The sequence below is a fragment of the Diabrotica virgifera genome, chromosome 7 (genome assembly GCF_917563875.1).
Source record: "Diabrotica virgifera virgifera chromosome 7, PGI_DIABVI_V3a".
Classification (NCBI taxonomy): Eukaryota; Metazoa; Arthropoda; class Insecta; order Coleoptera; family Chrysomelidae; genus Diabrotica; species Diabrotica virgifera.
In genome coordinates this window covers 35076524-35137471 of record NC_065449.1, presented here as the reverse complement: position 1 = coordinate 35137471, position 60948 = coordinate 35076524, and the positions used below count along the sequence as shown (strand labels likewise).

Sequence of the window (60948 nt, the reverse complement as noted above, 5' to 3'; positions counted from 1 at the left end):
AGAATAAAATCATAATAAAATAAATTAAAATGCATGACTTCTGATATTTTCTCTCACATAGGAATCGGCGGCAGTAACTGGATGATGTACCAATAAAATTTCGTGTGGATGTATATCTTCTTCTTCTTTAGGTGGCGTGTCCGTATTCAGAGGTTGGTCGTCATCATGTTTACTAAGTCCCTAAAACCTATATCGGCTGCTGCGCGAAATGATTTTTCTACTGTGGTTCCACACCATTCTCTAACATTACGCAACCATGAAAGTTTCTTTCGACCAATCCTTCTCTTTCCCTCCACTTTTCCTTGTATTATAAGGAAAAGTAGATGGTATTTAGGTCCTCTAATTACATGGCCAAAGTATTCTGTTTTCTCCTCTTTTTCTCCTATTTAATTTCTTAACATTTATTTTAAAATAAATTTTTGTTTTTTTCTCCAAATTTTTTTTTTAATTTTTGACGCCGGGTTTTGGCGCCCCTAAAGGATGGCGCCCGTGTGCATTGAACACTTTGCACATATGGTAGCGGGGGCTCTGAGTCTCTAGGTGCTATTTAAAAATCGATTTATTACGGTGTTTTTAGTAGAAAATGCCCTGGTCTAATAACTTCACAATAAAGAACCGTCACTTACAACGGTTTCAGAGTTAACAGCGAGTGAAATAATTTCTTAGACTACTGGACTCCAGATACAAAAAAATTCAGCGATACTTCTCAATGTCGATGTACGCCACTGCTCACCTGCATATAAAATCAAGCGAGTTATTCAAGTGTGGCCGATGCAGAAGACAACCCTGCGTAGTGGGAAAAATGAGAGTAGGTGAAGCCAGAGTCGTAGAAATTGTGCAATTTTTTCGATTATCCGGCGTTTTTGAATTAACCGTGAACAGTCGAAGTTTGTGAGTTGGTTCACTAATACCGTCAAAAAATGTTCGGTGGACTTACGATTTTGTCACTTGTGTGCTTTTCAGCTGCCTTGGCTGCAGGATTAAACGAGGTATGAATTTTAATAGGAATAGAAATGCCTAGAGAGAAGCGGTTATTGTCAAATATAAAACTTTCTTTAATAATCAAATCAGATTTCAAAATATATTATAGGTATTAAATAGTTAATATGATATATAAAAGCTATTTTTGACTTTGTTTAAATCGATTCCATGGAAAATAAAACTTTATTTAACGTTTCGGTTTTATAGGCAATGTCAGTTTTAAACACCAATACCAAAGAAACATAAACTTAATTTAAGTATATACTTTATAAGAAAAAAACTTTTTCAAACTTATTCAATCTTGTCATAATATACCCTCAAGATACTGAAAATATATTGACATTTAAATATTAAATACATTTTTACTTATATTGTTTTTGCAAAACGTATTAAAAATACGCAATCATAGATTATATCTAGGAAACCAGAAATCAAATCATCGTATCGTCCTTTCAGAAAATACAGTCGAACCCGCTTATTGGAATAGCCTTCGTGCCAAGCAAAAGTATTCCTATAAGCGGGATATTCTAATAAACGATCATTGGTGGCTAGCAGAAACTTTTCGGGACCTTAAATTTCTATTCCTTAAAGCGGGATATTCTTTTAACAGGTATTCTAATAAGCGGGTTCGACTGTAGTTGTAGTACATTGGGATGGATTACTCGTCTTTAACTTTTTACTTATAACTCTGTATCAAGTCATTTATTCATGTTAATATACAAAAGTACTTACATACGTCAAAAAATAGTGTACAACTTTGGTTCACAGATATAAAATACAAATATAAAAACACAAGACATAATATGAAATAATACATACATCAATTATTAAGACAAAAACTTTCTGGGTTCCTAAGAATAAACAAAGATTCTGGGTACAATTCAACAATTATTCACAACCCAGTTCCAAACATTAAAGTTAAAATTTAAAAATTCATCACTGCTGTAAAATGCTTGATTTATGAGAAAATTCTTTAGTTGTTTTCTAAATTTTAAAATTGGCAATTCAGTAATTTCAGTAGGCAACTTGTAGAATGTTACACCATAAGAGTTTGGTCCGTCTCTACTTCTTTGGAGCCTGGTGTAGGGCAGTATTAAGGCATGCTTATTTCTGGTTTCATATCGGTGTACATCCTCATGTCTTTGATGACAATCTATATTTTGTTTCACATGAACAAGACTCTCTAGAATAAATAGCGAAGGTAGAGTTAGTATGGACAGTGCAACAAGTGCTTGCCGACATTCTTTCTGATAGGACGGGCCAGCTATTATCCTTATTATTCTTCTCTGAATACGAAAGACATCTTTGTCTCCCAGCACTGTGACCCCCTGCCAAAATTGCATAACTGATGTGTGAATGACACAGTGCAAAATAGGCCTGTTGTAAAGTGAACTGAGATACATACCTACTCAGAAAGTCTTCTAATCAGAAAAGTTGCAGTTCCTAACTTAGCAACAAGGGACCGTGTATGAGCTTCCCAACATAGTCCTGCTAGGGCATACTATACCGAACTAAAATCTGAATACCGGTATTTCATATTTGAAATTTGAAATATCGGGATACCAGTATTAAAACCGGTATTATTAATAAAAAATGTACTAGTTATATTTAAGTTTAAGTTTAAAAATTTATTTATTTGATCCAAATTTTTGGGTGATAAACGATTTCTTCTTAGGTTTGTTAACTGTCCAGACTATGAAAATACTCTTTCGGAAGTTACTGATGTGGCAGGTATTGACAAATATTTTATAGCCAAATAATAAAGCTCAGGGAAAGTGGATTTGTATTTTTTTCAAAATTCCATTAGGTTATTTTTTCTTGCCAAATGTGGCATTTCGCAAGAAAATGTGGCATTAGGTAGTAGACGTAAAATATAAACAATCGCTTTATATTGCCGATACCGCCGCTTCTCGATGGTGCCATACTCGGTTCGGTATGCGTAATAAATATGCCTGATATAGATTTGAATACAAAGAAATTGTTTGTTTATCTTCAAAAAAATTCTTGTAATTAATTAATATTATTTTATTAGATTTATATTGTGCATAAATTCAATTTTTATCAACTAACGTAATACCAAAATACCGGTATTGTTGCATAAATACCGGTTTTTAATACCGGACAAAAATCGTCCGGGATTCCGGTATTTGGGATCGCGGAATCCCGGTATTGTAAGCCCTAAGTCCTGCATCCAAGTAAACCCCCAAAAATTTTATTTGTTTGTCTGCATCTCCGGATAGAAGCTGTATTGTTGAAAAAATCAAAGACTGGGTTTTATTGATGTTTAGAAGCAACATATTTGCTGCAAACCATTGTTCTGCCTTATCTTGTTTTGATGCCTCTATTGCTGCATTACAAGCCCAATCTTTGCAGGTAAAGTAGTATCATCAGCAAAAAGAGTAAATGAACTGGTAAGGTCTGTCTGTGGAAGATCATTAATATAAATTAGAAATAAAAGTGGTCCCAATATTGACCCTTGAAGTAATCCGATATTTATAGCTCTCTGCCGACCTCACTCTACCCACCTGCACACTCTGCTTTCTATCGGAGAGATAGCTGAAGATCATTGCAATGCTACTATCTCCAAACCCATATCTCTCCAATTTCCTGAGAAGCAGTTCATGTGAAACACAATCAAAAGCTTTGCTCAGGTCACAAAATGTAGCCGACAGATAGCAGCTCTGCTCAAAAGCCTCTTGAATCTTCATCACTAAGTCCATGATGGCTTTTGTCGTATTTAGACCCCTTCTGAAACCAAACTGACTATTTGTGAACAAATTTTTGGATTCAAAGTACTTAATAATCATTGCTGCCATACATTTCTGTATGTTTCTTTGCATCGTTGGTTGTGCATTTTTTCTATCTTTTCTGTTTCTGCATCTTTTCTTCCAGTCTTTTATTGCTTTCATTATTTTTACGTCCTCTCCTATCTGGTCTTACCCACCTTTACCGAGTCTTCCTCTGTTTATTAGTTTCAGTGGAATCCAATTTGTGATTGTTTTTTTTTATTTCAGAAGGTGTTCTTATATCCTACCCATCCCAGATGGCTTGATATGTATTTTACTGCAGTTTAACCTTTAATTTATAGTTACATTTATGTGTTATCGTTTGCATATCTAAAATTGTTTACTGTAATACCATCCTTTGAATCATCCAGAGCATTTTAATAGATCTTTTCAGAGTATATGTTAAATAGTGCTGGTGCTAGTCAACAACCTAATCGAACTCCGTGGGGTCTCCGTTTGAAATTAGTCTTACATCCTTATCATCGAGTCCTAATGTTTTTAGGATATAGATTAGTTTCACGTGTATAACTTTATCAAATGCCTTTGCGAAATCGATAAAACATACAAACACATCGCAACGGACATCGCTCTGGCTCTCTATATTAGAACTTGTAAAACTGAAAAGTACTTCCCTCGTCCGAGTCTTGCTTTTAATCCAAATGGAACTTTACTTAGGTTATTCTAATTTGGTGTAAAAGCGCGAGTGAATGATAGTAAGGAGTCCTTTGTACTTTAAGTACATGGCACATCAAACCAACTAATCTATGTTCTTAACATGTCAGCCTTGGCTTTTTTGGGATACTGATAACCTAATCCTATACTTACGGCTCTGAATATCACAGGCCTGATTCATTTTTCCTATTCTAATTTCATGTCCTAGGTAAATATTGGTAAAAGCCTGATATAATTCGTTGCCCTTTATTCTTATTACATCACTTGGGACTAAAATGGCCATGTATTTTGTTTCTTAAAAGTATATATTCAGACCTACTTGTCCTATTGCGTGTTTTAGTTCTTCCATCATTTTGTAAGCTTCATTTAAAATATCTGCTATAATAATAATACCATGTGCAAAACCCAAGTGACTTTAATATTCACCATCAATATTTAATCCCTTTTTAGTCGAATCTAGTTCCTTAAATGCACATTCCAGAGCTGGAGTGAATAGTTGGGGGAGATAGTGTCGCCCTGTCAAGCCTATATTTATCCGTAATGTCGTGGAGTTTAAAAGAAGTGTTAAAATTGCTTGAAGGAAAAAGCCAGTCCAACACAATGGAAACAACAATTAAAGGCATTAACAATAACAACAAAACGGAATTTAAAGTCAACTAGATACCTATTATGAAACGGACAGGGGATAACATAAGTCCATTCCTCTTCAAATTAATGATGGACATTCAGGGCCGCGTTTAGGTCAATTGACGCCCTAGGCAATTCTCTAGTAGCCGCCCTTCAAGAATGTATCATTTTTGCGAAAAAAAATTGCAGACATTTTTATTTAAATAACAATACGTTAAAAATGGATTTAAACTACGATGTTTATAGGTATATCTATAACAGAAAAAATTGCCATTCCAATTCGATCACATCAGAGTGCAGTCACTGAAGGTTTTTACCTCCGATTTCGTTGAACCTCCATCGATTTTCATGAAAATTGGTGAGTAGTTAGAGGATACCTCAAGGAACAAAGGTGACATGATGTCAACTTGCGCTTTTACCGTGGTGGTGGATGCCACCTGCCACCCCTTCTCGGGATAAAAATTATTTTTTTTAAATAATAACATAAATCGATAGAGAGACAAATTTTAAGCAAAATTTGTTATATGTATAAAGTTATTAATATAAGTCAATACTTTTTGAGTTATTAAAGATCAAAGATTTTATTTTTTCGTAAAAAATGCATGTTTTAAAGTTCTTTTCCACGTATAACTCAAAAACTATAAGCTTTCACTAAATAGTTGTTATTACCAAAATTGAAGATAATAAAAAGCTGAATACACTCCTCGCTTAAAGAACTAAACTAATGTTAATTCAAAGTGAGTTATGGGTAATACTCAAATCTAAGTATTCAAGCTTAAATAACGGGAAAACGATACATTTTGTAAAATATATTTACTAAACACTTTTCAAAGTACTCAGAAATATGTATCAAATGAGCTCCAGTAGAAGTTAATAGCATCACAATTAAGCAAGTTATGATGAAAATAAGAGAACCCTTTAGAACTTAGGAAAAAGTGAAAAATAAAACATACTCCATTTCCACAAAAATTAAAAGGGCCTAGCCGGGTAAGATGGTGAAAAGTGCCCCCAGCTCGATTTAAATTCCATATAGGCCACTTTTTAGCACATATAGAGGAACTCACTTTCTGAAATTTTTAGCCCCCTAGGTGGTCACGTGACCCCCCTAGAGCCTAATTAGGCTTTTTATGTTTTTATTTTTTATCTCAGCCGCGTCAAGAGCTAGCCAAAAACTTTATTTAAAAAAGTTGTAAGTTTCAAAAAGATCTATATGAAAAAAATTTTTTTTTATTTTTTGGCGGGAAATTCGAATTTTTAGAACAATTTTAAACTTTTAAATAACTCTAAAAAAAAAACTAAGACACTCGTTTTTACTAAAATCAATTATAATGTGTAATTTTGCAGAATCTTTCACCCTGAATTTTTTCAGATTTTTAAAATTGGTGAAACGTACCTTTACAAATAAAAAACCGCATTTTTTCGGTTTTTTTTTTCGTTTTTTGATACAATTTTATACATATTTTTCAAAAAAGGTAACACTGTCACTAGAATAGGTAAAAAACTGAAAAATAATTGGGGTTTGCTTAATAAAAATTTTTTGTAACGCCATCCATTTTCAAGATACAGGGCGTTGAAGAAAACAAAATTTTACACATTTTTTACGATTTTGCTGAAACTACTGGCAACATTGTAATAAAACTTGGCGGGATTTAAGAGGTGGTTATTGTGCATGTTTTGACATACAACTAAGGATTTGATATTCATCATTGGCGCGTATAGGGGTAATGGCCTGAACTTTTTAAAGAATAAAAATAGTACGCCACTGACATATTTCAAATTAACAATCGTTTTTGAATTCCTCGTTCAATTTGTGACAAAAAATGTATCTTCTTATTTTTTCATACGACGCGCCATTTTTATTCAAAAAATAAAAGATCTTAACCCTTACAAAGTATTCGAACCTCTAGTAGTTTCTGCATCTACATAATAAATAAAACTCGTACATCCATTATCAAAATTAATTCGAATACTTTGGAAGCGTTAAGATATTTTATTTTTTTGCAGGAAAACGGCGCGTCGTATGAAAAAATGAGAAGATAGATTTTTTATTGCAAATTGAACGAGGAATTCAAATATGATTGTTAATTTGAAATATGTCAGTGGCGTACTATCTTTTTTTCTTTGAAAAGTTCAGACCATTACCCCTATGCGCGCCAATGATGAATATCAAATCCTTAATTGTATGTCAAAACATGCACAATAACTACCTCTTAAAACCCGCCAAGTTTTATTACAATGTTGCCAGTAGTTTCGGCAAAATCGTAAAAAATATGTAAAATTTTGTTTTCTTCAACGCCCTGTATCTTGAAAATGGATGGCGTTACAAAAAATTTTTATTAAGCAAACCCCAATTATTTTTCAGTTTTTTACCTATTCCAGTGACGGTGTTAAATTTTTTGAAAAATATGTATAAAATTGTATCAAAAAACGAAAAAAAAAACCGAAAAAATGCGGTTTTTTATTTTTAAAGGTACGTTTCACCAATTTTAAAAATCTGAAAAAATTCAGGGTGAAAGATTGTGCAAAAATACACATTATAATTGATTTTCGTAAAAACGAGTGTCTTAGTTTTTTTTTCAGAGTTATTTAAAAGTTTAAAATTGTACTAAAAATTCGAATTTCCCGCCAAAAAAAATTTAAAAAAATTTTTCATATAGATCTTGTTGAAACTTACAAGTTTTTTAAATAAAATTTTTGGCTAGCTCTTGATGCGGCTGAGATAAAAAATAAAAACATAAAAAGCCTAATTAGGCTCTAGGGGGGTCACGTGACCACCTAGGGGGCTAAAAATTTCAGAAAGTGAGTTCCTCTATATGTGCTAAAAATTGGCCTATATGGAATTTAAATTGGGTTGGGGGCACTTTTCACCATCTTACCCGGCTAGGCCCTTTATAGTAATCCTTAGAAGAATTTCTATATATTAGCATAAGTAAAGATTTCAACAATTCTGACAGGTTTAGAATGCATATTTAAAAAAAGATATGATTTAAAAAAATCAGAATTTTTAAAATAATCGTAATTTTCATTTTTTTTGATAACTCCAAAAATAATCAATATACGTAAAAAGTGATATATGCATAACCAAATTTTAGTTTTTTCTGTATCAAATATTTTACCTTTTTACTATTTCTGTAGGGTAAAAAATAACCGAGATAGAGACGTTTAAAGCTTAAATTTGGCTGCGAGAACCATGTAACCGGGGCCATTCAACCTTTTATTTTTAAAAAAGTAAGGCGTTCAAAAGATTAAATTCAACGTGGTTTAATAGCCATTAAAATTAACTTTCAAATGGTTTTTAGATAAACCCGATATCGTAACAATTAACGGAGTTATTAAAAAAAAAACAGTAACTTGTTTGGAAAAAATTTTAAAAGATAAATTTCCCACATCATTTTTTGCGGCAAAATGCATCATTTTTTTATTATTTAAGCTTGAATACTTAGATTTGGGTACTCTCCGAAAAATATACATTCAATTAACTATAATTCACTTTTAGATAACGTTAAAGTTATGAGTTCGATATATTGAAAAAAATCGATTTTCATTTTGTAGCTTCAAAGGGCTGTAACTTTTTTTATGAGCATATTTGTACTAAGGTAAGTTAGATTCAATCGAACTATTTTTGATCCCAGAATGTGTGGTATAATTTATCACCAATATTTTCGGGACACCCTGTATAATAAACTCTGAGGTGTAAGAACAATAATGACGTCTACTGAAAATAGCGCAGATGAGGGTACAGAAAAGGATGGGGAAAAATAGGACGACCGCTCAAATGATGGGCTGCTAACCTTCCCTATAGGTATCAATCCGTCAATGCACAAGCAGCATTGCTTATAAACATTTAATTATTAGGAGATTAAAATCACAAATCAAAAGTAGGAATATGAAAAATTGAATACCTACTATAGTATTTCATAGGCGAAATATTTAATTAGTGAATACAATGTAAAAAAATGAAATATTCTGAAGAGCAACAACCTAGAACATGTAAATAGAAATACAGACAAAGGGGTAAAGATGGCAATTTCTGAGAGAACAGAGATAACCACTTAGAATCAGAGGACGTTAAACGTTACGAATTGTATCTAATTTATAGTTATTGGCCAAGAGTTCATCCTCGACAAAGACGTTTACTACACTATTCATCATTATGGCCTAAAAAAATGGTGACAAAATTTAGTAACAATCAAAAATTATTAGTTTAATGATATGCACCAGCCTTGACTCAAAATTCCTAATAGGCTATTATTTATGCAATCATAATTATATGCTCTGCAAGGTTAAAGTGGATATTCTTCATTTATTGTTTGACAACAAAAAACAAGTGAATCGATTTGAAACAATACATTTGGCTTACTTCCTTTAGTGTTGTGTAACGGTAAAAGTGTTCCATAATATTCAATTTAGTACGTAATAAGGATGGTGTTGTTGCTAAATTGGTACTAATTATCTTAAAATAGATTGTATCTATTATTAAAACTAATACATACACCTAAATATTATTTTTAAGGTAATTCTATTTTTAGTGGTTTTAGTTTCACTTTACACTTTATTAATTTCAAATAACTCAGGTAGTCATAACTTTCTTATTATAGAACATGTATATTATATTCTGTAACCTTTTATCTTAAGATCTACGTAAAAACTTAAAAAATAGGTCTTTATAATTCATAGAGTCGACTTAAGTGTGCTAGTTATATTAAGACTAACACCTCTGTAGAGGCGATGGCAATAGAAAAAGCAAACTCAACAAACGCTAGTTTAGAGAAAAATGATTTAAAAAAATTGCTGAGCGACGAACTCAACAATTGTTGATAAAATCAAGAAATATTGAATGTGTTACCTCCATAAGCGCTACTTTATCACACCTTCCAAATTAAATAGAGCAACTACGCCAGTAGTAGAACAAGGTAGTACAAAATCACTTTGGTAACCATGTCATCAGACTTCTTTGACCTTGATTTGTACAAGAGTAGCAATAATTCCAAGAAGTGATCGACAATGACCAGAGGGTATCTGAAGAAGACCAGAAAAGGCCACCCTGTGTGCCGTGGGCAAAACTAATCTCTAATGTTTCGATATATTCTTCTTTTCCACACAATAACAGAGGGTGGTTCAAATGAATAAAGGTCAATAACCAGAGGGTAGATGAAGAAGTACAAGAATTGATCGACATTGACCAGTGGATATACTCTGTGGTTAATGCGGAATTCATTCATAGTTTATTACTTAATCTCTTCTTCTTCAGGGACATGTATGTTCCCTTAAAGTAAATCCTTTTAAATCGACCTAATGTGACCATAATTATACATTTTATTACAATTATCATGTATTTTAAAGGTTTTTATAACCAAGAATGTGGCTAGAATCAACTACTATCAAGATGTTTCACTATGATGAATTAAAAATGCTTAATATAATTAAAACGTAAAAAACGGTAACGATTGATTTCATGGATGCTAATTAGCGGGTGATTTTCATGATTGTTTTTTTACAAAAAAAGGACCAACTTTATTTTGAGTGTAACTTGCTTAGTTTTTATTCTTTAAACTTATATAAAAAAATAAAAATATATAGTACTTATGGTATAACTAGACCCAAACCCAGACATCCAAAGTAAAAGTTTTCCTCCAACACCAAACTGATCTATAAGGTCCACATATTGTTCAGTAAAAAGTTACCCCATTTTGAGCGTCCGGTTTGGGGGGGGGGGGAGAGATGGGGAAAAAGTCGGTGAATTAGTAGTTTTTTACGTTTTTCGTCAATATGCTTTAGCGTAAACAATGTTCTAAACAAAAATGTTCTACATAGAATTTAAAACAAAAAAGGTCCTATACATAATTCTTATAAAATCAAGGGTTCCAGAGTTACGGATGGTGAAAAGTGGAGGTTTTCGATACTTTTTATATCTTTTGAGAAATTTATAATATTATTACTGATGAAAGAAATGTTATTTAACAGGATTGTGTTTTGTAAATAAAATTTGCTATTTCAATGGTCGATGGTATGTTAGTGATAAGCCCTTGAAGAAACGTCAACCTCACCACCCAAAATCATCATCAATTGCCCAAATAATATAAAAAGTATCGAAAACCTCCACTTTTCGCTCTCCGTAACTCTGGAACCGTTGATTTTATAACAATGATGTATCGGACCTTTTTTGTTTTAAATTTTATGTAGAACATTTTTGTGTAGAACGTTGTTTACGGTACAGTATAGTTTTAGAGATATTGACGAAAAACTTAAAAAATCTACTAATTTACCGACTTTTCCTCGATCTCCCCCCCCCCCCCCAAACCGGATGTTCAACATGGTGTAACTTTTTACTGAACAATATGTGGACCATATACAACAATTTGGTGTTGGAGGAAAACTTTTACTTTGGATGTCTGGCTTAGGCCATTTTTTGGACCAATTATAGTATACTACCTCCGTAACTTTAGAACCGTTAATTTTAGAAGGATTATGCATAGGACCTTTCTCATTTCAAATTTAATGTAGAACATTTTTGTATAGAAGGTTGCTCATGCTAAACCGCATAGTTTTAGAAATATTGACGAAAACGTAAAAACTACGACTTTACCGATTTCTCCGCCCTCTCCCCCCCAAACTCGACGCTCAAAATGGTGTGACTTTTTCTGAACATTATGTGGACAATATAGAACAATTTGGTGTTGGAGGATAACTTTCACTTTGGATGTCTGGGTTATACCATTACTTGGATCAATTGTATCATACTAAAAAGATATGTTGAAATGCTTTAAAAATTTTTAGATTGAATTTTCCCCACTGGCGCGCATACTGGTAAAATGACCCGTATGCGCACCAATGGAGAATATAAAATTCTTAATTGTATGTCAAAAAATGCGCAATAACTGCCTATTAAAACCCACCAAATTTTCTTTGCAGGTCTCAACCGGTTTAAAAAAATCGCCAGTTTGTATGAAAAATTTCAACACCCCCTATATTGGAAACGAAGCATATGCGGACATACGTTTATAAAGCAAACTATCATTATTTTTCATGCAGAATTACCCCTTAAAGTTTCCCGTACTTATTTAAAAACACCCTGTAGCGATGAAAAACATGGCTAGTTGCTAAAGTACCTAACTTTTTTATTATCCAACTTAAGCAAATGAATTAAAAAACAGAATATTAAGAAAACATTGGGCTATAGCTGGATTTTATTTTCAGTATTTTATAAATGCTAGAATATTCCACATATATGTGATGGTCATAACTTTGAGAAAAAACACAGTTTTATTGGTAGTTCGTACACCTGGTATACAATGACCATTTACCTATCTAGCGGCAATATTATTACAAATTATTACAACGATATTGTTAAAGAATAAGGCTATAAAATATTAAAAACATCACTTAAATCGGACAACAGGTTTAGGAAATTCGAGACATTAAAAATTACGTATCTTTAAGGTGGTGGTTCGTTAATTTCTTGAAGAAGTGTAGATTAATATTTGTAATTAGATTGCCACGAAAGCATTTAAGGTAATATGCCATCAAATATGCGTTAAATCCGTGTGTTCGCGAATACTAGATTCTTATAGACGGAGAGCTAGAGCCGAAAAATCATCATCATAAGTAATATGGAGTCTTTCCTGTGAAATGTGTCCATTGTATATTGACAATTATGACCCCTTTCAGGCTGACACCTCAGTGGATACAGGAAGTAGCAATAAGGGATGAAAGGGGAAAGTTAGTGCAGTCATAAAGGTTTTCACCTCCTATTTTGTTAAACTTCCATCGATTTGCATGAAAATTGGTGACTAGTTAGAGCATACCTCAAGAAATAAAACTGATTTGGTGCCAACTTGCACTTTTACCCTGGTGGTGAATACCACCCCTTCCCGCGGGTGAAAACAATTTTATTCAAAATAACCCCACAAATCGATAGAGGGACAAATTTTAAGTAAAATTTGTTATATCATGTTATTAAAATAAATCAATACTTTTTGAGTTATTAAAGATCAAAGATTTGTCTATTTAAGAGCATATGCGTGAAGTTGCGGATGATAAAAAGAACATGTTAAGTAATTGTATGTTAGTAAAATATTATTTTTATATTATTTCTATATTTAATTGAATTTTTTCTATCAATATAAAATAAATATGTTCAGACACTGAGAGAGTCCAATAATGGGTACATTTGACATATTCGAATACACTTTCGCTAAACTTATAATATCGAAATAATATAAAAATAATATTTTAGTAACACACAACTAATTAATATGTTCTTTTTATAATCCGTAACTTCACGCATGTGCTCTTAAACAAACAAATTTTTGTCCCTCTATCGATTTGTGGGGTTATTTTTAATAAAATAGTTTTCACCCCCCGAGAAGGGGTGGTATCCACCCCCAGGGTAAAAGTGCGAGTTGGCACCAAATTATTTTTATTTCTTGGGGTATGCTCTAACTAGTCACCAATTTTCATGCAAATGGATGGAAGTTTAATAAAATAGTAGGTGAAATGAAAACCTTTAAAGACTACACTAACTTTCCCCTTTAATCCCTTATTGCTACTTCCTGTATCCACTGAGGTGTCAGCCTGAAAGGGGTCATAATTATCAATATACAATAGACACATTTCACATGCTAAACTCCATATTACTTATGACGGTGATTTTTCAGCTCTAGCTCTTAGACTATTAGTTTTAATGCGCTATAATTATAATTACGCTTCCGTCTCTGCTAAAGAATATTTCTAATGATGCTTCTATAGCAGTTAACTAGTTAATTAAACAATACAATTTGTTTCAGACGAAACCTCCCAATAAATGCGAAATTCCTGCATCAGCGCCAAAAAAGGTCGAGGAAGTAATTAACCAATGCCAGGATGAAATTAAACTAGCCATTCTTTCAGGTAATTTGATTTGTCTCCTCATTAAATTGTGAATAAAACAATACTTAACGACGATTACTATTAAAAGTTAATTACTTTTTTAATCAAATGCTTATAAAGTCAATTTCTGTTGTTTAGTCTTATTTTTTATTTTTGAAATTTGTCCTTGAAAATACTGTGTGACATTGAAAATGTAACATCTATTTCTATTAAGTTAACACAAAACAAAACGACATTTAAAGAAGAAATGTGTTGCACTAAAAAAATTATGGAAATAATTTTGATTACGGACAGGGGATAAAACAACAAAAACGAAACAGGGAAAAGAAAGGGTGCCGCTGTCTTTGAATGTTGATAGAGAACTCTTATCAAGCCCTTCCTTACTTAGGGCATTCCGATAAGTACTTAGCCTACAAAAGAAAAAGGAAAATTTTAGAAAAGTGGCAATTTATTTCTCTACATACTCTCATACACTTGACCCAGCGATCCAACTTCTTTAACCCGTCTGAAAAATACTTTTTCTTGAGGTCTTCAAAATAGGCTTCCGTGGCGGCGACGACCTACTCATTCGACTTAAATTTCTGCCCAGCGAGTGTCTTTTTCAAGTTTGGAAACAAATAGTAGTCGTACGAGACCAAATCTGGAGAATACGGTGGATGGAGCAACTGTTCGTAGCCCAATTCGACCAATTTGGCCATGGCGACGGCGGAGGTGTGAGCCGGTGCGTTGTCATGGTGAAAGTGCACTTTTTTTCTTTGCCAAATGGGGTCGTTTTTTCTTTAATTCGGAGTCGAATCAGCCCAATAATTCGGCATAATAGAGCCCCGTGATCGTTTTGTCCTTCTCCAAGTAGTCGATGTAGATCACACCTTGTGAATCCCATAAAATGCTGGACATCATCTTTCCGGTCCATTGGACAATCTTCGCCTTCTTCGGAGCTCGTTCGCCGGGTGCTGTCTACTGTTTCGACTGTTCCTTGGTCTCTGGTGTATACCAGTGAATCCATGTTTAGTCGACGGTTATGAAACGACGTAAAAACTCCTTTGGATCACACTTAACACATTCGCGGTCATGACTGCATATGAAGTCATTTACTCCATAAGAATACGTGTATAAAATGACAGCGTGTCCGCGAATGTGTTAAATAGCGTCAAGAACTGCTCTGAAGTGGCCTTACCGTTTCGCTTATTGTCTGAAGTGAGCAAACGCGGCTGTGTCAGCTATCTCGCTCATCTTCAGTCGACGGTCTGCCAATACAAGATCGTGGATTTTTGTCACGTTATTCTCCGTGGTAGCCATTTTCGGGGCACCTACGCGTGGTTCATCAAAAACCGACGTTCGTCCACGTTGAAACTCATTAAACCAATTTTTGACAGTTACCATCGAAGGAGAAGAGTCACCGTACACAGTACACAGCATTCAAGCGCTCTTTGATTTCGCTGTGTGATTTCCCTTCCAAAAACAAGAATCGCATCACCGAGCGGTATTGCTCTTTTTAAATTTTATTAAAATCCGCGGACACGCTGACTTTCACACGCAATCACAACAATACTATAATTTCGATTTTTCTGAACTTTTGACATTAGAAGTCTACTAGAATGCATTAAATGACAGTAGGGGAGAGTTGGATAAAACGGGATAGTCGGATAAAACGGGATACCTAGCCTAGAGACCCAACTAGTGGTGTTATCAATCGGACAACGACGGAAACCTGTTATGAATCGTCATTTTAACATTCTCAGTTCGTTTTACCTCGATGCCACTATTTAAGAAGAAACAGTAGCGATCAACAGGTAGCGAAAACGCGTTCCAAGATTGCGGCTATAATTTTGAATATTTTTCGAGATATTTGGCACACGTATTCGTAATATAATAAAGAATGGTGGTACAGAGCCCAATTTGAAAAATATATTAATATGTGGAAATTACTCTGTAATTAAATACAATATTAAAAAAAACGAGCCTGTACCGCCATTAAGAAGAACAAAAAAATACACTTTCTTCAAATAAACTTTTATATCCGATGCCTAGATTTTGTGCCATTTTGGAACTACTAATGAAATAAAAAAAATTAGTAGTTCCAAAGTGACACAACATCTAGGCATCGGATAAAAAAGTTTATTTGAAGAAAGTGTATTTTTTTGTTCTTCTTAATGGCGGTAGAGGCTCGTTTTTTTAAATTGTATTTAATTACAGAGTAATTTCCACATATTAATATATTTTTTAAATTGGGCTCTGTACCGCCATTCTTTATTATGTTACGAATACGTGGGCCAAATATCTCGAAAAAATATTCAAAATTACAGCCGCAATCTTGGAACGCGTTTTTGCTACCTGTTGATCGCTACTGTTTCCCCTTAATGAAAAGTTGTTGTGTTTAGAATTGTTTGACTCTATTTTTTTGATACTTTGTACTTTTAAGTGCGTTGTTTTCTGCATTATACTGCCTACATATATAAAAATATAATTCCGGTGACTATTACATGTAATTAAGCAGTCATTAACGAATATTCTCATGTGTAGTCTACCTATTTTTACTTTCACATTTAGGCAGCAGCCATTTTTGTTTTGAAAAATGTCTGAGTTTGACAAAACGGGACACTTATAAGTTGGATAAAATGGGATACAGTTTCTTATGTCCCGTTTTATCTACCTATTTATTTGTTGGCCTATTAATTTTGTAAAAAGAGATATGAAGCGTTTTCTCATACGACAGAGAAGAACAACAAATTGTTATGTGACTTTTTTTCTGATATACGTACCTAGTCCTAAATAAAAGGTATTATTTCCCATTTGACTACTGAAGATATTATTCTTTCGAGAGTAAATTTTACTATACAGTTTAATGTCGACTTAATTTAGACATAAACTAAATTTTAGATAATTTTATACAAAAAATTGCATATTATAAACCTATCCCGCTTTATCCAACCGTGGTTGGATAAAACGGGATGTGTAGGACTTTATTAAATATATTTTTTACTATTTTCCAGTTATTAAAAATAGCTAAAGATATGTGTTTTGTGTGCTGCAATAAATGTTATACCTATAAAAAGTAATATTATGATAATTTCTTTAACATATTTTCCGTAGTAAAAGTAAACAAGAATGGTATCCCGTTTTGTCCAACTCTCCCCTACACTTTATTTGTGATAGTGGCGCCATCGGGCGGAGAGGCTAAGTACTTATCGGACTGCCCTGGTAAAAATTAGAAAGGTTTACGATTAAAAAAAGCGATAAATAACGTTTAATAGGTTACGCTGTTTTGAAATTAAAATCCTAAGGCATATACCTTTTAATAACCTAACCTAAATCTTACTTTTTCTTCTTATAATTTATTTGGGCTATGGCCTTCCTATGGCTATCCAGCAACCAGGATTATACCAGGACTAATATAATTGGCCAATATAATTAAAAGTGCGAAAAATGTTGCTGAACTATGAAACCAGATGTCGCTTTTCCGAACTTGCACGGTCCCAATACGGGTATGTTATGTTCTATTTTTAATGTTACTGAATATATGCCATATGTTTTAACAATATTATACATTTTATTTCAGAAGCGTTGGAGACTATAAATGTTAATGAAAATGCCCATAGTCGTGCAAAAAGGGCAGCATTTACTGATGATGAGAAAAGAATTGCTGGTGTAAGTATTTATTTTAATCTAACATTGATAAGTTTTGCTATGTTTCAAATTGGCAACAAGTTTAGCCAGTTATTGTGGCTCAATTACCTACACGTGTTTTTGTGTTTTGTATTGTCCGAAACTGAATATTGGGCAATTAAAAGGAAAGATCATCCTTTTCGGATGAATCTCTCTTAAGGGAGATATGGAACTAAAAGAAAATAGTCCAGAGAAATAAGATTTTTCTCGTAACACTTCCCCCTCCAGGCCGAGACCAAATTTTTTGAGTAGTATGGACATCTATAGTATTAACCTATATGTTTCCTGCAGCCAATTTTGATGATATACATAGTTATAAACAAATGAATATCACAAAACGGAAAATTTTCGCATTTTTAGTATATTACCAAAAAGTTAAGCACTTTAAAAAAAATTTGAGAGTAAGAAACTCATAAATCGTATAAAAAACTTCAATATAGCGTTCGCTGAATATGTCCATCCTTATTGGTTGCTTAGAAAATTGCAAAATAAATCATAAATTTTGAGTTTTTATAAATATTCATAACTTATGTAAAAACTAACTTAGAACCTTCTTATTACACGGAAAGCTGAAACTTCTTGTACTTAAATTATATTTTAAATTTCAAAGCAATTGGTCAAATAGTTTGAAAGTTATTTAATTTGTTTTTCCCAAATACATTTTTTTTTGCAACACTATAAGTCAGAAAATTATGAGGTTACAATGATACTTCGGACAGTTTATGAAAGAAGAACACTTATACTATTACCTTAATTAAAAATAAATGACAAAAAATAATTTTAAACAGTGTAAAATTATTTTGCAAAAACATGTCGATGTTTTGCTTACTTATAAACAATTAGAATAACTTCTTAACCGTTACCCGTAGAAAAATTATTTTTTCATATTTAGAAAGACTGAATTTTTATACACATTTAGAAAGAAAAACAACTGTCCTAGGACAATTAGGGACAAAGTTAGCCCCCCTTTTTATTTTCACATGTTTTTGCAAAATAATTTTGCAATATTTATAACTATTTTTTGACATTTTTTTTTAAATTAAATTAATACTGTAAATTTTCTTCTTTCATAAACTATCTAAAGTATTACTGTAACTTCATAATTTTCTGACTTGTTGCAAAAAAATTAATTTGGGAAAAACAAATTAAATAACTTTGAAACTATTTGACCAATTGCTTTGAAATTTTGGGTATGAATTAAGCACCATAAGTCTCAGCATTACTTGTAATAAGACGGTTCTAAGTTAATTTTTACATAAGCTATGAATATTTATAAAAACTCAAAATTTATTATTTATTTTGCAATTTTCTAAGGAACCAATACGGATAGACATTTTAAGCGAACGCCATATTGAAGTTTTTTATACGGTTTATAAGCTTCATACTCTCAAATTTGTTTAAAATGCCTAATTTTTTAGTAATAGACGAAAAAAGCGAAAATTTACCGTTTTGTGATCTTCATTTGTTTATAACTATGTATATCATCAAAATCGGCTGCAGGAAACGTATAGGTTATTATAATAGATACTATAGGTCCATACTACTCAAAAATGTAGTTTTGGCCTGGAGGGGGTTGTGTCACCAACAGGATATTTTTTTCCTTATTTCTCCGAACTAAAACGAATCAGTTTGCTTTGTTCCTGTCGTAACTTTGAAAAATGCCTTTTCGGAATGTAAAAAATAGAACAATATTTTCGTTTTCTATCGGCTTAATTGTACCAGAACTTAAAAACTAAGCAATGATTCGTTCTCGATACATTCCTAAATCAAAACTGGCAACAAATTATCTCTTATCTCTTATTAGCTCCTCAAGTTTTATATGGAAAATTAAAATATTCTATACATGCAAATCAAATTATGGGTGATAAAACACCTCTACATTAATTATGTCAACAGAAGGTATACCTACAATAAAACATTAAAAATCCTTGATTAATAAATATATTGACCTCCCATGCAAATATCAGTCATAATATTTAAACATTTATAATTAATTGCTTAAGAGAAAGTATTTATCTGTAGCTATAGGCGACATTTCTAACGGTAACTATAAAACTGCAAAAAATATTCAGGCATGAATAAAAACGATACCAAATCATATTAATAGGTGTCATAAAATTCTTAATAAAGTGCATGTCCTCATTAAACGCTATCATATGCACAATAATTTGAAATATACCTACCTACAACTTTTCTATAGAGTCTCATTGTATGTATTGACTCAATACAATTGATTGAGAATGCAAAAAAAAAGCTGTTAACCACAATAAAAACAGCCAAAATTGAATATCTGGAGGAACATCATGAGGAACATCATGCAGCGAGAGATATATATTGCTGCAACTATTCCTAAAAGGTGAATATCAGCAAGCTACCGATGGTTCTTTATTTCCTTTAAAGCTGTTCTTACTTCTGACCTAAGCTATCATGATTACTAAACATCATGAACCAAGCTAAAAAAGGAAAGAAAGTACCACTAGACGGCAGATAGGCATTATAACAACATTGTATAAAAAAAGAGATAGCAAAGAATGCTCAAACTGTAGAGGAATAACACTTGGAAGCCTAGTAGGAAAACTTTATGCTAGTATATTATAAAACAGGCTAAGAGAAAAACTAGAAAACACTTTTGAGGAGAGCCAGGGTGGTTTGAGAAAAGAAAGAGAGGACGAACGATCAGATTTTCATAATAAGACAAATAATAGAAAAAGCTCTTAAAACAGAAAAAAAAAATACGTGCATGTTTCATAGATATGGAAAAAGCTTTCGACAGAATTAAAAGAGAAAATATTTGGAAAATACTGGAGAAGAAAAAAATTGAACATCTAATAGGATGCATCTAGAGTTTATACGAAAAAACGAAAAGCTATGTAAGGACAAGAAATGAAAAATCAAAAGTATTCGACAGCAACATTGGATTAAAACAAGGTTGTGTCCTGAGCCCACTACTCTTTAACCTAGTACTAGATGACGTAATAAAAGAATGCAAACACAAATGGAGAAAATATAATGTAGGATATTGGAAGTTGAGAATGATACAAATAACAGAACTATGCTACGCAGATGACCTGGTGATCATTGGGGAGCCAGAAAAACAATTACAAGAAAATATAAACTATCATGAATAGCTAAAAATCAGAAACATGAAAATAAACAAAGAAAAATCAAAAACAATGATGGTTGAAAGACAAAAAGAAAAACATGAAATAGAAGTAGAGGGCAAGCAACTTAAACACGCAGACAGATATGAGTATTTGGGTGTAATCATAAGCCGGGATGGAAAATTAGAAGATGAGATAAATGAAAGAATTGCAAAGACTGGTAAACTGTACAATATTATTAAGAGTAACTTTTTAAAAAAGAAAGAAATACCTAAGAATATAAAAAACGGAAATAGTAAAAAACATTGTGAAACCCACTGTAACCTATGCCTGTGAATCTTGGGCATTAACAAAAAGGCAAAAGAATAGACTAATAAGCACAGAAATGAGATTTTTCAGAACAATAAAGGGAAAAACAAGGAAAGATAAAATTGGAAATCAATCCTTTAGAGAAAATCTGAAAATATACCTAGTTACAACAACAATCGAATAAGGACAACTTAGATGGCTCGGACATGTACTGAGAAGAGGAGAAGAAAAAATAGTAAGACAGATATATGAAGCGAGAGATATTGGAAGAAAGAAGAGAGGAAGACCAAGAAAGACGTGGACAGAAGAAGTGAGGGAAGCGGCCGACAAAAGAGGAATAAAATGGGAGGAAACAAACGCATTGACCATGGATAGAAGAAAATGGAAGGAAATGTGGAAGAAAACGACGGAGAACCTAACTCCGTAATAACTCACACCGAAAGGTAGACAAGTTCTGGATTAGGTAAAAAAAAATACTTCTGACCGTGTAATCGATACAAGTACTTCAGATCCCTGATTTATGAGGGTGATTTTTCTTGTTGGGAAATTGTCTTGTGCTTTAAGGCCTGCATAGGGGTCTGTATAAAACACTCTACTTATTTACGGAACGTCCTGTTTATCTGCTGTTGTTTTTCTGCCTTTGTCTCTCAGGTTGTATATTTATTTTTACTTTGTGTAAGTCATCTTCTCATTATTTTTTAACCTTTTTTCTCTTCTACTGTATGAGTACCTTCGTTCCTTTTTTTTTGTTTTGATTCTGGCCTTGGTTCAGAACCTTTAGCCACGTAACTACATATAAAATTATTATTCGTTCATAAGTATAAAATTGCCCAGTATACACTTAAAAATAAAGAATAATAAAAAATAAAACTTACAAATAACAATGCCTACTTACTATGCCTACTTACTATGTTAATAAATACAACTATATTAATTTTTGTTTTTTTTGTTTTTTTTTGTTTTTTTTTTTGTTTTTTTTTTTGTTTTTTTTGTTTTTTTTCACTACGGTAAGAACTAAATCCGATTCATCCTCGCGGAGATTTAGAACCTCTTAGTGATTTATTTATTTTTTTTTAATTTTTTTTTATTTTTTTATTTATTTATTTCTTTTTATTTTTTTTATAATATTTTTTTTATTATTATTTTTTTTAATCATTTTTTTTTAATATATAATTTCTGCTGAACTTATTATAATATTTAGGTTTCTCTTTTCTTTCTCGCTTAGATTTCGTCATATTTCCATTGTAAATTTTGTATCTCTGCTAATCTTTTCGTTTTTGGTGTCATTTTTCTTGCAAAAGCTGAGTTGCAAACTATGTGTTTGCCACGTGTGATCATCTTTGTTATTTCTTTTTGTAGGTTTATCGTTACTCTACTCGTACTCCAACCGATATTTATTTATTAACCGACAGTTAATCTATATTACAAATTTGTTTATTTGTTTCAGTGTTTACTACAATGTGTATACAGGAAGATGAAAGCGGTAAGTAAAAACATATACAATATACATATACAAGAAAAACAATAAAACAAAATGTATGTTGTTAATGTACGCTACTCTTTATTTAAATTCGCGTTTCTTGTGTGATTATTTTCCCCCATTTAACTCCCGTTCGCTGTTTTTGTTATTGTTCTGGTCCATCTTTGTGGTACTAGCAGAAAACTTGGCCTTAATTTTCACTTATTAATTCAGGAAAATAGTCGACCAAAACGAGGGGAGGAGCAGAGCTCCTCAACGATTAGGTCACATGGCTTTCGGAAAGAAAATCCTAGAAAATATATGCAGGATCTTAATTAATAGCTTTGTTCGTGGAGACAGTCAATGACTAGTTTCTGACTGATTTCTGACTGATTCGCATGTGCAGTTCCGTCTTCATGCGCTTGAAAACGGAACTTCGCATGCGAATCAGTCAGAAACCAGTCATGGACTGTCTCCACGAACAAAGTTATTATCTTACTATTTTTTAAGTTTTTTGTAAATGTTTCAATGACTAATATTAACACAATACGAAGTCTCACATACGGACATATAATAAGCGAAACGAATTCAAATTATTACATTTGCTGTGTGACTTACTTTTAATTACTAATATGGATCGAATTTTTGTGATTTTAGTGTACATAAAAGTTTTGACAGCTTGGTTCTTATGGGAACTAATTTAAGTTGTAATAAGGGGATGAAATCAAATATAATTTTTCGGTTAGTATGGAAGTTGAGGCAGTCGATTTTATGATGTGGACATACGATGTTGTGTTTGGTGATAATTGCAAAGACGCGACGACGTTTTAAGACCACTATTATGACAAGCCGGTCATATGGTGTAGACATGATTATTTACAACCCAAGTAGAAATTTGTCGACGCGACAACGTTGTCTACCGCGTGGCAACGTTTTGTTACAACGTTGTTATTGCCTAGAAGACGACCCAATTCTGCACTAATTTGGTGGACGATTTTTGAGTTGTCTTGACGTTGCCTAGGCAACCTTAAGCGTTGCATAAGACAACTGAAGCGACTATAAAAAGCGCCTGCGTGCATTGGTTGCTCAAAGAGTCGGACTGGTTATGTTTTTTTACCTATATAAAAAGTAAACTATTTTGACATCATATTGGGTATTTAAATTTATATAAATACATAAATAAGGACTTAAAAAAAATTACCTGATGTGAAATTTATAAACGCATCTCAGATTACCGTCAAATATGGATATTCCACATTTAAAAATCACACGCGCTCATTTGTTATGACCTTTTTAACAAAAAATATGCAAATTTAAAAAAATTTAATTTTAATATAAAAGCCGGAATTTATGTTAAAGATGTTTTGTATAAATTTAATGTATTGATGTTGCTTTTAAAGGTATTAGAAAATGCCTGCACTTTTTATATTTTGTGTTTTTATTTTCTTTACATCCCACAAAAACCAAAATGGTGCATTAAACAATATTACCAATATTACTTAAAATATACCTTATTACCAACCCTAGATGGATGAGACAACCGAGAAGTCCAATCGCCGACCAAACACGGCCTGGCCGACTATCCCAACCACTTTAGAACGCACCCTCTTATTGGGTGACAGACGTCATGTCACCAGTGCAATGAAGTGCACCATTCTCCTTAACAGCGTTGCCACATTTAGTAGATATCTACTGTTTTGGTATATTTTTGATATTATTTAAAAAATTCTAGTAGGCAATGTTTTTTATTAGATGTTTGGTATATTTCAACATTTTGTTATCACTAAAATAAAATTTGCTTTTTAATAGTATTTACCCCATTTTTAAATTAATTTTCAGACATTTTGTTACAATTTCCCAACGTCATTACCGAAAATAAGATTCAGGACGTAGATGATGATAGTAGACGGACAGAGAAATGAAACTGGTAAATACCAGATCTAAATAAGGAAATATTTATATAATTGGTTTGGAGAATTTTCAAAATGATTGTAACGCTCGGTTTCATAATCAGTTAAAGTGGATTTTAAATTTTAAGTAAGTTGGTATCTACCTTTATCACAATTCATATATGAGTAAATGTCAACTTTAAAGTGAACTTTAGTTAATGTTCACTTTAAGTTGATTATGAAACCGGGCGAGAAGTAGCCGATTTTGACAGGTAACCGTTAACACAGGTTTTACTGTATTTACAGGGCCTAAAAAGAATCTACTGATTTCTATTGATTTTTTGAAAGCAAAACTACTATCTGTTGCAAGATAATTCGGATGGAATTCAGACAAAATATGTACAGAAAGTACATATTTTGTCGGATAAAATAAATATGTACTTATACATAAATATGTACTTTCTGTACATATTTTGTCGGAATTCCAGCCGAATTATCTTGCAACGGATAGTACTGAAAGAGTAAGAACTGGCTTGGCAACCCTGTCTACCAAAGCTGATACAAAGATTTAAGCTTATCAAATCTACTGATAAAACAATGGACAATGGAGAAACCAGCTAATAAAAAACAAATAAACAGGTTGTTAAATAAATCGAAAATTTCCAGCAAAATAAAATATAAAATAATAAGAAAAAAGTAAGGTTATAAAGTAAATTCTTTTCTGCTCCTGAAGTTGCCGTAAACGTGTCACACATCTAGAACTATACCTAGGGTCGTGAGAGACAACTACCTAGTCGGCCAGGAAACCCATGGGCGTAAATTAGTTTAGCATTATAACGTTTTTAAGTCGTTGCGATTGTTGAAAAAACTTAACTGTGATATATAGTTGTCACAATAGTAATAACTTAGTTGCCCATATAACTAAAGGTATTACTTAACATTGTAACATCGTAATGTCAGTCGGGGTAGGGGTCGTTGGCTGAAACAACTAAAAGTCCACTGTGGCAACGTTATATACAGTGCATTTGTTTGTACTGACAACAAATGCGTCGAAAAATTGCTACTTGGGAAGGACATTTTCTTTTGTAAGAACAAGTAAATTTTGGTCGCATTATTTCACTAAGAATCCTTTCTACATTTTTCCGCAATTTATTAGTACACAGTATCTACACATAAGTATCCATTTATTTAATTATTCATTTTGCTAATTAATAACTGTTAAACATTACACGGATTTTTACTTCAAGTGTCTTTAAAGAATCTACATATATGTCTTCCGTTTTACATATAAGTTTTCCGCCTAATACTTTTGATAGAATACTAGACGCTCAAGAAAAAATTCTACAAAACTTCCAAAAGATCAGACAGAAACGATGTGCGGAACTGAATGTGGGAAGTTAAAAAGGAAGAGGGACAAAGAAATTCATGTGGCCGAAATGAGAATGGGATTAGACAAAAAAAAAATGGGATAAAGTTAAAAATGAGAATATTAGGGGAAGACTAGGAGTGGCATCAGCTGATGTCACTAGGTTGATAGTTCGGGCATGTTAAATGTCAAGTTGCTAATCACATTGTAGCAGGAATTGCTGATTTGCACTTTACTTAAATGAGCAGAAGAGTACTTAAATGAGTAGAAGAGCGAGATTAAAGGAAACTGAGATGAGACACTTAGGTAAGCTATGTCTGGGGATGGGATTGATGTCTGGGGATGGGATTGGTATAAACCAAGATAGAAACTTAGATCGAAAAAGAGAAGATAAGATAAATGTAATTAGCGAAGTCTTGGAGATCATTCCTGGCTTTCGGTATCCAAAGGGCCTAGCCGGGTAAGATGATGAAAACTGCCCCCAACTCGATTCAAATTCCATATAGGTCACCGTTTAGAATATATATAGTGAAATTCACTTTATATTTCTGAATTTTTCACTTTCTGAAATTTTTAGCCCCCTAGGTGGTCATTTGACCCACCTGGAGCCTAATTAGGGTTTTTAGGTTTTTATTTTTCTCAGCCGCATCGAGAACTAGCGAAAAACTTAAAAAATAGTTGTAAGCTCTAAAAATTTCTGTCCGAAATTTTTTTTTAATTTTTGGCGGGAAATTTGAATTTTAGAACGATTTTAAAATTTTAAATGAGCATAAGTAATAACTAAGACATTCGTTTTCACAAAAAAAATATATAACGTGTATTTTTGAATAATATTTCACCCTGAATTTTTTCAAATTTTTAAAATTGGTGAAACGCACCTTTAAAAATAAAAAACCGCATTATTTCGTTTTTTTTTTTCGTTTCTTGATACAATTTTATACATGTTTTTCAAAAAAGATAACACTCTCACTAGAATAGTTAAAAAAACTGAAAAATAATTGGGGTTTGCTTAATAAACATTTTTTGTAACGCCATCCATTTTCAAGATACATTGTAATAAAACTTGGCGGATTTTAAGGGGTAGTTATTGTGCATGTTTTGACTACAATTAAGGATTTGATATTCACCATTGGCGCGCATAGGGATAATGGTCTGAACTTTTCAAAGAAAAAAGATAGTACGCCACTTACATATTTCAAATTAACAACCATTTTTGAATTCCTCGTTCAACTTGCGATAAAAAAACTATCTTCTCATTTTTTTTCTACGAAGCTCCGTTTTGCTGCAAAAAATAAAATATCTTAACGTTTCCAAAGTATTCGAATTAGTTTTTATAATGGATGTACGAGATTTATAATGGATGTACGAGGATGCGCGCCAATAATAAATATAAAATTCTTAATTGTATGTCAAAAAATGCACAACAACTACCTCTTAAAACTTGCAAAATTTTATTACAATTTGGCCAGTAGTTTCGGCAAAATCGTAAAAAATGTGTAAAATTTTGTTTTATTCAACGCCCTGTATCTTGAAAATGGATGGCATTACAAAAAAATTTTATTAAGCAAACCCCAATTATTTTTCAGTTTTTTACCTATTCTAGTGACGGTGTTACCTTTTTTGAAAAATATGTATAAAATTGAGGCGTTCTTTGCAAAAACCCCATATGTCAGTTTTTTTCGGAAATGGACTTACGCCATCTATGGATTGAAGGACTAATTACCTACGTTCCTTATGAAGCGACAAAAATATAGGCGATTCCGCATAAACTCCATATGTCAAGCGCAATTTCCTTCAAAACCACAGTTGTTAATGACTATTGGTACGGGAGACTTTATCGCTTGGCTGTCAGTAGGTTTTTATAAGCTAATGTTCCTTCAAATAGTTGTGTTGTGTGATTTTATAAGTAAACACCATTTTTCGTTCATTTTTTATTTTGATTTATTACTATAAATATCGTTTTTCCTATAAATTAATGAACATTTCCTGCAGAAACCCCATATGTCCAATGAATAAATGTCCTTAATAAGAAACCAAAGGAAAAAATAATGTTATTTATATTGTAAACTGTGTGTAATCATCAAAATAATAAATCACAAATTTGAAAATTTCTGTAAAATTAATACGGTTCAATTAAATATCTTTTAGATATCAATCTTTTTTTTGTAAATATCTTCAATGTTGTAAATAATGACAAATGGGGTTTTTGCAAAGAACGCCTCAATTGTATCAAAAAACAAAAAGAAAACCGAAAAAATTGCGGTTTTTTATTTTTAAAGGTGTGTTTCACCATCTTTAAAAATTTGAATAAATTCAGGGTTTAATATTATGCAAAAATACACGTTATATATTTTTTTCGTGAAAACGAATGTTTTAGTTATTTTTTTATACTCATTTAAAATTTTAAAATCGTTCTAAAATTTAAATTTCCCGCCAAAAATCAAAAAAAAAAATTTTCGGACAGAACTTTTTAAAGCTTACAACTGTTTTATTTAAAGTTTTTCGCTAGTTCTCAATGCGCTAGATAAAAAATAAAAACATAAAAAGTCTAATTAGGCTCTAGGTAAGTCACATGACCACCTAGGGGGCTAAAAATTTCAGAAAGTTAATTTCACTATATATTCTAAACGGTGACCTATATGGAATTTGAATCGAGTTGGGGGCAGTTTTCATCATCTTACCCGGCTAGGCCCATTACTACAACTATTGTTTCAAAATGTTCGCTTTATTATTGTTTAGTATATATTTAAATTGTTTTTAGGTTAACGAAATTGGTTTTCCAACTGAGTCTGGTTTAATATCTCTATATACAAGCGGAATTCCACACAAAGAGTACATTAGAGCTACAGTTGAAGCTGTTACGTTATGTCTCAGAGATGCCAAGAAAAAATATTTGGTTAACAGGAAGTCACTAGAAGGTAAGTAATACCAATTTCTTTTAAGAATAATTAAGAGGGATTATTGTAATAAAAATGATGTTTTTTATTTGTTTTGGACGTTCTTGACAAAATAAAACAAGGGAGTATAGATGAAAGATGAAGAAACATAGAAAAAGGTATTTAAATGGCGGCAAAAAATGTAATTCCAAGAAAAACAAAAAGATGTAACACCGAGTGGTCGGATATGAAATGCAAGGAAGCTATCAATAAGAAAAGGAGTTCAAAAGAAAAAATGCCACAGAGAGAAAAAAATATGATAAGACTAAATATGAAATGGAAAGAACGGCAAAAATAATCTGTAGATCAAGAAACTGAAAGTTCATTGAGAAGAACATCGAGAAAATACAACGCGATTGGTACAGGAAGATAATAAGAATTTTTTCAAGAAGTTCGAAATAACGGTAATGCGATAGGAAAAAACCACTTTGTATAAATAGCATAAATGGAGAATTAATAGAAGATGAAGAAAGAATTGTGAATAGATGAAAGGAGTACTTTGAGTTGTAGACAATACATCTACATATTATATGAATATTGTAACGCAGATAATATAAACAACTAAAATGATAATCCATCCACTTTTCGGCTAATGTTTTTTAGATGCATTAATTTTGAAACGACTAATGAATATTTTTGAAAAAATTAAACGCAAAATGAAAGATTACATTAGGTGTTACCGAGGACCGAAAGTTCCTTAAAAAATGAACAAAAAATTTCTTTTGAATATTTGAAATTAAAGATCACACTTAATTTTCTCTTTTTTTTACGCCTGTAACTTAGTCAAATAAACATTATAGAGAAATTAAAAACCGCATATGTTTTATTTGCATATATAATATGTTGAATAATGTTGGAATATCGGTAGTCGATTCTACAATCTCGCAAAGCTCTCAATATGGCTACCCTTTCGATAGTGTCAAATGCTTTTTTGTAGTCAACAAATACTAGAACTAGTGGCCGGTTTGACACCACAGTTTTTTCGATTAGGGCCTTTAGACAAGTTTTGAGTATTACATATTTTGAGTACACGCAATCAATTTACATTGTAATTTTTCCTAGACGAATAGACGGAACGTGACTGCATATTGCCGTATAAATTGTAAAAGACTAGAAAGTGGTTCCATGAGAATTTTCATATTTATTGTTTACATCGAGGACTTTTCATTTCCCTAAACATTAAGGTGTTTCGCCCTCGGTAAAAATGTAATATTTGATTCTGCGATTAAATTTTTCAAAAATACTTATTAGTTTTCTCAGGATTCGAACAAAATAAATGCATTTAAAAAACATTTGCCCGAAATTTTGCGACTACTCTCTTTAAAGAACTTTTACTCTAACAAGCACTTATGTGTTATGTGTTGAATCTTAACCTAATATCAACAAGGTTTCACAAAAGTGAATTTTAACATGTGTATAATAACACAAGGTTAATTACCTTTTATGGCATTTCCATTTATTGTTTTTAATTTAAGTATTTAAAACTAATTTATAAGTTGCATCAATTTAATAGAAATTTCAAAAGTGCTTTGTCCTAAAAGACAAAAAATCTGTGACAAATGCCTTAACAGTTATGCAATTTCAACATTTCTTTGTGTAATAGCTCATTAAAGCAATTGATTACCATTTCACAATATTTGATATATATATATTTTTTGTTAAGTAAATATCAACTTATATATTCAGTATTTTTTTTAGAAGATGGCAAGACATGCGACGTTGCATATGAAGTCTTCGATTGTGTGTCGGATGAAATTGGGAAATACTGCGGACAGACGCCATAACATTGTGGATCCAGTATGATAGAGTTAAGAATTAGTTACCATGTAAATTATTTAATTTATCTTGTAAATCTAATAAACACTTTTTTGTGTATTTTTATTTTCTACTTTTAGACTCTTTCCTTTCCTCTCATCATCATTCTCTTTGCCTTCTCCCTATGCGGGTCGGCTTCCTTAATTGCATTTCTCCACACAATTCTATCTTGGGTCATATCAATGTTAATCCCCTTTACCAACATGTCCTGCCTTATCGTCTCCCCCCAGGTCTTCTTTGGTCTTCCTCTCCTACTCCTTCCAGGAGTCTGCACTGCAGCTATTCTTCGTATTGGGTGATTAACGTCTCGACGTTGAACATGCCCAAACCATCTTAACCTATGCTCTCTCATTTTGGCACCAATTGGTGCCACACCTAGACTTCCCCTAATATACTCATTTCTAATTTTATCCTTCTTTGTCACTCCACTCATCCATCTAAGCATTCTCATTTGCGCCACATGCATTCGTTGTTCCTCTTTCTTTTTCACTGCCCAACATTCAGTTCCATGCATCATAGCCGGTCTTATGGCTATTTTATAGAATTTTCCCTTCAGCTTCATTGGAATTTTTCTGTCACACAACACACCACTCACTTCTTTCCACTTCATCCATCCAGAACTAATTCTACTGCATGCATCTCCATCTATTTCTCCATTACTCTGTAATACCGATCCTAGGTACTTAAAACTATTGTTTTTCACAATCATTTCACCATCCAAAGATACCATTTTATTTGTAGTAACTCCATCTTTAAATAAACATTCCAAATACTCTGTTTTTGTCCTACTAAGTTTTAAACCTTTTTCCTCCAGAGCTTGTCTCCACTGTTCCAGTTTTTGTTCTAAGTCTGTTTCACTATTTCCTATTAACACTACCTCATCAGCATACATTGGGCACCATGGAATACTACCCTGTAGTTTCGCTGTTATCTGGTCCAAAACTAATGAGAATAAATAAGGACTAAGCACCGAGCCTTGGTGCAATCCTACTTTCACCTGAAATTTATCAGTCTCTCCCACACCTGTTCTAACACTAGTCGTTATTCCCTCATACATATCTCTCACAAACTTTACATATTCGCCAGGGACTCCTTTCTTATTGAGTGCCCACCACAGAATCTCTCGAGGAACTCTATCATATGCTTTCTCAAGATCAATGAATACCATATGAGCGTTGGTCTCTTTATTCCTGTATTTTTTCATCAGTTGCCTTATAATGAAAATTGCATCTGTTGTTGATCTGCCCTGCATAAAGCCAAATTGATTATCGGATATTTCGGTTTCTTCACGTATCCGTCTATTAATTACTCTCTCCCATATTTTCATGGTGTGGCTAAGTAGTTTTATAGCCCTGTAGTTTGTGCATTGTTGTATGTCTCCCTTGTTTTTGTAGACAGGTACTAACATACTGCTTCTCCATTCGTCTGGCATTTGTCCAACTTCCATAATTCTATTAAATATACCTGCTAGCCAACTTATTCCAGTCTCTCCCAATGCTCTCCATACTTCCCCAGGAATATCATCTGGTCCGACTGCTTTTCCTTTCTTTATTTTTTGAAGCGCTTGAGCCACTTCCTCGTTTGTTATTCTGGTAACCATTGCTGTTACTATCTCCGGTAACTCCACAGGTTGTCTGTCAAATTCTTCATTTAATAAACTGTCAAAATACTTTCTCCATCTCTTTTTGATGAATCCTTTTCGTGAATTAGTATTTTATTATTTTCATCTCGGATACATCTAATCTGATTAAAATCTCTTGCTTTCTTTGCTCTCCGTTTGGCTATTTTACATATCTTTGCTTCGCCTTCCCTGGTATCAAGTTGATCGTATAGGTTTGAATACGCTTCTGCTTTAGCTTTTGCTACTGCTACTTTCGCTTCCTTTTTAGCGACCATATAGTTTTGAAGATCTATGTCCGATCTGGTTTCTTGCCACTTTTTATATTATAATTTTCTCTTCTCTTTTATTTTTCCTTGTACTTAATTTGACCACCACCAAGTCTCTTTATCCTCAAACTTCTTTCCTGACGTTTTCCCAAGTATTTCAATAGCAGTCTCTCTATTCTTTTCCTTCTCTATATAAGCAATTCTGCTTTTTCATTGGCCAATTTATACCTTTATGGAAGGTACTTCATACTCTTTTTTCTCGAGGTCGTCCGATATTTCTTCTGCCGATTGGTGATTTATCTCTTCCTATTTTGACCACACACATCTCCCCCATTCTGCTTAGAAATGTGGTTTTGTTATTCAGTGATAACAAAAACTCCACTAGTCTCTTTGATTAATGAAATGTGCCTTTAACACTAAGTACTTCACTGCTGCTACTTAGAACCTATATGGTAGCTCCAACAGTTTGTGCCTCTTTAGTCTCAGAGTCTGCTCACTATTATTTAGCAGGATTAGTGCAAGTTTGCTTGGGTGGTTTTCCAATTTTACCAAATAGTGGCTGCTGTATTCACTTACTATTTCCTTAACTGTGGCTACTTGGAGATAGTCTCGGATTTCTCTGTTTGGTATAAACCAAGGTGCATTTGTTATGGTCAGTGGTACCTTCCACTGAAAGTGTTCCAATATCTCTATGTTTGAGTTTGCGGCCGTATCTCATAGTTGTACACCCTAAATCCATATTGGTTTTAAGGCTAATTTATAAACCAACAGTTTGTTTTTTAAGCTAAGTTTTGACTGTCTACCCAATAGCCAATAGTATTTGCTGAGTTGCAAGCCAAGTTGTTTTCTTTTGTTGAAAATGTGTTTTCTCCAGGTCAGGCCTTTATCCAAGTACATCCCTAAATACTTGACGCTGTCAGATTGAGGCAGATTTTTTCCATTCACTCTAACAGTTGACACTGGACTTCTGCCTTTGGTAAACCTGCACTGATTTTAGATCTCCAGTTTCTTGTCCAATCCTGAATTTTCACAGGATGTTATTGGAGCGTTTTTTCTGTAATTATTTTCAGTAGATACTCTCATATCTACAGTTTCCAGTAGTCTTTGTGTAGTGGCTGTATCGGGTCTTGTTTCTGATTCATATGCCATTATTTTTCATATACCAGATTTATATATTCTTGACTTCATATCAGTGTTAATACAGCGATTTTTCCGTATAGTTTATTAAGGCATCCTTCCAGTCTATCTGTTTTTTATATGAGATCTCTCACTTCTTTTTTTTCTGGAGTCCAGGTCTCCATAGCTTGACAGTGTAATTCCAAGGTATTTTATTTTCAGTACCTACTTGTTCAATACTGACTCCATCAATTTCTGTTTTTCATCTGATTGGTTGTTTACTGATTATTATTGTTTCAGTTTTCTGAGTTGAGATTATCGCATTAATTTATTTTGCTCTTATGTTAAATCTGTGGACTAGTTTTTGCAGATTATCTTCGCATGGGCTATCAATAATACGTCTAATGCGTCGTCTGCGTAGCAGAGTATCTTTACTTATTTGTTTCCAATTCTGTACCCTCTTCCATCTGTGGACACTTGTGATGATTTTGTCCATGAATAAATCAAAGAGCATAGGTCTCAATGAGTCCTGCCTTATTACATTCATTTTGTTTTGTTGTTATGGTATAATACGTTTTCAGTAGTTTTTATGATATTCAAGGATACTTCTCTATTATACAGAAGATGTATTTCATCTTTGAGTCTTACTCTGTCAAATGGTTTCATTTGATAATCAATAAGACACATACAAGCTGGCATATTAGGTATAGATACTCTAGTAATTTATCAGTAATTTACTTTATGACGATTATTCCATCTGTACATGATCTTCCAGTATGAAAGCCCTGCTGTTCATTTGATAAACTTATCCTGTGATTCATTAGTTCTTATAGACGGAGAGATAGAGCCGTAAAATCATCGTCATAAGTAATATGGAGTTTTTCCTGTGAAATGTGTCCATTGTATATTAACAATTATGACCCCTTTCAGGCTGACACCTCATTGGATACAGGAAGTAGCAATAAGGGATGAAAGGGGAAGTTAGTGCAGTCATTAAAGGTTTTCACCTCCTATTTTGTTAAACCTCCATCGATTTGTATGAAAATTGGTGACTAGTTAGAGCATACCTCAAGAAACAAAACTGATTTGGTGCCACTTGCACTTTTACACTGGTGGTGAATACCACCTCTTCCCGAGGGTGAAAACTATTTTATTAAAAATAACCCCACAAATCGATAGAGGGACAAATTCTAAGTAAAGTTTGTTATATCATGTTATTAAAATAAATCAATACTTTTTGAGTTATTAAAGATCAAAGATTTGTCTATTTAAGAGTATATGCGTGAAGTTACGGATGATAAAAAGAACATGTTAATTAATTGTATGTTAGTAAAATATTATTTTTATATTATTTCGATATTTAATTGAATTTTTTTTTCATTATAAACTGAATATGTCCAGAAAGTGGGGGTGTCCAATAATGGGTACATTTGACATATTCGAATACACTTTTGCTAAATTTATAATATCGAAATAATGTAAAAATAATATTTTAGTAACATACAATTAATTAATATGTTCTTTTTATCATCCGTAACTTCACGCATGTGCTACTAAACAGACAAATCTTTGATCTTTAATAACTCAAAAAGTATCTTGATTTATTTTAATAACATGATATAACAATTTAATTTTTGTAATTAATGGTATACAGCCAGTTACGGGAAATTTTTCCTTATGGATTTTATGATATAACAAATTTTACTTATAATTTGTCCTTCTATCGATTTGTGGGGTTATTTTTAATAAAATCGTTTTCACCCCCCGAGAAGCGGTGGTATCCACCCCCAGGGTAAAAGTGTAAGTTGGCACCAAATCATTTTTATTTCCTGAGGTATGTTCTAACTAGTCACCAATTTTCATGCAAATCGATGGAGGTTTAACAAAATAGGAGGTGAAAACCTTTAAAGACTACACCCTAAAGACTAACTTTCCCCTTTCATCCCTTATTGCTACTTCCTGTATCCACTGAGGTGTCAGCCTGAAAGGGGTCATAATTATCAATATACAATTTACACATTTCACATGCCGAACTCCATATTACTTATGACGATGATTTTTCGGTTCTAGCTCTTAGACTATTATTAGTGAACACGTAAAATTTTAGTTGTATTTAGGAAAGTGTTTAACACGTTTATACATCTGAAGTTTTCAGGTTGTTTTGTATCTTCTTTTTTGAATAGTAGAATTATTTCGCTAGTTTTCCATTATTTTAGTATTTTATGTGCTTTCTAATAATTATAACGAATGGTGTTAATTTTTAAGTCATTACTGTTACAACATATGTAGCATCTTGATATATTCCATTGAAATCCGTCTTATTCAGATTATATTTTAAATAATAATTTTTTACTGAAAGCTTTTTCCATTCTATATTTCATGTTGGTTGTTCCATTGTCCTTCCCTAAGTTCTTTGGAGCTCATTGATTTTCTTACTCGTTCCATCTATGCTTCTTTTCTATCTTACACTCTTCTCTCGTTCTGTGGGTATCCATGCGACAACTTGTTTCGGTAGCATATTATGTTCCGTTCGCTGTACATGCCCGTACCATATGAACTAACTTTAATTACAGGGGCGTAACAGAGGCCCCCGCAGCATAAAGCTTGCGGGGGGGCCCAATATATCAGGGGCCCCATCTTGTCGTCTAATATACGTAAAAATGTGTTTTGATATATTATTTTACGCATGCATACGCAACGTTTTTAAGCAGTGCCTGGAAATCTTCAAAAACTTCCCTCGATTTGATTTACCAAAAAAATGAAGAAAACCGTCCAACCAAAATCGCTTACTCTAGAAACGTTATCGGTGAGTAGGTGGGCATCCAGATTTCAAACTCTGCTTGGTGTAAAGCAGAACTACATGAAAATTTTAAAAGCACTGTCTAAAATAATATTAACTACCACAGATCGTGAGTAGAGAATGACAACTAATACCTAAAAAAGTAAAATGAACAGTTTGAATAATATGTCTTCGCATCTATTTTACAAAATATTGGTACTTTTACATAACTCTTAAGAATTTTTGTCAGTCAAATCTTTAGGCAAAACGATATGTCATGTTGCAAGAATACATAGATTTTGCTACTAATTTTGACTTTCCCTGTACTTTTAAAATCAAAAGGTTTGGTAAAGTTAAGAAATATTTTGATGAATTATTACATAATCAACGCATCTCAAACCCTGAAGAAATATAATATAGAGTAGGCGTGTTTTTCGGAAATCTCGATGTAGTTATTGAACAAATTTAAGCTGGATTTATAAGTACTTATGTACAAAGTGAACAACGATTTTGAAGTTTTACATCTTAGAAGAATATCTTTTCAAATCGGATTCAGAAGTTTTTGCAGGAGCCAGTAAATTAGTTGCTGCGTACCCGTCAGATTTAAGTAATGAGTTTTTGGAGCAACTGCAATTTGTTAGAAAATCATTAAGGACACAGTTGGAATCAGCGAACTCAATTTATGATGCAGCCAAAATTATTCTTATAGATTTTCATTGCACTAGTGCTTACATCTTGCTTACCAGAAGTGTGTCATGCGTACACCTTGTTTTCAACTTCTTGTTATGACCGTTAGTTCAGAGCGATACATTTCTAAACTTAAATTAATAAAACCGTATCTTCGTAGTACAACGTCAGAAGCACGGTTATCTTCTCTGGCGCTTTTACTATTGAAAAAGAAGTTGCCCATCAGATAGATATTAATAAAATAATTATAGATACCTATATTCGCTGATAGTAGTGCACAAAGAAATTTGTTCATCTCATAGAATACTACTATTTAATAATGTAATAATTTAAAGAGTGTAGACGCAGAATATCGGACTAATGATTTTTAAATGCATACATTTTTTTGAATCCTGAGAAAACTAATAAAATTTTTGAAAAGTTTAAACGCAGAAAGAAAGATTACATTATTACCGAGGGCTGACAGTTACTTAGAATAAACAAAAAGTTTATTTTGAATGGGATATTTCAAATTAAAAATCATACTAAACGTTCTCTTTTTTGTCACCCCTGTAACTTATTAAATTAAACCTTATAGAAGTTTTCAGAGTTCATATGAAATCTTTCATTCTGCGTTTAACTTTTTCAAAAATACTTACTAGTTTTCTCAGGATTCGAAAAAAATGAATTTAAAAAGCATTGTCACGAAATTTTGCGCCTACACTCTCAATTTTTGTTCTATTTCATTCTATACCAATAAAGATGAAAAATATAAGTTTTTATAGACAGTGCATAAATAACAGTGCATAAATACACTAACACATATACGTTTTTGTTACACAAGTCGCATTTAGTAATTTTTTAAAGGGGGCCCTATATCCTATTCTGCGGGGGGCCCCGACGAAGTTTGTTACGCCACTGTTTAATTATATGTCATCCATCATTGTACCTTCCGTTCCCATGCGTTCGCTGATTTTTTTATTTCTTATCCTTTTCTTTCTCGAAATCCTTATTGTTTGCAATGTATTTACCAGAGTTTCATATGTAGGTAAGGAACTTTCTCTTCTTTGTTACAGTTTTGTTCCAGAAAATTCACGGTTCATTAACCTTTCCTATTTTTCATAGCTGTTTTCTTAAACAACGATATCCAGTCAACATTTTATTGAGGTTCATCAATTTGTTCGAGAGTTTTTTTATCTATGTTCGATCTACGCCTCTATTCAGAATTTCATCAATGCAGGTTATCAAAGTGAAAACTTGAGCGCCTGGAACATAGATCTATATTGACTGTAAGATTTGTTACAATTACATGTTTGCCCAAAGATACCATGTAGTACTATAATGGTATAGTGAACCATATTAAGTCACCATTAAGGTTTGGAACTTTTTGCTCTCTATATGGTAAAACGTGTTAATCTTCTCAGTAAAGATTAGATCTGGTGTCATCATATCTGAGTTTATCTGAAAGATGGATTCTTCAAGTCCAAGTGGTATTTGTATGACTCGAAGTATTGTTTCGATCACATCATTACACCAACATTGACATAATGTACAACGCATATAATAGCAATTGATGGCAGATCAAAAATTAAAATTGGCATATTTTAAGATTTTTTTAACGTCTTCCATTTCTGAAATAATAAATTAATCCCATAGATTTGTATTACACTGTATAAGATTGAGAATCGCGATGTATAGGAATTAGACCAGGGTAATAAGCTAGAAATAGACCATGTTCGGGACACTCAAAGATCCAGGTAGCTGACTACTTTTTTAGTTATTGTATACCTATAGGATGAAAACCTACCTGTTTCCTGCCTAGAGTTCGCGTCCGTTTTTCAATTAACAATTTAGTGCAAAAATCGCGATTTTTTCGATTTTTTGCACCCCTTTCAAAAGCTAAATAGTTGACATAAAATTACAAAATTAAATTTTTTAGATTATTAAAAAACCTTCAAAATGTCAATTTTTGAAAGTTAAAAAGTTAATTTGTTGCTACGCAAACTGCAAAATAAGTGAAAATCGTTATTTGTTAATAACTTTTACTAAAACTACCTTAGAACTTTAGTGTTTCACCCAAAGTTGGGTATTGGGATACTTAACAAATCCTCAAAATTTGAGACCGATCCATTAATTAGTTTAAGATTTATTCTAATTTTTTATCCCAGAGACCTTTATCTTGCAATAACATAAGACAGAAAATAATGAAGATAGGGCAATTCTGAGAAAGTAGAAAACTGATACTATCAAAATGTACTAAAAAACGATAAAAAGCTTATCTAATATAGTCAGAAGTCCTAATGCCAAATTTGTGAAATTTTGTAGTTTAAAAACTTTTAGAATAACTGTAAAAATATTGTCTGCAGAAAAAGTCATTTTACATATTACAAAAGCTGGTATTTTACACGAATTTTTAAAAATGTTGTTTAACTGGTGACTAGTCGTGGTAAGTGAAGGGGGAGCTGGGAGCCGACAAATGCACGAGTTCAAAAACTAAAAAAAGCAACTTAAAATCATTTTCTATATCTCGGGATCTACTGAACATATTTTGATCGTTCTTTATTTTAATTTGTATGTAATTTTTCTGTACATTACAAATATGTAATTTGTCTAGACATTTATTAGTTAATAGACAGTCTAATTTGTTTAAACAATTTTTGAAAAAATAATTTTTTCCCAAAAATCCATGATTTTAATCATACTATCCCTGTTGATCATAGAAAAAGTTAAGGTATACTTTAATAAATAAATTATCTTCAATAAATAATTATCTAATAAAAATCATATATTTATTAAAGTGTACTTTAACTTTTTCTGTGATCATTAATGATACTATGATTAAAATAATAGATTTTTGTAAAAAAAATATTTTTTCAAGAATTGTTTAAACAAATTAGACTGTTTATTAATTAATAAATTTATAAACAAATTGCATATTTGTAATGTACGTAAAAATTACATACCAATTAAAAAAAGAAAGATCAAAATCCATTGAGTTGATCCGGAGATACAGCAAATTATATTCGTTTGAAATTGCTTTTTCGGTATTTTAACTCGCTGGATTTGTAGGTTCCCCCTAGTAATCGTTTGCACTACATTTTTGAAAAATCGTAGAGGGTGCTGTGAAGGTATAATGTTTGTGCAAATATTTTAAGAAAAAATACAAATCCCCTTTTTTAAAACGGCATTAATGAGATTCCTTAATTATTATAAACAAATTAGCTGTGAATTAAAAAAACATGGCTAACTTTGTCCCAAATGAGCCCAGGCTAAATTTTTTTATTTGAAAGTTCGTATTAAAATACTATCTTTTCGAATATATAAAACGATTGTTTCTACGGACAACATTTTTAAAGGTATTCTAAAAATGTTTATAAACTACAAAATTTTAAAAATTTGGCATTAGGATTTTTGACTATATTAATCATTTTTTTATCTTTTTTTTTAAATATATTTTGATACTATCACTCTTCTACTTTCATTTGGCATACTCAGAATTGCTCTATCTTCATTATTTTCTGTCTTATCTTATTGCAAAATAAAGGTCTCTGGGATAAACAAATAGAATAACTCTTAAACTAATTAATGGATCAGTCTCAAATTTCGAGGGTTTGTTTGTTTGTTAAGTACCTGCCCCAATATCCAACTTTGGGTGAAACACTAAAGTTCTAAGGTAGGTTTAGTAAAAGTTATTAACAAATAACGATTTTCAATTATTTTGCAGTTTGCGTAGCAACAAATTAACTTTTTAACTTCCAAAAATCGGTATTTTGAAGGTTTTTCAATGTTCTAAAAAACTGAATTTTGTAATTTTATGTCAACTATTTAGTTTTTGAATGGAGTGCAAAAAATCTAAAAAATCGCGATTTTTGCACTTAATTGTTAATAATTAAAAAACGGACGCGAACTCTAGGCAGGAAACAGGTAGGTTTTCTTCCTATTGGTCTACAATAATTAAAAAAGTAGTCAGCTACCTGGATCTTTGAGTGTCCCGAGAAAATCCTTATTACCCTGGACTCAGAACCTATTTTACTTAAAATCGGGCCCGAGGCACTACATAATTTTCGGGCCCCTAAATATAATTTAATAATAATATTAATTAAGTTAATTAGTTAATATTGATATCAAATTTTTTAATTGTTCCAAGGCCTTCTTCTTCGTAACGTGCCCTATCAAGTCCTCTTGACGTTGGCGATTAACATGGCGAAACTGTCTCTGTCTCGAGCTATTCTAAATAGTTGTTCTGCTTTCTTTATTCCTGTCCACTCCCGGATATTCTTCAACCAAGAGGCCTGCTTTCTACCAATTCCTCTGCGTCCTTCGATTTTACCCATCATAATAAGTTGAAGAATATTATACCGGTCTCCCCTTACTACGTGTCCAAAATAGGCCACCTTTCTATATTTGATGTTATCAAGCAGCTCGCGGGCAGCATTTGCTCTCTTAAGGACTGCCACACTTGTCAGAGTAGTCGTCCATGGTATTTTCAGTGTACGTCTGTGCAGCCACCTTTCAAAGGCATCCAAACAATTAAAGGTCGATATTTTTAATGTCCATGCTTCGATACCATACAAGAGGACTGACCAAATGTAACATTTAATCATGCGCTTTCGAAGTTTAAGTTGCAAGTTATCATTACAAAAGAATGACCTCATTTTTTAAAATGTCGTGCGGGCTATCTCGATTCTACATTTTATCTCTTTATCTAGATCTAGTTGTTCAGTATGGCAACCAAGATATTTAAAACTAGGTACTCTTTGAATTATATGACCATCAACATATAACTGTGAATCTTAATGGGCCAAACGGCTAAACACCATGTATTTTGTTTTTGACAGTTTATGTTTAGGCCAAGCTCTCTTCCCACTGTGTCAATGGCATTTAAAAGGTGTTGTAATGTATTCATATCATCACTTAAAATAACTGTACCGTCTGCATATCTGATTGTATTTATCAGAATTCCATTAAATTTCACACCCCATTCCAAAATATGGAGCGCTTCTTTAAATATTCTATCTGAATATAAATTGAATAACAGTGGGGACAATATGCAACCCTGTCTGACACCTCTTTGTATTTTGCATATTTCTGTTAATTTTCTTTTTATGCAAGCTGTCGCTGTTTGACTCCAGTATAATTTTTCTATGATTCGTACATCTTGACTATCAACTCCTTAATCCTTTAATATTTTAATTAATCTGATGTTGTACTCGATCAAAGGCCTTCCCATAGTCAATAAATACAGCAATACGTCTTTCCTTTGATTCGGTATTTCTGCAATAATACATTTAGTGCAAAGAGTGCGACCCGGGTTCCTAGTCCATTTCTGAAGCCAAATTGTGTTTCATCCAGGTGTTCTTCACATTAATCTCTGATTCTACTGTGGATGATCCGTAGAAAGATTTTCAAAGTGTGGCTCATGTGGTTCTAAGACCACAGTTGACAAATTTGAAAATTTATCTTGTTTTATTGCAATAAAAATTTTTTGAAGATCTTTCCGGGCCCCATTAAAATGCGGGCCCGAGGCAGGTGCCTCACTTGCCTAGTGGTAAAATAGGCCCTGCCTGGACTAAATGGCTGAAGTGAAAACTGTTAACTTTTAACTACACGAGCTGGCGTATTTTGTAAGCCAGATATAAGAATTCGACTGCAAATATGTTTAAAAATTTATTTTTTGACCTTGTTTATCTATCTAACCTATCACTGGAAGGTGCTTTACAATTGTTGTTAGTTTCGTTATAATCGGCGTTCTGAGAAAATTGAAATTAGCAGTTTATTATTTGTTGTTTCCGGTTGTGCACAAAATATGCTCCAATTGTAGTAATGCAAGTACATATCTTACAATTGTTTTTTTTTTGTCATTATGGCAATATATTTTTCTTTATAAATAATACTTTTTCTTATGTAAAAAATCACATTTCAAAATTTTTTTATTAGTAATTTTATTTTTCGAGTGATCACATTCCAGTTAGAAATCCCGATTGACTTACTGAGAAGGAACTCCAAGGATTCGCTGATGCCGAATAAGTTTTATAAAAAACAACGAAGTGTATTTTTTCAAAAAAAAAACAAAACCAATGTTTTTAAGTGTATTCTCTTGTGGCGTATAAAGTACGCCACGCGTGTACTTATGTTACAACTTGATTCGCGGATAGTTAAAAGTTAAGAGAACTGGGACTCACATATACGGTTTACGAGTGATGAAATAAGATAAAATGCTGAAAAAGCTTTTCAAGAGTGACAGATGAGTTCATACTACTAACACTTTATACTGTTTATATACTTTAACAAATCTACACTACAAAAGCAAAAAATGAATTGGTGACAATATACTAAATTTATTTATCGAAAACATAACGACTTAATCTAAATACCTATTGAAGTTAAATAATACAACAGCCAACAAAACACTACCTTTATCTTAAAACCTATTCTTATCCTTCTTCTTATTTTTCTTCTTGTTACTCGATTTAACAGAGTGTTTAGATGTCTTTTTTAAATCTCTCATATACTTCCTCTTCTCAGAATCAGATTGATCATCTACATCTTCAAAATTTACCTTGTCTCTACTTTTTCGTCTTCTTCTAGAGTTTTTAGACTTCTCAGTTCCTTTCGGATATATCTTATTCTTAGAATCAGAGTATTTAACGTCTTCAGAATGTACCGTGTGCTTGGTTGTTTCTCTTTTCTTAGAGTCATCAAAGTCCACGTGAAACATATTCTCAATTAAAGAAGGTTGGTTCTCTATATCTTCAGAATCTAATTTGTCCCATTTAGAAGGAACAAAATACATACTTACATCCTTTTCTGGAGACTTCTCCTTTTTTGCTTTCAGCTTGTCGCCTATAATTATATTCGGATCCATATCTGGATGATATCTTTTCAGCAAACTGGCACCATCTAGAGGTTCATCTATACTTGAGTCATCACCTTCTTCTTGAATAGTATCAGAACGGAATATGGATCTTATAGTTTGTATCAAAGAGTCACTGAACAAGTTTGAGTTGTGCCAGTGCTCAATTACAGCGAGTACACGAGAAGAAAATTGATCTCTCGCAGTACCTAAAGTGTTTCTAAAAGTTTCTAAGTTTTTAAACACTTCTATTATAGTATCTTCTTGTTCTTGAATTTTCAAAGTTACTTTTTTAATTTTACAGTTCGAAATTACATCAGATAAAAGGTACAATCTAGCAATTTTCTTAGGAATAGTACTTCCAGTATTGGTTAGTGCTTCTAAAATGATATCAACTAAACCATCAATAGCATTAATATGTTTTAAACAGAACACCATACCTTCTGCTATTTTACTTCTCTCTGGAGATAAGTTTTGGATAAGTTTGATTAATTTGTTGCGCTGATCCTCCATTAACTCCTGCTCTGTTGTTTTCTTGATCAATTGATCCGGCATGCCATCACTGTAGCAGGGAATTACGGGAGGACACCAAATAGAACCGCCCTTGAACATTCTAAACTTCTTCGTTGACCAATTAGTGAGAGAATCACCATGCAATATTGAGTAAACTTTCCATCGATAGTACAAATGGGCCGAAGAGTGGTTATCGAAGAGGAAATTGTAGGCTGGATTGTTGATTTCTTTATTCATCACCATGGCTTCAAACTCTGGACCTTCTTTTACTACAAATTCTACCATTCTATGAATCAGCATTCTCTCTCTTGTGTTCATCGGATACGTCACTTTGACATAAGAATTATATAATAGTGTATTAAACTCTTCTTCACTCATCTCACTGATAGGCTTTATAAAACCAGCAGGTGGTTGAGCATTAAAGGGTAATCCTGACGGTGGTGGAGGTTGATACAACTTTAACAAAGATTCTGGTATATAAATGGGTTGAGTGGGAAGATCTACAGGCTTACCCCAACGAACTGTTAAGTCTCGTCGATTTTTATTTTCTTCTAATGCTCGTTCTGCATCTTTCCTGCTCATGAAAGCCACAAATCCGCGTTTTTGGTTCGGTTTATTGCCATCTCTTTCAACGTATATCTTAACACTTGCTAAGGGTCCATAAGCTCCAAACTCCAGCATAAGATCGTAATCTGTTATTTTGGGATGAACGTCTGGTAAAAATAAGTTAGTTGACATTTGCTCCTCATTTTCTATTGGTTTATAAGTTTCATCTTGATTAACAACTACTTTTAATCGATCTCTGGCTAAATGTTTTAACATCAACTCTTCTTTTAAGTCTTCCAAATTTGACTTGGACTTTTCTTGTTTTTTGTTTTTCGTAGGGACAGTCTCTTTGAGAATTCTAGCACATTCAATAGCTTGACTAGTTTCTACATCTTTGGTTGGAATTAATGGAATTGGTTTATAAATTTGCCCTGCAGTTTCCTCACCTTTTTCTTGTTTATCTGGATACAGAACACCAGATCTGACAAATATTTTATTTGCAACTGAAGGTGAACTTTGAAAAGTTTCTATGAATTCCTTGAAAACTTGGGCTGCGTCTTCTTCTTCTGCTTGTCGCCATCGTTTATAATTTCGTCTAGACATAGTTTACTTACATCAACTTTATAATTTATTGCACTATTTTAATACGTATTATAATAATTGTTCTGTATTATAATTTAAACTAGGTGGTGTTTACTTGACAGATTTCTAGTTGACAGTGACAGTTCTATTGTCACACATTTGATAGTATGCTACTTTGGTGATGACGTGTAAGATAAATTAGAAAAAAATAAAAGATTAAATTAAATTACAATTAAATAAAAATTCTAATTTTGTTTAAGTTGATGTTGATGAATAAATAAATACTAAAATTGTAGTTTCACATTTAGTTAATAAAGATGCAAACGTCCGCTTATTATGTCAAAAAAGTTGACGTTTTTTATCTAGTTGTTTTGATGTCAACGTCATCATTTTTGACAAATACCTCACCATAGGCGGACGTTTGAATCTTTATTAATAGGGCTTTTCATCGACTGTCATTTGTTTCGAGCTTCTGTCATGTGTCACATAATATTAATTTAGCTACGTCATACGTCTTTGGTTTGTATCAATTGGGAATACCAATAACGTATGACGTAGATATATTAATATTAGATGACACATGACAGAAGCTCGAAACAAATGACTGTGAATGAAAAGCCCTATTCAAGGCGAAACTACAATAATTTTAGTATTTATTTAATTTATTTTTGCATAAACGTTTCACACTAAAGTTGTACTTATAACATATTATTCTGAGAGTATGACAACAACAGAAAATCCCTAGGGAACTGAGTGGAAGCATTATAATACCGAGTAGATAGAACAATTTCGAAATTTTAGAGGTACTATAGTCCGTCTAATTTACTTACCGTTGCACGTCATTTTCTGCGTTAGAGATCTAAGTTGACATTGTTGCCCAATTACAAAAAAATCTTGAATTCATTGTAAATCAAATACATCATACAATTTTTGCGGAAGTGGATTATACAGCAAAACAAATTAATATTCAATGTAAATAAATAAAAACTTTAGAAATAGAAAACAAGAATTAAGTTATAATCTTACGTTAAAGTAGTACATAATAAAAACAGTAAATATAATGAAACAAATACTAATAGTGACGATTATCAACAAATATGAAGTGTCATCACCGCAACTGTCAAATAAATGTTACCAATTTATGCCAAAATATCACCTTCGTTCGATTATAGTTACAGTGTATTCCGAACAAATGTGCTTCATAAAAACGCTTCATAATCCATTTATACAAATTAAATGAAACATATTATTGTGTATTTCTTTAAGTTAACATTAATAGAAATCTTAAAATATTATTTCTACGCGTATAGATATAATAAAATATGTCTAGTGACTGTAATGCCAGTGTACTCGGTAAAGTGTACGTCGGCAAACACATGTGACGTCACGGGCTATGACGCGGATGACATGCAACGGTAAGTAAATTAGATGGAGTATATATCGGTTAAAGGGTTTTTCATCGATTGTCATTTGTTTCGAACTTCTGTCATGTGTAACATAATATTAATATTCTACGCCATACGTCTTTGGTTTGTATCATTGTATATACCAATAACGTATGACGTAGATATATTAATATTGTGTAACATATGACAGAAGCTCGAAACAAATGACTGTGAATGAAAAGCCCTATTAGCATAGCATATAAAAATGTATCAATTATATTGTTAAAAAGGCTCACTCCGTATTAGGAAGATTGAGTCTAGAAGACTATCAAATACACACACCGGCAAAATTACCCGAGCACCTTAAAAATGGGACATGTTTGATGTCTCGAATTTCCTAAACCAGTGGTTCGATTTGAGTGATTCTTTTAGTCTGTTATATCCTTATTATTTAAGAATATCGTTGTGATAATATTCTTGCTAGACAGTTAAATACAATTTTATACCGGGTGTACCAATCATACTCTGTTTTTTTTTCTTAAAGTTTGGAACACCCTGTGGAATATTCTAGCATATGTAAAATATTAAAATTAAAACCCGATTGTAGAGTTAGGCTTTTTTAACATTTTCCTTTTCGACTCATTTAATTATGTGGGATAATAAAAAAGTTATGTGCGTTAACAACTATCCACGTTTTTCATCAATAAATCCTCATAGTAGGGGAGGAAAGTATGCTAAATTTGCAGTTACTCGAGCGTTATGGGGATCTATTGGATTGTGAAGAGTACGTGCTAAAACCAGAAAAAGGTTAAGTTTTCCATATAGTGGGGGACTTTTCATTTTTTAATTTAATTTTCCATTTGAAACAATCGTTTTTTTTTCGATTATAGCGCGATCTATTCGTAATTCCAAAAAATGTGTCGAATAAAAGTTGCTTATTTTTACGTAAAGAATCCAAATCTGCAATAAAAATTGGGGGCTCCTATTTAAGATTTTAAATTATATCCCCCACCCCCACCTCCATGGGGGCTCGTGTTTGGTGCCATTCGATAGATTTTTCAAAAATATTGAATACGTGTATTTTGCAGTTTTTCGATCTGATGTTCATTTTTCGTCGATGTTGTATATGTTACAGTTCAAGTTGATTATCCAGTTGGAATTGACTCCAACTAGTTGGAGTCGACTCTAACGGCTGGTTTCAGTAAAAGTTGATTATAAATATAAAATGAAGATTTATATTCAACATTTACTAGTAAAAGTAGACTCCAACTAGGAAAAGTATACTCTTCCCAATGCCATTTAGTAAAAGTTGATTCTGATTCACACAAACAGCCGATTCTAGAAATTAAATATTACTGAATATGTTCAAATTAGTCTAGGCTTTATCGTCGCCCCCGTTAGGTAAATTACTCCGATTCGAATTTTTTGCACAAACTTACTCAAAAAGAGGTCCTTATAATAACAAATCTACTGGGTGCCAGGCAGTACCTTGATCGATAAATTGTTTAAACAATTTTTTTAGACAAATTCACAAAAATAATTTTTTCACTTCGAACAATTTTTTTTAGATCATTTGGGTTAGTCTGAGCAAAAAAAGGTATTTTGTGATTTTTCTCTAAAATTGATTGTTGTCGAGTTATACGCGATTTAAAATTTGAAAAATGCGAAAATAGCCATTTTCAAGGCTTAATAACTCGGTTAAAATCCATTATTATGAAAGTCAGAAAGTGACCAAATCAAAGTTTATAGTCCCCTCTACAAGATCCAGCAGAAATTTTTGTCACTACAGTAAAACTATATAAACTTCTATATAAACTATATAAACTATATATAAACTTCTATCTTTATAACGATTCCCTATATAACGATAATTCCTCTATAACGATCAAAATACTAAACATTGTTTGGTTCGTCATAAGGACAATGTATTAATTCTTTCTCTATACCGATATCGTTCTCTCTTTATAACGATAACTTTTCAATATTCGATGACCTCACTTTTCAAGAAACAACTGATAACCATTTGCGTTTGGCAATAACTAAGATAACTAAACCGTGAGAATTTTACCAATTAAAGATAACACTTAATTGAAACACAGGGAATAACTGAAAAAGCTCTTGCGAAGGTGTAACTTGATAAAAAGTGATTAGTGAGTGATTCATTTTGTGGCTCTAATTTAGCAAAAATTTGGTGGTTCAAATTTCAATCCGATATGCAGAAAGTTGAGTACACGCTTTTATCGTTCGGGCGGTGTGCCTTAACTGTTTTCACACAGATGTTGTCCTCTATTGACTATTGACGACTTCTTAGTTTCAATTTCGGTTGTATCTCGGTCTGTGAACAGTCAAGATGTTTTCGAAAAAGCGTAGAGTACTCTCGGTTAAAGAAAAGTTATCGATAACTGGGGCAATAGAGAAAATTAACACAAGTTATTTAGTACAGTATGATTACTATTACAATAACGATTTTTTTCTCTCTCTCTGTATAACGATCTCTCCTTATAACGATGAAAATTCCCGGTCCCTTGCATATCGTTATAGAGAGAGAGGACTGTATTTTATTACTAAGCTTTATCTTTAATTATTAACAATGAGCGCTAAGTGCGTATTAGGCGGCCGTCAATGGTGAGTGCTAAAGAGATGCACCATTCCGGCCGTCCAATGGTGAATCTCACTCGCACTCACATTGACGGCCGCCTTAATACACGTTTAGCGCTCATTGTTGATAATTAAAAATAATATCTTATTAATGAAATAATGACAAAAACTTCCTCAGGATCTTATAGAGGTAGCTTTAATTTTTTATTTTTTTTTTAGTTTCTGACTTTCATAATATATAATATCGTATGGCATTTTTGCCTTTCGGACAGTTCCGGCGCCAATTACATCTTTAACCCTGTTTCAAGTAACTAGTGTCGATGTACACTAGCCCAGGGGGACCGACGGCTTAACGTGCTATCCGAGGCACGGTGAGACGGCTCGTGTCATTAATGGAAATGAAAATGGTTTGTCTTTGGCAGGACCGCAAATAATGATATGTACCACCAGTGGTACATGTACCACAGATTGAGAACCGCTGCTTTACATAATATGAGATAGAGTAGATAAAAATTATTTTTGTGAATTTGGTTAACAAAAATTGGTTAAACAATTTTTCGACTGCGGTACCGCGTGACACCCTGTGTATTTGTTATAAGAATTGTTATACAGATGTATTTCTTTGAGTAAGTTCGTGCAAAAAATCTAATCAGAATAATTTACCTAACGGGGGCGATGTTACAGACTATACTAATAGATAGTTGAAACGGTCAAAACAAAGAAACGCACACTCATCAAAAATGCACTTGAGATTCTCGTATAATCAACATTTACTGAATCGATCCAGGAAGAGTCAACTCCAACTAGTAAAAGTTGATTTAAATTTTTAAAATCAACTTTTACTGCTCGTTTCAGTTGGAGTTGACTCCAACTAGTTGGAGTCAACTCTAACTGAGAATCAACTTGAACTGTAACATATATAAAATTTATAAAAAAACATGCAAAAATAAATACTGAATATTACAATGCATGTGCGCTCAGCGTTTAACGTTTCAACATTAAAACCCCCTTCGAAGCTAGTTCAGCTGAAATCCACTGGAGGTCGTCATTGTGACATTGCTTACATCGCTTATTAATTTATTTATTTAATACATCTATTGAATTACTTCAGGCTTGTTTATTAAACTAAGCAGATAATGATGGTAGGGGAGCCCAAGCGGGGATTTTTGCAGTTACTCGAGCACGTCAGATTATCACATGGGGAGAAACCTTGTACCCTGTAAATGTACCTATACCATATATTGGTTCTTAACACCGGGGAATTCATTAAGGGGGACCAAAAAAAAATCTATTCTTAGAAAAACTCGAAATCTTCAGATTAAGATAAGGTAAGTTAAGTACATGCAAAATAGGGTATAATTAAAAAATCTGACGATTTGAGCAGAGCGTAAGAAAATGGGTGAGTCACAAAGTTTCACAAAAAAAAACGAATATTTCGCGAAATAAACATCAGATCCAAAAACTAAAAAATACGTGGGGGTTTCAATATGTTTCAAAAATCTATCTAATAATACTAAACACGTCACCCCACGGAGAGGGGTGGGGGTAAATTAAAAATTTTAAATACGATATTTCGCGAAATGAACATCAGATCGTAAAACTGCAAAATACACGTATTCAATATTTTTAAAAAATCTATCGAATGGCACCAAACACGCTCCCCCAAGGAGGTGGGGTGGGGGGTTACTTAAAATCTTAAATAGGAGCGAGCCCCCAATTTTTATTGCAGATTTGGATTCTTGACGTAAAGATAAGCAACTTTTATTCCCAACATTTCTCCAATTATGGATAGATGGCGCTATAATCGGAAAAAACGATTGGTGAAAATGGAAAATTAAATTAAAAAATGGGGAGTCAAACACTTTATGGAAAACTGAACTCAACTTTTTTTGATTTTAGCACCCACTCTTTACAATCCAATAGGTCCCCATAACGCTCGAGTAACTGTAAATTTAGCATACTTTCCTCCCCTACTATGAGGATATATTGATGAAAAACATGGCTAGTTGTTAGAGCCCATAACTTTTTTATTTTCCAACGTAAGCAAATGAATCAGAAAAGGAAATGTTAAGAAAGCCTAAGGCTATAATTGACTTTTAATTTAAATATTTTACATATGCTAGAATATTCCACAGGGTCTTCCAAACTTAAAAAAAAAACACAGTATGATTGTTACACCCGATATAAAATGATGTTTACCTATCTAGCAACAATATTATTACACCGATATTCTTAAATAATAAGGCTATAACATACTAAACGAATCACTCAAATCGGACAACAGGTTTAGGAAATTCGAGACATCAAACATGTCCCATTTTTAAGGTGTTCGGCTAATTTTGCCGGTGTGTGTTTTTACGATCCCACGAATATTAGAAAAAAAAAACTGGGAATTAAACTACGGTGTACACCAATGCCAGACAAATGGAGAAGGAGTATATTAGATGATATTAGTACCTGTTTACAAAAATAAGGGAGATATACAAAAATGTACAAATTACAAGGATATAAAACTACTTAGTCACACTATGAAATTATGGGAAAGAGTAATCGATAAAGGGATACGTGAAGAAACCGAAATATCCGATAATCAATTTGGATTTGGAAGAAACAAACGCCCATATGATATTCATTGATCTTGAGAAAGCATATGATCGAGTTCCTCGATAGATTCTGTGGTGTACACTCAATAAGAAAGGAGTCCCTGGTGAACATGTACAGATTGTGAGAGATATGCATGAGGGAGTAACGACTAGTGTTGGACAGGTGTGGGAGATACTGATAAATTTCATGTGAAAGTAGGTGCACCAAGGCTCGGTGCTTAGTCCCTATTTATTCTCATTAGTTTTGGACCAGATAACAGCGAAACTACAGGGTAACATTCCAAAGTGCTTAATGTATGCTGATGATGTAGTGTTAGTAGGAAATAGTGAAAGAGACTCCAAAAACTGGAACAGTGGAGACAAGCTCTGGAGCAAAAATGTTTAAAACTTAGTAGGACAAAAACAGAGTATTTGGAATGTTCTTTTAAATACGGAGTTACTACAAATAAAATGGTATTTTTGGATGATGCAATGATTGTGAAAAGCAATAGTTTTAAGTACCTAGGACCGGTATTCCAGAGTAATGGAGAAATAGATGGAGGTGCATGCAGTAGAATTATAGCAGGATGGATGAAGTGGAAAGAAGCGAGTGGTATGTTGTGTGACAAAAAAATTCCAATAAAGCTGAAGGGAAAATTCTATAAAACAGCCACAAGACCGGCTATGATGTACGGAACTGAATGTTGGGCAGTGAAAAAGAAAGAGGAACAACGAATGCATGTGGCGGAAATAAGAATGCTTAGATGGATGAGTGGAGTGACAAAGAAGGATAAAATTAGAAATGAGTTTATTAGGGTAAGTTTAGGTGTTGCACCAACTGATGCCAAAATGAGAGAGCATAGGTTGAGATGGTTTGGTCATGTTAAACGTCGAGACGTTAATCAGCCAATACGAAGACCTGGGGAGAGACGATTAGGCAGGACATGTTGGTAAAGGGTATTAATATTGATATGACCCAAGATAGAATTGTGTGGTGAAATGCAATTAGGGAAGCCGACCCCGCATAGGAATAAGGCAAAGAGAATGATGATGGTGTTAGAATTTGTTTTATGTTTTATTATTTGGTTTAGAACCTACAAATATTTTGTACTTTGGGCCACATATAAGTTTGCTTCGGCTCGATATCATTGTATCAAATTAATTTTTTATCTTTTTAAAATACTAGTATTTAGCTTAAAAAGCTGGTGAATAATGAATGTTTTATTCAGGAAAATAAACACTATTAGATATTATTATATTTCATTCAAACCTACACGCAAAGGTAGATACGCGTCTAGATAAATGTGGGAAACCTTTACAATTCATATTATCTATAAGAAATTAAAGTTTATAACAATAATTTACTAGTAATGTGCACTTTGGTGTATGAGATAAATTGAATGAACTTTTTCATTAAGAAATTAACGTTCCTGAACTGAACACTTAAGGTTAACCAGCAAATGAATGAAATAAATGTTTTTTCTGGGAGTATGTTTATATTCAGCAAAATTAAACAAGTAGTTAAGAGCGTGAGCGTAGGTCCAAAATTTAGAGCAAATGCTCTTTAAATGCATTCATTTTTTTCGAGATTTTGGGAAAACTAATCAGTATTTTTGAAACATTTAAACGCAGAATGACATACTACATTATTACTGAGGACCGAAAGTCACTGGAAACTTCTATAATGTTTATTTTAATGAGCTACAGGGGTCAATAAAAAAGAGAAAATTGAGCGTAATTTTTAAATTAAAATATATCATATTTTTATGATATTTATCCATCAACGGTTTTGTTTTCAACGAAAATTCAAAAAGTTAGGTTTCCATCTGGAATCGGTGTAAGCAAGAATGGCAGGGGAAAAACCAAAATAATTCATTTTACTCTAAAATTGTAGGTTAGATAGATAAACTCCCCTGGTACCACAATTTTGCATACCAAGACAGAAGACATATAAACCACCATCATTAGAATGAGGACAGGTCATCGTGCTACTCCGGTTCACCTATTCAGGATAGGAGTAAAAGACAACCCATATTGTAACTGTGGCCAAGTTGGGTCCTTAAATCATCTCAAATTTGAGTGTCCTATAAATATTTCACCCAATTTTGACCTATATAAAGAATTAGCTAAAACAAATATCCCTACCTCCATTGAAATTTGCCTACTTATGTCCAACCTTAATCCCCGTAGAATTAACCTGATCCTTAAATTCCCTAACTTAGACAAACTTAACTTATAAATTAATTAATTTCCAATTTTGAATTAAAAAGATTTAAAAAGTTTTCAATCTAATAGCACATAAAACAACATCCAAAAATGTTATTTTACATCCTACCAGACTGAAAACAATGGGAACCTTTTCTGGTAAATTGTAAAATTATTCCCTCATCTTCCTTAGTCTCAGCATCCGTTATGGCTTGCAAATTGTAGAAGCCTCGGAGGTGTTACCAGAGAAGGTTCCCATTGTTTTCAGTCTGGTAGGAATTAGAATAACATTTTTGGATGTTGTTTTATGTGCTATTAGATTGAAAACTTAGTTTTTTGCTAGCAGTTGCCGCTAGGGCATCCCTGCCATTTCGTTCGTTGCAATCCGTGACTGCACCCCGGGGTTTGTCCTAGTTGGGTCAGAGAGAGCAGCATATGTGCCTTCTGATGAGAGACTAATAAGTTTCGAAACCGGTAGAGGTTCTTGCTGCACTCTCTGATTGAACTGGAATAATGATGCGGCTGTAGTTTCGTGTTGCAACGAAATTGAAAATGGTTATTCATTTTATATAAAAAATTTCATTTTCGACATAAATTTGAACATCCTAAAAAACTCCTATCTTTTATACTTGAGTGCTCTGATTATCCTCCGTATAAATATTAAAAAAAAAAATTGAAGTTTTAGCATATATATTTGGAAATATTCGATTGCCCAGAGCAAGACAAGAGTATTTCCGTGGTGTAAGCTGGGCGAATTATCCCGAGGGATGTAACCCAATAAAGGAAGAAGAAAAAGAAGAAGAAGAAGAAGAAGAAAAAAGTTATTTTATGCACATTCTTCTTCTTTTTCTTCTTTTTTGGGTTATTTCATTGACAGTTTACCGAAGGACATGTAACTATTATGCAATTATTTGAATATTGGGTTTCCCTGTGATGTTTAAGTATTGTTTGTAGCCTACATCATGACTTAAAAATGTTAATATTTCTTCTAGGTTTTAGATAAAGATAAAAGAAAATTTTTTGGATCTGCACTTGTTATTTTTTTTTGTGTTTTATTAATGTCTCCATTTTGTATGCTTTTGACTTATTTTTTTAAAGTTTATCTACATGTAAGTAGTCGTTAATAGCTTATGTAGCTACAAAAACATATTTATCTTAATAATTTTCTGTTTTTATTTTACCTATCCTATAACTTCTAACAAATGCTTCATTATCGCTAAATATTCTTTTTTGTCACCCATTAATTTCTTCCTAATTAGGTACAGATTTCACTTGCTTGTATTCAGGTTATAATGAAAGCTCGGGACTACCTAGTTGATTTTATCAAAACAATACATGAAGTGGTGTTATCAACAATTAAGATGTATACTTCAGTTTTATAAGACACTACTAAGATTTGGAACAAAAGCAGCAAGTGAAAAAAGTACACAGATAATAATTCAAATAAAGTTGAAAGGCTTATCAATGAACTAAAAAAGAGGAATTTGCGCTACTTTCAACACCAAAGAAGACAGCTCCTAACAGTAAAATACTAACAAGTGAAAATTAGGTACATTAAACTTTTATCTCACTGTGCTAGAAACAATAATTATTGAAGTTTTATTCATTTCAATTGCATTATAGTACATGTTGTGAGACCGCTCCCGTATGAAAAAAAGAATGTGTGTGTACTATGTACGCACGTAAGAAGATATTCTTCTATTATATAATAGCTAATTTAAACGAAGTAAATATACTTAAAAGGTTATTTGTATTTTATTTAAAAATCAAACTAACTTTCTTTCCTACCACTTTCAAAAAATTTTTATTAAAACAACCAAAAATTAAAAAAATATATGAATTGCCCGGGAATTGAACCCGCAACCTTCCAATCTCAGTGCTAACGCATTTCTAACTACTCCATCGAGGCACTAGAAATAAATATGTAAGTTTCGGATATAATTACACAACACGGCGACATATAGTGTAAAAATGTTATGCTTACATAATATTTTATTAATCCAAAAACACAAGAATTATAATAAATAATACATTTCCTAAAACCACTAATATATTCTTTTAATGACTTATTTGCACGGTTACAGATACATACATACCTATCTTGAAAGATTAGCAATGAACTACATACTGTCAGTGTGCGCAGGCGCGCGGTAAATGTACAATTTTACCCTCAATCGATTCGCCGCTAAAGAAGAATATCTTCAAAAATTTCTGATTATGTTTCTTTGCGGATTCCTGTTCAAAAATGTGCCCTTTAAAAAAGTCAGAAGGGTATCGGGCGTAATTTTGGGGAAGAAACCACACTTGTTGCATTTGTCTTAAAAGTAGAGTGGACGCGCGTAGTTCCGATTACTCATCAGAATCTTGAAACTGAATATTTAAACTTCAATTTAGGCACATTGCAACTTCAAATATGTTTTGAGGTTTGTTTGAAAGACTTAAACATTTTGCAAATGATATTACACATTATACATCAAATTCAAGCACATAGGTAGATTGTAGAAGTCACTGGAATATAACATAGATAGGTTACACACCATCTGTAAGTCGACTTCAAAGCAACCTATGACAGTGTTAAAAGAACTGCATTATCTAATGCAATAATAGATTTTGGGATCCCTCCTAAGTTAGTTAAGTTGACCTAACTAACAATGCACAATGTAAGCTCGTGCGTTAGAATTGAAGGAGAAAACTCTACTACGTTCCTTGACGTTAATAATGGTCTAAGACGGTCTACAGGCTAGGAGAAAGAAATGACCGAGGAGACTGTCCGCAGAATTTATACGTGGAAATCACCAGCAGATACTTCGGAGAACATCGTAAGAAATCAAATAGATTTCATCGCTATACCAATAAGACATAGAAACGCAATCAAATCTGCAAAAACATATCCAGGAGCCGATGTGTCAACAGACCATAATCCAGTTGTATGCAAGCTCGAAGTAAAACTGAAGCGTGTCAAGAAAAAAGCTTTAAGTGAGAGAATAGACATTAAGAAACTCTTTAATCCTAATACTAGAGGAAATGTGCAAGTATTCCTACACAAAGAGTTAAACAGGATAAATGAGAATATATCTGAAGTAAGTAAAAAATGGGATGGAATTGAGCATGCTATACAGACAACATGTGCGCAACTATTGAAACAAGAAGAAGTAAAGAAAAAGGAATCTATGACTGAGGATATCCATGACATGATGGAAGAGCGACGGAAGTACAAAAACAAAAACGAACCAAAGTATCAAGAAATACACAAAAAAATAAGAACAAAAATCAGAGAAGCTAAAGAGGAATGGCTGTCGGAAAAATGCAAAGAAATTGAACAATATGAAAAGAAATACGATTACCAAAACATGCACAAGAAGATAAAAGAAATGACAAATAAAAGAAAATACAACAGCTCAGCAACGGACATACTTGACACCAACGGAATTTTGATCTCAGAACCAACAAAGATTCTAGAAACATGGAAGCAATATGTTGAAAACCTCTTTGCTTCAGACCGCCCTAATAATTACTCAATTGAAATCACCGAAAACAGTCCTTCCATTCTCAATTCAGAGGTAGAAAAAGCAATATGCTCCCTCAAAAATAAAAAATCTCTAGGACTTGACAATATTCATGCTGAAGTGCTAAAACTCTTATGCGAAACGGACAACTCATTCCTAGAAACCCTAACCACTCTTTTTAATAATATATACGACGGCGGTAGAATTTCGGAAAATTGGTTACGTTACAATCAACCTTCGTGGCCATTCCTAAAAAACCAAACATATAAATTGTGTGACCAACATAGACTGATAAGCCTAATTAATCATATCACCAAAGTCTTCACCAAAATCATATATGACAGAATCTACAACAAGTGTGAAGCGGAAATCAATGGGTCACAATTTGGTTTTAGGAACGCTTTGTGCACAAGGGAGGCAGTGTTTTGTCTGCAAGTATTAGTACAGAGGTGTAGAGATATGAACAAGGATGTCTCCATGTGCTTTGTAGATTACTCGAAAGCGTTTGACAATGTGAGACATGACCAACTAATTGAAATTCAACAAAGCATAGGAATTGATGATAAGGATATCCGAATTGTGACAAGTCTCTACTGGAATCAGACAGCCAGGATCAAAGTCGGCAATGCGTCCACAGAGAGCATTGATATCAGAAAAGGTGTGCGATAGGGATGTGTTCTCTCCCCTCTCATTTTTAATATTTACTCCGAACAAATTTTTAAAAAAGCACTGGATGAAGCAAACGAAGGCATAAAAATCAATGGACAATTGACAAATAACATCCGATATGCGGACGATACAGTCGTACTTGCCAGTAGTATCGATGAACTTCAGTATCTTATGGACAGGGTACAAAGAGCGAGTGAAGAAAGAGGACTTAACCTCAACATAAATAAAACAAAATGGATGCTGGTCAGCAAAACTCAAAAACCTGGGAGACAATTGAAAATAAAAAACCAACTAATTGAACACGTTGACTCGTATATATACCTTAGAACAGTCGTCACCTAGAAATGAGATTAAACGACCGAAATATGATCGAGAATTGAAAAGGCCAGAGCAATATTTAACAACATGAAAAATATATTCACCCATTCCGACATATCTCTCCCACTAAAAATACGGCTGCTGAAGTGCTATGTATTTCCAGTCTTGCTGTATAGTGCAAAGGCATGGACACTGACGGAAACGTTAATGAGAAAGCTGGAGGCATTCGAAATGTGGGTGTATCAACGTATCCTCAAAATATCCTGGACGACTCACACCACCAACGTAGAAGTACTGCGCCGAATGGGAAAAAAAAAAGAAATCTGTTTTACAATTAAGAAACGGAAACTTGAATACGTCGGTCATATTATGAGACATAATAAATATCATATACTCCAACTGATAATACAGGGTAAAATAGACAGCAAACGCGGACCCAGAGTAAGACGACACTCATGGCTTCAAAACTGACGCCAATGGTTTGGACTAACATCGATCGAGATATTCAAAAACGCCGCAAACAAAATTAAAATTGCTATGATGATAGCCAACGTCCGCAACGGACAAGGCACATGAAGAAGGAGAAGAATGGTCTAAGACAGGGGGAACGCGCTAGCGTGTCTGTGACAAGTCTGTAAACGTTTACTGGAAATTTTACATAAATGCCAAAGTGATTAATTTAACATTAAAAATAAAAACATTAATCATAAAAAATGATAGTTGGTCAAAGCTGTGGTATATATTTTTACCTTAAATATGCTTACGTTTTAAATACTGAATTTAAGTTTTTTTAATGTTCCGTAATATGTAATTATAAATTAATCTATTAATCTTAGCGCCATCTACAAGATAATTGTGAAAGTATCCGAAGTAAGAAATTAATATTTCATCAATAGAACGTCAAAATGATTAGCAAAATCTTAAAAAAATCGATTACAATTTAATTACTTTTTTGCGTTGTAAATATTAAGCGATAACAATTAAATAATAAATTTAAAAATTACCGGTGAACGTTGCATTACTAATCCGCTAGGAGCGACACCAGCGAAGCTCAGAGCGTATAATAGTAATAGATAGCAATAAAAGTTAATAACAAAAATTGTAGCCAACTTTAAGATTCATATTAAAAAATTAGTTAGAATGTTACAGGGTGTTCGATAACATAGTGGCAGTGGCAGACCAAACTTATGTTTTTTTAAACGTAACAACCTGTATTTTACTAGATATATATTCAAAATCCTGTTAATTTATCCATCACAAAATATAAAGGTTTATTATGTTATACAAGGTATTTACAAAGTTATAACCAATTTTATATGAAAATCGTAATAAGTTCAACTTCATGTACAAATAAAAATGAGCACAACAGTAATGACATACTTCATTAGAATACAAAGATTGCAATGGGCCGGACATGTGATAAGAATGGGAGAGGATAGGCTATCAAAAAGAGCACTGAATGCTAGAATGCAGGGAAAGAGACCTTTGGAAAGCCAAGAAAGCGCTGGGAAGACACAGTAGGTATAAACAGCGACGCACAAGCCCTTTTAGGAGTCCGTTTATGGAGAAGAGCAGCCATAGACAAGCAAGTGTGGAGCCAAAAATAGAATTTATTTAATCAAATATACAAAATAAAGGAGGCCAAGGCTCAATTTGGGCTGTAGTGCCGTAGAAGAAGAAAAACAGTAGGTAATGGTTTATTGATGCCATAATTTTTTATTTATTGTCAAAATTTTCAAAAACGATTGAAGTTTTTTGATTATGGTAATGGTACTTTTCGATAGTGAAATAAAATACAGGGTGTTCCATTAAAAATTACTGAAAATATAATGTACTTGCGTTTTGACTCACCCTGTAATCGATATAAAGAAAATTAACAATATCAATAATTTTTGAAAATTTTGACAATAAATAAAAAATATGGCATCAATAATCCATTGCTGTTGTGCTTATTTTTATTTATACGGTGAGTTGAACTTATTACGATTTTCATATAAAATTGGTTATAACTTTGTTAATACCTACTCTGTACAACATAACAGACCATTATTTTTTGAAGAAGTTAAGAAGATTTCGAATGTAAAATAAAATACAAGATGTTTTATTTAAAAAATCATATGTTTGGTCTGCAACTATGTTGTCGAACACCCTATAATATTCTAACTAATTGTGTAATGTGAATCTTAAAGTTAGCTACAGTTTTTGTTATTAACTTTTATTGCTATACAGGGTGTCCCGAAAAGATTGGTCATAAATTATACCACATAT

At 32.7% G+C, this 60948-nt stretch overlaps 2 protein-coding genes across 3 annotated transcripts; one reads left to right on the top strand and one right to left on the bottom strand.

Annotated features, from left to right (window-relative positions):
* The first annotated feature begins 781 nt into the window (after window positions 1-781).
* Window positions 782-30535, top strand: LOC114326456 (general odorant-binding protein 70). Of its 2 annotated transcripts, none has more exons than XM_028274837.2 (6): window positions 782-989; window positions 13853-13955; window positions 17494-17582; window positions 22458-22493; window positions 28486-28642; window positions 30362-30535. In XM_028274837.2, the coding sequence occupies exons 1-6, from the start codon at window positions 921-923 to the stop codon at window positions 30442-30444; spliced, it is 537 nt and encodes a 178-aa protein (XP_028130638.1). In that variant the 5' UTR covers window positions 782-920; the 3' UTR covers window positions 30445-30535. The 2 variants fall into 2 exon arrangements, with proteins under 2 accessions (XP_028130638.1, XP_028130637.1); XM_028274836.2 differs by having other exon boundaries at window positions 30359-30535.
* Window positions 30536-43344: 12809 nt separating this feature from the next.
* Window positions 43345-45438, bottom strand: LOC114326458 (U2 snRNP-associated SURP motif-containing protein-like). The gene has a single exon (XM_050656125.1). It carries the CDS (start codon window positions 45436-45438, stop codon window positions 43345-43347), a length of 2094 nt encoding a protein of 697 aa, XP_050512082.1.
* Window positions 45439-60948: the final 15510 nt, after the last annotated feature.

Coding starts and splice junctions, on each gene's coding strand:
- LOC114326456 (XM_028274836.2), top strand. CDS start 921: ATGTTCGGTGGACTTACGATTTTGTCACTTGTGTGCTTTTCAGCTGCC. Junction 990..13,852: donor TGGCTGCAGGATTAAACGAG/GTATGAATTTTA, acceptor AATTTGTTTCAG/ACGAAACCTCCCAATAAATG. Junction 28,643..30,358: donor TAACAGGAAGTCACTAGAAG/GTAAGTAATACC, acceptor TATTTTTTTTAG/AAGATGGCAAGACATGCGAC.
- LOC114326458 (XM_050656125.1), bottom strand. CDS start 45,438: ATGTCTAGACGAAATTATAAACGATGGCGACAAGCAGAAGAAGAAGAC.